Below are 63,205 nucleotides of genomic sequence, written 5' to 3'. Positions count from 1 at the left end.
CTGTATCTACAAGGATGGACATGTTTGTGTGGGTGATGTGATATCCATTCCTTCCAAAGGTTTCACGCAATTCCACAAATCAACATTTGGATGGTGGAAATACGCAGAGAAATGTAATAATACACCCGCAAAAGACGGGGAAGGAGCTGGAGTTCAAAATTGATATTGTTGTATTGTTATGAAAAATACAAGTGTCCAAGCTCAAGCACAATGACTTGAACATACTGTTATGAGTTATGCACTGCTTAAATAAAATGATTTGAATCTGTTATTGGATTTATATACCTGTAGTGGATGTATTGAATTCTGGGCAGGTTACTTTGAGGGGTTGTCAGCTTATGCTATCATTTCAATACAATACTCGGGCTATTGTCATGAATGCAGTATTTATATGCATGTGTACACAGAGCCAGATCACATGGCGTGTGGTAATCTATTCAATTCAAACAATGAGATAGTTTATCTGTTGATGTATTTAAAAGAGTCTTGCCCTCTTTTAGCTGTGTGTGGGTGCACATTGCATGTGTGCCTGTGGGTGTGAGGATAAACCAAGGAGTGACAAATCGCAACTTACTGTTGATCTGTTTGTGGTGTGTTTGAGTGTGTGAGAGAGAGAGTGAGACAGAGAGAGAGAGAGAGAACAGCAGGGTCGTACAAACCATTAGTTTTGCTCAGTAGCTCTGTGTGTCTTTGAATCGGAATTGTGGAGGAAAGGAATCCATTAAGCCGTTTAACTCTCTGAGTGTGTGTGTTTCAGTGGTTGAACCCATTAACTGAATAAATCATCCAGTATGATTGCGGTGTCAAATGGGCTTGCTGAACCATTTCTGCTTTGCCCAGCAGTCCTTGTCCTTTTTCTAAAGTCATGACACACTTGCATAGGACTCCAAAACAGCCACAGCTAATAATTGACTGGTTCAGTCCTCATATATCTGTATAAATGTGGATGTACAACACACAAACAGATGCTGGCCAATGAGCGAATAAAATACCATATGCTGATTTCATTAGATATAATCGAAGTGGCTGTGATCATTTTCGTACATCTGGCAACACTGTAGGGGGGAAAAATAAAAAATCCACCGTTTCAGTGGAAGGACCAGGTTCAATCTTGTGTAGACATCAAATCTTCAACCTCTACAAATTTGTTCTGTAACTGAGTCTGTTTGAATGAATTCTGGGGGAAATAAGAAAAAAAGGGAAAAAGCATCTACGAATGTAGGAGTCGGCATTAAAGCATTAAATGCTACTCATTGAAGTCTAATAAAGCAGATGGTTGTGATATTTTATGTTTTAATAACATCCCCCCTTAGAATTTCCTCCACCTCATCCCACCCACTCAGTTCATGTTCAGCTGCCTTTTAGCAAAGCCTCGGGGCAGTGGAAGTTTCCTGGTTTGATTCGTATTACGAACACAGCATAAATAGGCAGGGAGACAGACCGGGAGGACTTTCAAGCTGATTCCCACCAGATTTGCCCGTCTTGACAGTTGTAGGAGAAATGGTATTTGGAGGCAACACTGATGGTTGGCAAAAATTATCTGGGTAGCGTGAAGAGGTTCACTGATTCAGTCTCACCCAATCTGGTTAACTGATCAAGTCCAGTGGCGTGTAAGGTTTACATATTCATGCCAAGGGTGGATACCCCTAGCCAATGTGAGCAAGGTGAAGAGGTGAGGTACTTGTTGAAAATATTGTTTTAGGGAACCCCTGTGTTATATTAAATGCAAATGAATCATCAGCTAACCCTCACATTGGGCTCTTTGTGTGCTTCGTCTTCTGTAACTGCATTTTACTAGCCATGGCTTTACCCAGATTCACTCTTATTTATGCAATTAACACTTTGTTATTGCAGTTTGAATTAATATGCATATCATTTCTCAGCGGTTTCCCTTAAAGAGGTACTTATCCATAGTCAGTGTATTACTTAGTAGATGTTGGTCGTCACAGAAGCAAAGCAACCTACTGATGTATTTTAGCCACCTAAAAAAGGCCCATTTAAAAGAATCAGAGCTTAGTTGTAAGCTATATTTAGAATATTTTCACAGCTTAACCTTGCCGTCAGACAGCCATTTCCTTTGGCACTATATTTTTTCAACCGTAAACAATACACCATGTGCAACACTGAGACAACTCCGTGTTTGCAGTGATCATTTTTGACACTTGCTGAAGAGCACTGCTGTACCCAACCTTTAGGTAAGATAGCGCTAAACACCTACAAATAAATGAAATTACTTACCAAACCACCAGTCTCTCCACAGCACTTTTCCGTCTCTCTCTTTTGGCCCGTTCATTCACTGGCATTTTATCATTTCTGTCATAATCGCTCATTTTTGTTTTCTTGTATTTGTTGTCTCTTCCTTAAAACGTTGAAATGCTGACCCAAACATCTGATCTGCGGCATAATACAGTGTGCGTCAAGCGTAGCAATATGGAAGTAACACAGCAGTAGGCACTGGTACTCCTGTCTGATTCTCTAAACCGCCGCCTACTGCAGGTAATACACTGAATATGGAGTACCTCATACAGCCCCACTTAAAAAAACCTGAACTATCCCTTTAAATAAGGTCACATACTTAGTTTACTTTGTGTTTGTTTGTGTGCCCAGAGAAGGACGGATGTCATATTTTGTTCATTGTAGTCTGGTCATTATGAAATAGAATAAAACAAATCAAATCAACATGACATAGAGTTCACTGAAAGGAGACCAAATGACAAAAAATCACAACAAAGTGGAAAATGCCCAGGATTGCCTTAGAATATACTGCATTACACACTTGAGCTCCATCGCTAGTTCATCTCGGTAGTTATATGTTGGAAAAATAATACTTCATACCTTCTCTGTTGGATTCTCGCTTTTGATGACAGTGGCATCCGATCATTAGTGCTTACTTAACTTTCAAAAACTTACACCAAATCGTGATGTTTTGCGATTACATGCTAAATAAACATTCAAACCGACTTTAAAAGAATATCTGTCTCTTTAAAAATCCTTAGTTGTCCTTAATTAATAACAGCATATATGCACATTGTGAAAAGAGATGGATAATGTTCAAGGTTCATCTGTCTCCATGACAATTTAATTATAACACAACTTTTACATAATGTGTCATGAGTCCGGTTATTTGGACTCCTTTACACACCTCACTTTGCATCATGACAATCACAGCTCATGTTTTCACAAACAAACTATCATATGGTGTAAGTTTAAGCAATAAGTCACACTCAAAATGGAGAGCAGTGTGTCAGACTGCAGGATTAGAAGCCCACATGTGCTGTCATTTGTTCAAACACGTTTTGGAGACCTTCCACTCTATAGTTTTTTTAAGATTAATAAGGTGTGTATATAAATGGAATTGCTTACAGGAACCCCACCTCTCAAATCATGCTGTTACCCTTCGGCAAGACATCAAGGCAGTTAAGGTTTCCTGGTTTGATTCCTATTAAGAACTCAGTCCAGGGATCCTTTCACACCAGACAGCAACACAAGGTCACACACACACACAAAAACACACACAGAGCTATCTGCCAAGATATACTTCCTGGTGGAGGTTCAATGCCATCGATGAGCTTGGCACTGAGACTAGACCCTGCTGCCCACTGGCTCTCACAAACACAAACACACACACACACACACACACACACACACACATACATTCTCCCATCGGTTCTATTTCACTCTCAAATATACTGCAAAGCCTGTCTCAGTGCAGAGGTGGAAATACATTTGTGGGGGAGGGATGGGCAGAAAGACTTAAAGTACTTTTGGGAAAATGTGAATGAAGCAGAAGGAAAATATGATTTAGATAAATTTTAGCTATGGCATATGGGTGTTTACAGTTCCACTAGTTAAACTGAAGACCCCTAGAGAAGACAGAGAGACAAGGAGAGAGAAAGTAAAACTAAGGGTAGCACAGAAAAAGCATTGCTCTAGTTTTCCTTGGGTGATGTTTTCCTACTGGATTTCCCCCAGGATAGTACACTGGCAAGGAAAAACCAGAGCCGCAGTGTTTACCTTGGGAAAGACCGAGATAGACTGACAATGGTAAGAATCGGGAACGTGTTTAATCAGAGAATGATGCAGCTTTGGGGGATGGATCTGGGTGTGAGTTTGTCAGGCTTATGAATTCTAACTCTGTAGGGAAATAAGAACGATGAGGTGGCTGTTGTGCCACAGGCTAGCGGTGCATGGAAATATATGATGATAGTGCATGTGTTGCCATTGCAGCTGTCATATAATAGCACACAACAGAATACAAGAAAGCAATACAAGCAGATGCAATCATAAGTCATTTTGGGAAAGGCCTTTTTTGTTATATGACACTGCATAGTTTGTATGATTCATACAGTTTAGTGTTGTCTGGACAAACAGAGTTGGACAGAGCAGGTTCGTATTTTGGCACTCTGATTTGGCTGTATGCCAGTTGTTAATCAATCTGGAATCTGTGAGAGCCCCCCCCCCAAGTGTATTTGTAATCCCATACATGTTTTTGTTAAATTCAGCGGATATTTCCTCACAGTTTGCTAGCTCTTTGTTTTGTGTATTCTATAGATAGTGGTGTGGACCTTGCCACACAATATTGTTCCAGCCAGTCAGCAACACATGAGTGATGGGGGGAAGTGGGAGAGAGAGTTCTACACATTTGAACGTGCTGGACTCCAGGCACTATGAAGAGGGAGAGATGGCTGATAAACAGCGAGGAGGAAAAGAGGAAAAGGTCGGAAGAGTGTAAACAGAGAAGAAAGTTACAGTATGACTAGGCAAGGGGAAGGTGTTTTAATGCTGGAGAAACCTCAGAGATCTGAAATTTGGGGAGCGGAGCTCCCTTTAAGGCGTTTTTAAAAAATAATATCCCCGGTGAAATATTTCTGACCTCTATGATTTAGCTTCTCACCTCACTGCAGTGAAGTACATGTGAACTCAAATGATGCTGGGTGTGGTCAGAGGTGAAACAGGCCTGAAACGTTCAAACAGAGAAGGCACTAAAACACTGCTTTTCGTCATTGTGTTACTCTTGAAGACAGTTTGTCTTAGTATTTAAGTAAATCTGGTGTTTTATTTGCATACTCACTGGCCTATATCTGTTTGTCTTTCAAAAATGTTGATGAAGTACCTCAAAAGAAAATGGGTCAAATCAGAGTTGCACTGTAATACACATTGCACTGCAGAGTAGCCTTTTGCTGTCCAAATGGTTAAAAGGCCAATTTAATATTTTCTCATTTATCTCTTCTCTCTTCTTCATCTCAAAACCTGATTTATTTTTTATTTGTAATTTGGTTGAACCAACTATTTAAATTAACTGTTATCCTGAAATTTGGCTGTTCAGATACATTTGCACAGGTGTTCAGGCATTCATGTGTGTGTATCTCACTAAATGTGTGTTGCAATTGTCCTTTTCTATGTCTGATTAAAAACTGATATATTGTATATTTGGTATTATTTGGTAATGGTTTATTTTACAGTTGCCGAATTTCCTTGTAATTTTCTAAGATGTTTCCTGTAAAGGACTATGTAATTTGGTACACATTTTATGGAAAAATGAAAAGTTTCATGGAAGAAAAGCTCCTAAACCCAAGGAAATGTTCATTCAGTCATCTGTCATTTATTTTGTTGAAAACTATTTCTGCATATTCATTGAATGTATGCTTGCCTGTGGACAAATTTTCCATTTTTCCATGTTCAGATGAATAAATACCAAATTATATTTCCAAAAACCTTCTTGGAAACTATTAGGAACTAACTCAAAACTTACGGGCGCACAAAATTAGGTTTGTTCTGATTGACATTAATTCATTTGTTTAAAGTTAATTTGACACTAATATCCTTGTTTCTTTTGTTTTTGTTTTGCCAGGATGATTCCATCCAGCAGCAATGACTTCCTGGTTCGGGACCTCGCTGCTGGACGCAACTACGATCTTTGTGTCCTGGCTGTGTTTGATGATGTCATCACTTCACTGACTGCAACACGTCCTTTGGGCTGTCTATCATTCACCACAGACACGGAGTTCAGTCAGTGCCAAGCACTGCACAGTCACTTCCTGGGTGGTACTATGATTATCATCATTGGAGGAATTATTGTTGCCTCTGTGCTGGTTTTTATTATCATCTTAATGATACGATACAAGGTTTACAGCAACCAAGGGGCAGGCCACGGAAAAGCAGGCATTGCGGCTACAGCAGCAAGGCCGCAAAGCAATGGACAAGGAGGAGGTGGGCAGATCCAAGTCCTTCCTCGTTCTGCCTCAAAAATGCCTGACAATCAGGATAACCAAGCGCTAGCGCCATCCAGGGCCATGTCGCCTAGCAACACTCTGAGAGACACTGTGGCATTGGTCGAAGAGGAGAGCAGTGGACGGAACATAATGACAAGGACTGACTCCTTGGCCAATGAGGAGCTGCTCTCGCCCACCAAGGCCCGCTTCTCCTCCAGGGTCGCCATTGAGATGAAAAGCAGACCGCCATCTGTCGCCAAAGAACCCACCTCCCCCAAGGAACTGGCAGGTAGTAGAGAGACAGATAGGGGGGAAGAGATAGACAAAGAGGAGGCAAGCAGCAGAGCACAGAAGAAGCATTTAAAAGAGGTGGGAAAAAAAGACAAAACGAAGTTGACGGTGGGATTAGGGGGAGTAAGAGGAAGGGAGAAGAAAAAATACAAATAAACAGAAAGACATGGAGAATGAGAAATAAACAATGTGCTATTAAGGGTGTGAAATTGAGCAAGATAATAACGGAGAGTGGAAAAGTGATAAACTGAGTAAGTGTGAACAAGAGAATGAATAAGAGAGATGCCATTCTCATGCACTGGGAAGATAGTAAGAGAGACAGAGGGTGAGACACGTGTTCAACTTTCTGTGTGCAGAGCCGAAGTAGTATCTAAAGATGTAGTTAACTTTCTTCTCTATAACTGCTGACAAATCAGATTATAGCTCCTCTCATTCTGTATAAGAAATGTTGTTTTGTTTAGTTTTTTCACATGAAACAAAAAAAAATCTTCAATTAACCTCCCTACAGTCTAGAGGAATTAACCCAAACCTTACATCCTCCAAGCTCATTGATTTGTGTTTTCTGCTCTTGCCAATTACTAGGCTTCATTTCTGAACAATGGAAGATGGTACATGCCAACACAAAGGCTTCAAAGCTGAGAAGAAGTTTAATAATCTATTGAGTTTATTTTGTTTGCCCAAGGGAGTTGTTCCTAGCTGTAACCCTGGACCCTCCAGAAACTTTTTTTTAAATACATAGTTATGACTGTGTCAGCAGCAAAATAAATCTTTGTGGGTTGGTGTTAGAGGAGAGAGGGGTTTCATAATGCATTTCTTGTGTGTCCTCCATTAGGGTGCTACAAACTATTACACTTATGCACCCTGAGAAGGCTTGTTTGCCATTAGGAATGACACAACCAGAGCACTTACGAGTGGAAAGGGAAAGTTACTCGAAGGTTGGCTGACATGCAATACCAGATTGGAAAACATCCAAAGACCCTCATTTCCCCTTTATGAAAAGTTAAAATTTCTTGAAGAAATTGAAATCTTAAATTTCTTTTGCATTCGTTAAAACCTGGATATCTTTTTATTTCTTTTATGTCTCCCTTGGTCCAAAAAACATTTGTTTCACAGTGGAAAGAACCCTGGAAAGTCTCTGGAGGGGCTTGGCAGCTGTTCAGGCGCTCTCTTCATAATGTTTAAACTATACTACAGTACATGTTTATACAGTTGTTCACACTTACAATTCAAATTCTGCCCCCTGGGGTGCTCTCTATATAAATCCAAACAACTTGATTTAGATTTAGCTAGTAATTGAAGCCCTCCAAGGGGTAACAAAATAGCAGACACATATAATTTAGCAGGAATATACTATACATAATTCACAAGACAACTGATGCAGTCACAACTATTATTAATGTATATACTGCGGTATGATAAAGTGAAGAGAAGGCTGTGATAGTGGAGGAAGAAATCAACACAATCAGTAAAAGCAATGTGTTGGGGGTAAGAGGCAAACAAGTAATGGCAGTAAGCAGCACAAGCACTCAGCAAAAGCCAAGTGCTGTCAGTACACTTTATTTATACAAAGTTTATTTTACAAAGTTCTTATCAATAAAATGCCTCAGAAAACATTTTTATATGTTATGAAGTCCTCACCAAAAGAAGGCTGGATGACCGTGGACAGATTAACAAAGATTTCTGATGAGAACTTGCCTCCTAGAAATTAGAAAACCAAGGTCTGCACTGTTACTAAAAACTAATTTCTGAAGATGCCCCTGTGAGTGTAAACGACCAGCTACAGTTGAGCTCAGTCACAACCTAATTTGCTGCACTGAAATTGGTTAATTTCCAGCTTCAGAACTATTACTACTACCTGAGGCTTAGGCTTCCATTCAGTGTCTTTTGATCTCTTGCCTCTCTTATTTGCTCATGGATCAACCTCTTGTGCCAGCTTGAATACACTGTTTTTAATTTCAACACAAGTGGCTGCTGGCTTACTGACAGAGAGTAACTGTCAGAAAGATGTTGGCCGTTTTTTCCTACAAAAATTGTAATAATTAATTTAGGATTGTCATTGCCAATGGCAGATATTTCATGTCATAAAGGTAGGCAGCAGACCAAACAACTGTGAGGTATATGAGCCAGGGGACATTGCTACGGACACTTCAGTAGTCGCAGGATATTGGTAAGGACGTGTCCCGTCCCTTAGTAATTCTGCAGTCAGTCACATTCAATATCTATAATTATCACGATAAATGTCAAATCATTATTTTTAAGTTTAAAGGCTGATTTTTGCTCCTGAGTTATAGTTAAAAAAAACAGATGGTTAATTGTGGGTTTAAACTTTTCTTTATATTCAAACACAAACACTTGCCAAACAGTGGATCACTTAACAAATGTGAGGGAGAAGATTCAAAACAATTATGATAAAATAAAATATGCATGAGTACAACTAAGTAAAATTGAACATTTGCTATATTGTTCTTGAGGAAAATTATATCATGATAATTATCATTTTTGTTTTATTGCCCAATCCTAAGATCCCAGTATAATTCAAGTAATGTAAAAAAACATGACAATGCAGCACAATTGTAATATTATAATATATACTTCTTCCTTAACATGCAAGATACTGATGGCATATAGCTTTTATGTTACTCAGCCAGTGACAGCAAAGGCTTTAAAACCAACTTGTTATGTCATCAGGCCCCAGTTCTCTCAGTTCAAACTTTTGAAAAATCTTGCACATGCTCACGATTGCTTGAAATGCTCAACAGTGCACTGATAAAAGGAATCCTCAAGAGTGTGTGATTTTTTTTTTCCCGGGTAGATACTCCCTGTGCTAAGCCCACTACAGTACTCTTCCCCTTTAACACTAATCCACTCAGGAAATTGGGGTTTCATTAGAACGAATAAATGGAGACACCATTTCACATGAGTGGCTTAAATAGCTCAGTCGAAATATGTTATCAGCAGCTGATATGTCATTCAATTGGCCTGCCTGAACGGTTTGAAATGAGGTGTCACTGAGCCTCACGTTGATAGCAGGGAGGAGACGAGAGATCTGTGCAGAGCGCAGCAGCTTAGCCAGCAAGTTCAGGGAAAGTTCCCACCTTCATGAACTTTGTTAGATCTGTAGTCAGTCTGACATATATCACACAATTCAAAGTGCTGGGCATTACTCAAATCACAATTTACAATTATTGTATGAAAGAAGAGTTGCAAAGATTTTTGATGGCATTAAGTGGCATACTACGCTACAGGCTGCTCTGGCTTGAGACATAGAGAAAGTAAAGCAAGTTGTTTTCTAGTTGTTTCATTTACCTCTGAAGCTATATAAAGGGAAGTTTGTGCAAATGTAGTTCAGCAAGTGTTCTGAGAGGTTGATGGCCAAACTGGAGTTAGAAAGGAGAGGAGTACTCATTAGGGCTGTAACAAGCTAGCATTTTGTAAACAGGGATGAAGAACTTGCTGAAATTGGACTTTGTTGTCGCAGTGAGGGAACCAAAATCAAAATACACAAACTCGAACATTTCCCCTACAGGTCTAATTAACAGCTCCAACCTTATCTCAGCCGTAACTCACTGAAGTGTGTCAATCAAAGGAGCATCGAAAGAGCATCCCAGACTACAACAAGACAGACAAATAGTTTTTTATTTTTTATTTTGACACATTACCCAGGAGGAAAAAAAGTTACAGCTGGCCTTTGTGTTCTTTGTTTCCTCTGTTTGATTCCAGGTTCGTTGGCACTTTGAGGGCAACCTACAATGGGGGATAATACTTGTGTGTTTGTACAAAGGCTGTTGGGGCTTTCTCAGGGTGTAGCGGTGTCTGTGATGTGTTTCACTGGTTGCTGCATTGCAGAGAAAGGCAACATTGATCTGATCAGAGAGCGAGCCGCAGTGAGTCAGAGCGCCTGAGGAACAGAGCAACTGACAGATACACAGAGAGACCCCATTAAAGGCCCACGGTTGTCAAAAATTTGATCCAACACGAAAAAATAGGTGCACTGTGTGTGATAGTTTTCCTTTCGTTTGTTTGCTTTTCAAAACCTGTTTTGTTCTCATTCATATGTATGAGCTGGATACATCATTTTGAATTTGTTATTTTTGTAGTTTAAATGCCATTGTTAATATTACTTTTAAAAATGCTTCTTGGATTCTTTTTTTGGGAGTTAAAAGAAGTCTTCTTACAGTTAAATGTTAAGACATTTACCCTCATATATGTTGTTGTTTTCAAGTCTATCTTAACACGAGAGAGTTGCACTGACAGAGTTTCTGTAATAATATGCTACAGTGATACCTTCCTGGACCGAAATCACCATTCTCTAACTGAAGTCCATATGAGTTTTCAGCAAACTAAGTTAGACAAATCAAGTGGGTGTCTTCCAGAGTTACAGTGGTTTTAGTAGGACGTTATGTCTTTGTGTTTCTACTGCACGCTTTAATGCATTTCTTCACGGAAGGAGGACTGTGGAACTAGGTGGGAATCAGCCACGAATACAGCAGTAGCTTGTGCGTATGGGTATGTGAATATTGTATTAACACAGAGTTGAATAAATCTGAAGACCTCTCTTAGTTAGAAAATACATCAATAAACAAATCCACAGGAGAGAGAACATGTTGGCACCCATAGTCACCTTTGGAGCTTGTGACAGGATGCTGAATGCGGATTCAGAAGTAGCTCTTAACCCTGAATGCTAAGTAATTTTCTCCCCAGATTAGCAGCAATTATATGCTTGACACAAACGTATTATGATTATGTTAAAGTGCTATTAGTTCAAGAAAACTCTGTGTGTGTGTGTGTGTGTGTGTGTGTGTGTGTGTGTGTGTGTGTAATGTATTATCACATTGCAGGGACAAAAAGCATGCCCCCACAAGGTAAACCATTCATTTCAAGGGGTTAAGATTTACATTTAGGTTAATTTTAGGGCACGCCTAGAGGTAAAGATTGTATGTCAATGCAATGTCCTCACAGTGAGGAAAAAAAAGTGTTTTGAGTGTGTGTGTGTGTGTGTGTATCTGTAAGCTCAGTCAGCTACCAAATCCCTGGAGGTCTGTGTATGCATGTGTGTGTTATGTACAAGGTTTAACTGCCTTGAGCCAGTGCAAATACTCCCACAAGGTTAGGACAGATAGGAAAATAGTCGAGGATAACACAAGGATGTGTGTGACTCTGTGTGAAGTGCAAGTGTGTGTTCTCTCCATAGCCCATCCATGACCCTGTAGCCTGTCTGTCCTCCGTGTATTTTAATCTATCATCACTCCTTTCAGTGTCATCCCGTATGCCCGGCCTCATTCTTCACCGCTGTCTGTCTCTTGGAATTCATCTCTCGGAATCTCCCTCTCTCTCGCCCCCCTTCCACTTTCTCAAGCTCTCTCTGTCACGTTCCCTCTTCTCTTTACCAGCTTTCTGACTGTCCTGACATCTTTGCTTCCTCCCTCTCCCCCATTTTTCAGCGCTGTTTTGCTGCATCTATGTCAGTATTTTTCTGTTTCTTATTCTCTCTCTCTCTCTCTCTCTCTCTCTCTCTCTCTCTCTCACACACACGCCTCCAGCAGCAGACGACAGGCGGCCTCATAGTGTCGAATGGAGAGACTTTAAGATCTGAAGGTCTCTTGGTCTCACAAAGGGAGCGCACCAGCACTACACACAAAGAGTAATGACTGGCACTTAAAACTTGAGCACTCCCTGGATTTTATTCCTATAGTCTACCTATAGCTTCTCCCTTTCTCTCACCCAGTGTTCCCTTTCTCTCACGTTTGTCCCTACTGCAGCCTCAACCCTATGTAGCATGCTGCCATCTGACCCTTTCTTTTGGGGGTTTCTTGTTATCTGGTCAGCTCAGTTCAAACAAATAACAAAACTCATAATTTGTTACTTTCCTCAAGGGATTGTGTGTGTTGAGGTTTTGACATATCCATCCTTGCGATTCTCACCTCCATCCTAATACAGTGAAGCCAAACGGATCTGTGACAGCATAGAAAAAAATAGGTTAAACATTTTCAACAGCAACATTTCTGTAACAATTACTTGATTAATTGTTTAGCTGACGCAAATTTAATCAAATCATTTCTGTCTGAGCAAAAATGGTATTCATTTCCTCAATTTAAATTGGTTTTGGACTCTTAGTCACATAAAACAAGCAATCTGAATGTGTCACTTTGGGCTCTGAGAAATGCAGATGAAGTTATTAATTGATGATGAATAAAAAAAATCATTGTGGCAGCATTGTCCCTCGTGGTGAACATTTTCATTGACATTACTAAAGAAAAAATTCTTATGAAAAATGTTTAACCAGAGGGACATCACAAACTGATGTTGAATTTTTAGATTTTTTTTTCTTTGGGTTGAGGCAGGAATCCCAAGTATTTCCAAATCCGAGCAAATTAAACCCATCTGCATGGCTAGATATCACTAATGGAAGTTAGTGATATATTTAGCAATGTAGGTGAACTGATCCCTTAATTCCATTCTCATTAGAAATCTCTTTTACTTGTCTTTTCCCTCTCTTTTTCCCTTTTCCTGGTCCCCCTCTTTCTATCTCTATTGATGTCTTTGTATATTTCTGATTTTCTCTTTAGTTTGCCCTTCTTCTTGGTTTCCTTCTCATTTAACTTAACAGTTGTTCACCCATTACTTTTCTCTCCCTTCCCTACCCTCCCTTCATCTCCATTTTTCTCTAATGCTCTTTTAACAAACACTGTTAATTTTTAATCCCATCTCCTTTCCCTGTCTATTTTCTATGATACCTTTTTCTCTGTAGTTATTTTTATTTTATTTTGTCTTTCTATCCATATCGTCCCCACTCACTCTACGTTATGGTATTTGTGCATTGCCTTCTCCTCTCTCCTCTTTGTATTACCCTGTCTCCTTCATCCATCTGCATGGTACAAAGAGTGATGAAGCAGAAGAGGTGGGAGGAGTGGTAGCTGATGGAGGAGAAGACAGTGGAGATGTGCAGTGGTCATGATGAATGAAAACAGACTGAGGCATTAAGAAGACTCTGCTTCATTCTTAAACTTGACATAACAAACATTGGCTGTATATAAATGCAGCTAAGAAATATTCCTCCTGACAAAAACAGTTAAGAAATGCTCTCCTGACAAACATACACATAACAGCTGCGGCAATGTACTACCGTAGCAAGTACAGGTTCATCACTCTCCAAGATATCGCACTTTGCTTTCCCTTGTCAGCAGGCCTCTTTTATGCAGGCATTTGTTATACCTCCCAAAGCAGTTGCATCCTCACATAGCTCTCACAAAAAAAATAAAATTCTTAGACATTAAAAAGTTAAGAGTTACATTTTCTCCATGGATATTTTACCACAAGTCTTACTTGAGAACATCTTTTCTCTTAGCTGCAAATATACACACACACACACAACTCCATGCTTTCAGTGGCATTTAGATATGAAGGCAGACCTGTCATTGACTTTGTTTAACCTAAAAGAAACCTGACTACACAAGTCAAAACATATTGAATTGTGAGTCGCGTACTTTTCATTTGTTTGGCTTTAAGACCAGTCTGATGTTACCACAAAATCAAGCAAAAAACATGACATTTGAACTTTTATTTCCCCGTTTCAAAATATGCATCTCACAATATACTCAAAAAAATTCTAAAGTTGTCTCTGTTTTTTGCTTCTCTTCAACTATTTAGTCATGTCTGAAACAAATGAAACAGCTCCCTCAGATCATTTTATAAACCAGGCATGGGGGTGGGAATGCGCCTAGCTGAACTTGGGACACTGAACAACAGAAGTTAAAGCCACTTTAAGTTCAGTTGTGTTTTCCAAACACATGTTGAAGCCATTGCCATTCCTAATAATCTAAATCACCATATTCCAGATCTCAGAAGTGCCAAATTGTCTTCTAGACCCCTGCTATTTTAAATATTTTGTTCCCAGAACCTTGGTTTTCTATCCTTTTGTCAAAACCTGATGTTCTACTCCTGATCCTTGATTTTTTGATTTTCTTTTTAACCCTCTTGTTCTAAATAAACCCTTTTAGAACAAAAGGTGTTTTCCTTAATGTCCCTTTGCTTCTAACTTTTTAATGTTCTACTTTCAAACCTTGCTGTTCTTGCTCTTTTGTTTTCTAGAACCCTGATATTGTTGTTCTGAGTGGCAGATGTGAAGAATGAACGACACAACCAGGGAGAAGCTGGTGAAGAAAAAAGGCCCTATGACTCCTCTCCTGTATCTCCTGTTTACTGTACCCATTACTTTGTTGCCATGTATATCATGGTCTTATAGACCTGTACTGTCTGGTTTACTTTTAACTGCTTATCTTGGTTCTCACATCTGGATTGGATGACCTTGTCAAGGCACCGGTGTCTGTTTGGCTGTTGATTGGCCAGTTGCTGCAGGATCAAGCTGTCGATGTGATCATCTTAATCACTTAATGGAATGGCACACACTGATTGCTCAATTTTCCACTTACAAACATCTGTATCAATGTGGACGTGGACGAAGTGGGGGGTGTGGATAATTTAAAAAGCAACATAAGAGGCATATAAATAGGTCTCAACATAAAAATGGACAGAAAATGTGAACGAACTTCTCATCATCTGGAGCAGCATCAACGTGTACGGACAGATACCGAGTGGATGGTAACAACAGACAGACAAATTAAATGGCTAAACAGTCAGAGTTGGATGCATAGATAATCACACTGTCTGGATGGGATTCTTTGGATATGAACATAAACACCCAAACAATAATGGCTCACTGTTTCTACAACTAAACATATGGGACTTGGCACCACACACCTGGCTCAAAGTGGCTCAACTTTATTATCCCATGTGGAATAATGTGATCCTGCCAAACTGAACTAAGTTGAGCTGATCCTAGCTGGGCTGAGAGCTGGATCTTAAACTTGACTGGACCCTGTTATCTCTCATTCAGAGGTCTGTTTCTGGAAAGCACATACGGTATGTAAGGAAACCTGAACTGAACTGGTTTAACCCAGACAGACCTGAATAAACTTGTGGTACCTGAACTGGAGTTGAACACTGGTAAAGGACTCAGACTGTGCAGTGAACTGATGCAGACTAGACTAAAGATCTTATCTAATGGTCTAGTCTGTGTATTCTACTGCCCTGCTTCAATATCTACTGCTTTCCGCTGGATGGGACTTGTGAAGACCTTGTGGACCTTTACCAGCCTCTCTCACCTCTCTCCAGGCCCAGTTAAACAGGTGAGTAATCTTCTGATTAGCCCATTAACCTAACCAAACAAGCAGCCAAATGAGAAGTTCTGTCACCTCCAAGACCCGGGCTCATTAATTAGTGTGACATATGGTAACCCACAGGCAGTCACTTTGGCTGTCCACCAATTTCGGGTCCTGCCCCATAGTTCAAGACACATTCACACTTTGCAGCATCTCCTGCTGCCGCGAGTGGTCTGTAATGAGGGCCGCGCTTTAACGGCTGACATCTAATTGCTGTCGGCTCGACAATTAGAGAGCCACCTTGGACAAACGATCTGCTTCGTTACTACTCTCCACTGACAATATCACAACAGGTGACAGGACAGGCACACCCCCTCCTGTTTGTTTCTTGCTCTTTTAGCGTCTGAGTCACTCCATCTCTCTCTCTCCCCCTCTCTGTCAATCAGGTGTCTCTTGTTTTCCTCCTGCCCATCTGAGGCAATAATCAAATACTAAGGGAAAATATAAAATGCTGGGAGAGGTGAGAGCAGATGTGGTTATGAGCTAATGCCACCGCCTCAGGGGTGGACTTTGCCTGTGCAATGGGGGTCAGCAATATCTCGTAAGTCACCGACAGAGGCTGTTGTCTGATGCAACCTAATTGGAGAACTCCCCAAGCTAGAGAGATTTTCACCGTCAAAATGAAGATTTCACTGTCAAAATGAAGATGTATGAGAGGTAATTAATAGCATATTCTGTTAAGTAGCCCTACTTGAATGAGGGTGTAAACAATAGCAGCACAGTAGTAGTTTAGTCTTAACAGTAGCTATTTACACTTTTGACTCATCCCTTGCTGTGTTATGTTTCTAGGCTTGGGTGATATCTATTTTTTATACCTCAAACATTTCAGGGTATATATGGTATTTGTGCAAAATATGAATGTAAAAGCTGAGCTTCTGGTGAAGTCATTGTAGCATGTATGACATTGTCTAGCCTACAATGGTGTGTCTAATATGAAATCAGCCTACTTACACAAGTCTTGTTGGGTTTAAAAACTTATGGTCCATAGGATAATGAATATAGAAATAAGTGCACTTCTACCATAGAGTCTTGCTGGAGGACCCAATGAAACTTGTTGCCGCTGTGGATACCAACACAAAAGTGGGATCAACGGAGGTGATGTACGCACAGCTTCATCTTGGTTGGCTGTCTCACCATTATCATCGGGGTTAAACCCAAAACACTTCCAAACAGGGGCTCCCTTTTTAAAAATTTTTTTTTTTTTAAACAAGTCCTGTAACGTTATCCCCACCACTCGCTGTCACCGCCATGTCGCTCCTTTTGTGAGCGTAGTGTGTGTGTAGCTGGGCGAGAGAGAGCGGCATAGTGTTTATAAATAAAACTGAATTGAAAGATGATGTTTGGCAGGTCAATGGGTCGGCGCCCGCCTACGTTGCGCAACAACAACATCTGTGTGTCAGTTTAACAGAACAAGGAAAGTCTGTATTTTCTATGGTACTGAAAGTCATACCTTTGCATTTCTAAATACACGGGTATACTTTTAATACCTTGATACCGCCCAAGCCTAGTTTCAACAGGTAAATATATCAAGTACCGTTTATAATGCACTCTATTAGACTTAAATTGCAAAATCAAATAATTTGCTAATCAAGACTTGTGATTCTACAACTGCACTGTATCTATTCGTGTTACAGATTTGTAGGGATGAGCAGGTTGGGGGACCCAAATGCAGGACTCAAGGCTGACAGGTTCAGTTCAATGATTATTAAAGCAAACTAAAAGCAAGCACACTTACACGTGAGTCCAATGTAAACCAAAATAAACCAAAAACGAACAGAAAATCCAGAACGGGTGTGATCCTTAATCCACAGAACAAATGAAGTACAGGCAGGGTTCAGGCTGGAAGCAGGCAGGCAGGCAAGACAAACAGTAACCACAACACATTGCAATGACAGGACAGAGACTGAACAGAAACAGCAAACATTTAACACCAGGGACTAACGAGCACGAGGGAGAAACACAGGTGAGAGGAATCAGGACTAACGAGACAGGCAGGCAGATTACTGGGGGAACAGACAGAACACATGTTACAAAATACCAGACAAGAATCTAACTTCAGACAATAACCCATGTAAATAGAAAAACGCCGACCACCTATAACACAGGGATCATAACAGACAAAACCTAAACGAGAACACAGAACTAGAACACAGAATACAGAGCAGACTAAACTAAAATAATGAAGACAAAGAACTAGAAGTAAATACTAAGACATGAACAGGAGAAGGCACAGGACTAGGAGCAAGACATGGAACCAAAATCCAGACTCCCCAACAAGACACACAGACAGGATCGTGACAATTCGGACTTATTTTAAGTAATGGAACAAAGTTATTTACTTGCTTTTCGGGCTACATATATAGTAATTACCACTGAATATAATTAGCATCTATTACTATCATCATACATGAATATGTTTCCCTTAATTGCATTACATCTCTGTAACACAAAATCGGATGCAGTGGCGTTGAATAGCTGTATGCACATTTAATTGATTTTCTATTCTCACTATAACTTTACTTCACTTGACAATTTCAAGTGCATTTCAATTTGAGATAGATAATTTATTCGGCCTGACACACACCCACATAAACGAACTGTGAGAGGATATTTTTTGAATGAGAAAGTTAAAAGGTAGAAAAAGAACAATGGAGAAAATATGATGGGATGATGTTTCCCATAAGTCTCCATATTACCTCTTTTTCCAAGCAAATATAACCTACAAACATTAAGAGTAAGAAAGAAGATTCCATTCATAACCTATTGTTTTTATCATTTTGATTTGTTTGTTTTTGATCTGTCACCATGTGGACATGTCACCAGAGGACTCATGCACAACATCCTATTATACTAATATAATCCCTGTAACATTCAGGGGACAGATAAAGCTGTGATATAACAGCAATTTCTGCCGTGTTTTGACTAGACAGTAAAACAAAGACACTATTTTCCCCGGTAAGTGACATGTTGCAAGGAACACCAGTAAAGACAACTGTCACTAGTTTTAATTTACATTTCAATAACAAAGAGTTTATTTTTCATTCAGTAAAAATAACAATGAATCATGCAGTCAGTTTTTCTGGTCCTGCATACACATGAGCCAGAGTGGCTATCAAGGGCACTTCTATCATACTTATCTCTTATGATACACCTATGACTGTGTGTAACTACATATGCGTGTGTGGACAGTATGAGTATGATTACAGCTGTCAGGCACCAGAAGCTGTTTACACAAACAAACATTTCTTCTTTCCATTGTTGGTGGTGATTGAGTCATCTTCTGCATTTACACACACACACACACACACACACACACACACACACACACACACACACACACAAGACAAATACAAAAACTAAAAGCATCGTATAAAAATAGAAATAAAACAGTGCGCATCATAAAGTAATCTCAGTTGTGTTGCAAAGTTGAAATAGAATAGTGGTCTATCTTTTTAGTCTTAGACTCTAGTTGCAGTTGTTTAATTCAATCTTTATTGTCCCTGAAGGGGAAATTTGATTTACAATAGAGGGCTAAAAACAGAAATCAAGCAATTACCGTATACATGAGCCATAGGACATTTAAAATATATAAATAATTGTTTGTTCCAAAGTACTCAAATGGTGGAGATGGTATCTTCACCACCATGAATTCCTTCCGAGTAGTGCAGTCAGCAGCTTAGGCTCAGTGCAAATTTAGGGCATTTATTGCCGTAGGTGCAAAGGAAAAATTAAACCTATTGGTTTTTACCCTGGGGAACCTGTATCTACGCCCAGAGGGGAGAAGAAAACAAATTCCTCCAAGAGTGGGTGGTAAGAGCTGGCTACGATAGACTGTGCCATTACAACTTGTCTATTATAGGTTTACAATCACGTAAAAAGATCATATGCTGCTTTTTTTTTCAACTGTGTGACAAGCTCATTGGCTGGTGGGTAGGTGTCGTGGTGGAATAAATAGATTTTCTCCAGTAGCGATTTACAATATCTAACTCATCATCACAAAATAATTACATATTTGGTTATACCAGAGGGATGAGGCGACAATGGGAACACATTTAGAAAGGACATTTGATTACTGTCATCTGCTTTGTTACAATCAATATGGTTGTCATGCCAAGGACAAATGTATTAATTTCATTCCAACATTTTTAGAGACACTTAAAAGTTGATCCCATCTGAAACTGTAATTGACGGTGACTATCAAGAGTGTGTCGCTCCAATACAGCGTTTGTTTTGTTATAGTGTTTGTTTGTTTGGCATCCTGTTTGAGTCATGTGTGGCTACCTGAGGAAATACACCATGTTTACATCAAGATCTCTTTGCAGCAGTAAAGCAATAGATGTGCGCACAACTAGGGGGCAGAAAGCAGCACTGTCTTCGCGGCACATCTGTTTATACGGCATATGTAGCTGCAGTGTAGGGCAAATTACTCAGAAATTGTAATTACTTACTTTTTACTTATTACTCTAAGTAATAATATTAATTTAGTTATTACTGGCTATTAAAAGTAAATAGTCACGTTACTCGTTCTGTTACAATTACTGTCAACCACCGCACCCCATCCTTAAAAGTGACGGGAAACCTGTTCAGCCAACCCGATCGCATCTCATGCGTCACATATACACGCTTTGGAAAAGCCGTGTCAAATCAGACAATATGCATATATTTACTAACTTAGGTTTAGGCACTAACTAATGCCATGGTTGAGGTTAGGGAAGTTGCCTCGGGGGGGGGGCTGTCAACTCCTTAAACAAAAACACCAGAAGTCCTAGTACCAGGGCGTCACATACACACGTGGCCTGTATGCGTCACATACACACGTACCTGGCGGCGTCCACTATACACGCAAAATTGCCGTTTTGCATACAATAGACACGGCTTTTCCAAAGCGTGTATATGTGATGCCTGAGCATGAGGACAGGCTGGTTCAGCAGCGCCTTTTAGAAATGAATACACTTTACTGGAACAATAATTTACCTGAGAATTCAACAAATAGCCGAACTGAAAACACTGCAGACTCTAAGATCAGAGGATGCTGTATCATATAGGCTACAGTCGGATATAGGCTATATAAAAATAATAAAAAACAAAGCAGGTTCCGCCTTACATTTTAACTGATCGCATGTTCAAACAGCATTAATGAGTATGATTTATACAGTACATAACATTTCTTAATGTGGCTATTTTGCAGCAGCATTTATAAGTTCCCACTAGCAACCATTCAGTTTATTTTATTTGCAAAGGCTAAAACAGCACAGTGAAGAACACACACACTGTAGTTATAACAACCTTAATGTAGAGGAGATGCAGTGTACGCTCCCTCTATGTGTGCCGACGGGCAAGCTTCAGTTTAACCAGTAAGTCATATCTGGTAGCTCATGTGGCAGTGATGTAGCTAGACGTGGCCATGCATTCATTACTATATTTGAATAAAACTGACACACATGCACTTACATGTCTCAAAATGACCCTGGGTTCTCCCACACATTGCTGGTAGATCCTGCGCTCATTACACATGGCTTTCCAGCTGCTGTGTGTGTGGTGGAGGCGGGGCGGGGGGGTAAGATGTAAGATGAGTGTCCTACAAGAGCAAGACAAGGTGAACAATGCAGTAAGGGGAGAAGACAAAAAGGAGGAGGGAAAAGAAAATAATGGGAAGGAGAAGCAAATGGAGGACAGGAAATGGGGAGAACAAGAGAAAACAGTGATGTGGAAGGGCTGTTAAAAATAGATTTTACAAGGAATAGAAAGAAACACAGAGATTATTCAAAAATTGCATTAAAGCACTTGTTCAGGGCAGGCTGACATTCTCGTCCAGTATATACGGATGCTCCAGCGATGAGCTTATTGTGCCAGTATGGCTTCTTGAATTGAACTGAAGAGAGAAAAATGGGGGAGAGAGGGCGTACAAGATAAGCAGCGTTATAAATAAGAAGAGGTAAAAGAGAAAGAGAAAAGACAAGGATTTAAAAGGAGGTGGAAGAGAAGATCGAGGAGAGGAGATGTGATGCGAAGACGACGGGCATGAGGAAGGGGGTGGGGGGGCGGGCAGGAAAAGGAACAGGGGGTGGGATGTGTGGAGGATTATTCAGGGTGTGTAGAGCTCCAGCTGTATTGTGCTGTGAGGTGTCTTTGGTCCCTCAGAAAGAAAACATGGTATTATGAATAATAGATGACACAACACACACACACAATGCACATTTAATTTTGTGCGTGTTTATTGTGTGACTCCTTTAACCTATTTAAACGCTTGAAAAAAAGCGAGGCACACGATGTGCTGAAGACACGTGCACACATTCAGTGAGTCAAAAGACATTTTCATGGAAAGATCCTGCCACACGTTTTATACTTGTGTGTGTTTGGGAGGACAATATGAACTGATTGAGCACGTATTGATACTTCAGCATGAATGAGCGTGACCCTCTTTGGATGTGTGAGTTATTCAGCAGATGGATTCACTAAAAAGTTGACTTTCCTGCCAGTTGCCCACTTAGGAAAAACATCTGGAAAGTTGTGAATCCTAAACCACCCTGAAGTATCCTCAGGAAAAAAAATGTAGCTTTCTGGGCAGTGTTTAGCACTAACATGTGAGCACCGCTGGGATTTGTTCTGCAAAAGATTTCCCAGCGTCAGTTTGTGAAGGTCAGTAGCACAGCATATTCAGCTGTTTAGTGTGATTTGTGTATTCAGTAAAAGTCGACCCGCATCCTGTCAAATAGAACGATTTCGGATTATGAATTTTAAGCCAAAAAGATGAAACCTGATGATTTTCACGACTCCCACTTTAAAATATTTCTTTGTTGTACCACTGCTTTCTCACTATACTGTATTTGTACTATTTCTTAATAACTTGATAAAACAGTGCTGAATCTATTGGGTGGTTTTGTAGGTTCATTTGAGCACATCTGTCAGATACATGCATACTGCAGCAGTGGAAGTGACTTAAACTTCTGGTTCAGGACAGCAGAATAATCGCTAATTGGCACTGAGAGCAGTGATTATATTTATTATCCATTTATATATCCATTTTAAAACTTAAACGAGGTAGCAGCCAAAACTGGCTGACATTTAGTGATACAGGGACTTGTAAAAGTCAATAGTGTGGCAAATCAGACGATCGCGCAGAGAGAGACAGTGTGTCAGTGAAGCAGCAATGGTTGCAGAAAGAGAAGCTATAATTGGATGCTGCAGATTTACCACTCAGCATTAGCTGATTTATACAGCCCATATATAAAACTCTCCCTCCCTCCCTCTCATTTTCTGTCGTACACCAGCTTTACCCGCATCTCATCGATGGCACAGAACTGAAACTGTTTGATGCACAGTGCACCTTCAATATACAGATGGAAAGAAAAAAAACAAAAACAAAGACAAGAAACAAACACAGTAGCACTTTTCTGCAGGTTACAAAATGATAAAGCAAAACAGAAAATACATTGAGCAATTTACATATGAATGGCTGCACAGGTGTTTTCTGTGTTTTCATGCTAACTGTAAACTCTATTACAGGGATGAACATGTTCAAGGTTGTTACAGCGCTGTGTGGTGTACTTTACAACAGCAGCCCAGTATACAGTGTGGTGGAGTTATAGGACATTTAGAAGAGCAGCCTGTCTTACTCCAGTGCATTATCTGGGTTTACTGATATGTTGCATCACTTTTACGCTATACTTACAATAGAATATTTTCTGCATTTTAATGCAGTGACATGAATAAACCTAGTCTAACTTTAATATCGAGATTTCGTCCCTCACACGATTTCCAAACTATAAAAATGTATACATTTGTCTTACTGTATACATGTCTTTCCGAAGTCTCATAATTACATCCCAATCTTAATGAGCTTTTCATGTCTTATTATGCCTTACAAGTGACACACAATGTGAAGTGTTCATGAAATACCCACCGAATCAATGGTAGTGCAAGCATTCATGTATCTATCGACTACAAGGATGATTTTGCTTTGAGATAGCACCCTTCCATTTGTCCCTCTCAGCAGAAACCCATTTCCATTCACAGGCAGGAGAGAAAATGGAACTGTTGTTGAAATAAAATCTTGTTCTGGTTTAAGGTTTTAGCTTCAGACAAGCCCTTTGGCTGTTATATTGGCAGCTTAACACCAAAAACGCTGATGCAGTATATTTGTATTGGGGGAGAATGAGATGATGAGATTTGAGAGAGTTGCATCTGGAGAATGGAGTCTTTTAGGTGTTAGAAACAGTAAGTGCTCTGTGCCCTATTGGATTATTGGCGGATTCCAAGCTTTACGTAAATAATGATGTCAGGGGTAACAAAGTGAAGTTTAGTATTAAGAGACAAGGTTTTGTTTTGAAATGTCAAGCTAAATTAAAGCCTTGGAAACAGTGTGTTTTTTGTTGCTGCTAAATGTAATAATTTAGTTTACTAAAGGGCTGTGTTGCTGTGAAAGGTTAGGCTTGGTGCTTTGTTTAGATGGCTTTATGGGTAAAGGTATTTAGATTTATTTTGTCAAGACGTGTTGAATGTTTATTTAGCACTAGATGTTAGATTTGTTTGGGGGGGTCACTATTCTTCTTCATTTGTCATACAATGCAGGATCGATTTTTCTATACAGTCAGGTCCATAAATATTGGGACATCGACATATCTCTCTGATGGGTTTGTTTTGATTTTTCAGCCTAATGATGGCTTGATTCACTGATAGTGATAGCTCTTTGGATCTCATATTGAGAGTTGACAGCAACAGATTCCAAATGCAAATAGCACACTTGAAATGAACTCTAGACCTCTTATCTGCTCCTTGTAAATGGGATAATGAGGGAATAACACAGACCTGGCCATTGTGTTGGTCCCAGCTGAGCAGTCAATTTGATCCTTTAAAAAGTGGGAGGCACATATACAAACTGTTGTAATTCCTACACCGTTCACCTGATTTGGATGTAAATACCCTCATATTAAAGCTGAAAGTCTGCAGTTAAAGCACATCTTGTTCGTTTCATTTCACATCCATTGTGGTGGTTTATAGAGCCAAAAAGATTAGAATTGTGTCCATGTCCCAATATTTATGGACCTGACTGTATATGGTGCTGTTTGAAATAAACACTGAATGCATTACTACTTTATATTTTAAATAATGCATGCTGCTTGCTGCTGCTTTGAATAAAATATATGCACCATAGAACTCCATGTAATGTTAAATATTGCTTTATTTTTTTGCCATATACCCTGGGAAATGCAGTCTGAGATACAGACATTTGCTCAAGTTTAGCTTTGAAACCATAGCAGTGTTATTTTATCTGTGTCCAAATACGATTTGACATCTTTTAAGTAATCATCAACGTCACATGAAGTTGTGGTCTGCGATGGACTGGTGACCTGTCCAGGGTGTACCCCGCCTTTCGCTTGATGTAAGCTGGGATTGGCTCCAGCCCCCCGCGACCCTGTACGCAGGATAAGCGGTTGACGATGGATGGATGGATGAAGTTGTGGTTCACATTAACGCGTAGGCAATAATCAGGGATTGCCTGCATGTCCCTTTGTCCGTGCAATTCCTGCGTGCATGCTTAGTGTTCAAACCCCCTAGATCTGGATAATGTGTAAGGAGCAAGACTGACGGGCTGCAACAACGTCACTATCCACCTGTGTGCCATCTTAAAAGGTGGAAGTAGCTGGGCAGTTATAAGAAACAATGGGTAATTGATTATTCTGTCATGAATGAGTTACTAAATGGGACCAGTTTCCACTGCTGATAATCTGTATCACTGTGACAGAGAAAACATGCTCACTGCTATGGTGTGGCATGCAACGATGTCAACAGCTGAATCTCAATAGGGGCCCGTCCCAGGCCATTTAGTCTCTCACTGGGCATTCAGTCCAAAAGTAAAAGTATTGATGGGGGTTAGTTACTTTAGGTAGGCCACCTGTTATACTGTGAAATACACCAGTAGAATTAACTCTGTTCACATTACAACGTGATCTACAAGGAATGCATGCTTGTTGATTTGCAAACTGACCTCACATTGTATTGCAACAAAAGCTGAGCCAAGTTCATCCTGAATTGTTTTGTCTGAGCCCTCTGGGAGGGCACTTTTTTCAGACAGTGCTAACTGGCTTCCAGGTTGAAGGAAGCCAGGAGACAGATTTTACAGTACATACGGCGTTTTATTTACAATAAAGAAAAATGTTAAGGTACCGTCGGGGAGGGTCTACAAAAAACAACTTCCCAAAAACAAGGAAGTGCCCACAAATGCCACAAATGAGAAAATAACACAGGATACAATAATGAATACCACCCTCCCTCCACTGAGGGAGTGAACCCCACCACAAGGTTCAGACTTGTCACTTGCTGCGCTGCAGTTTCACCCAGCTCTCCATGCCATCTGCACTCCACACTCTCCACACCCAGTCTGCCTGCTCTCTGCTCCTTATACCGGCTCCTGCACTCCCGCTGATTGTAAACTGGGGACAGGTGTGCACCCTAGCCTCCTGGCTGCAACATCAGAGGGGGGGAAGGGCAGGACCTGCAGAGCACAGACGAGCAGCAGTACACAGACACACACGGCTTAAGGGCCGTAACACTCCCCCCCCCCCCCCCCATAAAATCAAACTAGGGGTTTGACTAATTCACAGTCCAAGCTAGTGTCTGGTTTATTTCCTGTCGCTGTTCGGTCTCATTTTCCTGTTGATGGTGTAGATTTTATCCTAGGAAATGACATTGCTGGTGGAAAGGTTTTTCCAGACCCAGAGGTGGTGGATACTCCTATCCCTGAAGTTGAATCTGATGAGTTGGTTCAAAAGCACCCTGGAGTGTTTTCGGTCAGTGTGTTGACTAGGGCGCAAGCGCGTAAGCAGACCCAAGGGGTGGATCTTTCAGATTCATTGTTCCCCTCTGTGTTTAGGGAGGACCAATTGCCCTCTAGTGGTGGGGCAGAGAACTGTCTAACACAGGTGCCTGTAAGTGCTGCCTCCTCAGTCACTGTTCCTGAGAGAACCTTGCCATTAACCCGCGAGTTCCTTATCAATGCTCAACAGAGTGATTCCTCCCTGGCAAAATGTTTTGCTGCAGCTGGGTGTGATGCTAGTGAGCGAGCAAGTCAGCAGCATTTTCTCGTTGAGGATGAAGTGTTAATGCGCAAGTGGGTTCCTCATGGTGGGACGGCCAATCTGACTGGGGTTCGCGACACTGTTTATCAGGTTGTAGTTCCGGTGGGGTGGCGCCGGCATGTGCTAGAGCTAGCACATGAACACTTGTGGTCGGGTCACCTAGGCGTCGCCAAGACTTACAACCGTGTGCTTAGACATTTTTTCTGGCCAGGCATGAAGGCCAATGTAGCGCACTACTGCAGAACTTGCAGTACATGCCAGATCGTGGGGAAACCAAACCAGATCGTGCCACCTGCCCCACTGCATCCAGTTCCTGTTGTTGGTGAACCATTTGAGCATGTCATTGTGGATTGTGTTGGTCCCTTGCCTAGAACTAAGTCAGGGAACCAGTTTCTGCTAACTGTGATGTGCGTGTCCACCCGTTTTCCTGAGGCTGTGCCCTTAAGAAAAATTACCGCTCCCGCCATCATGAAAGCTCTCACAAAATTCTTCACCACCTTTGGACTGCCGAAAGTTGTACAAACCGACCAAGGTACCAATTTCCTTTCCAAGACTTTCCGTCAGACGTTGCAAGCATTGGGAATTTCACACTCCGTTTCTAGCGCTTACCACCCGGAATCACAAGGTGCACTTGAGCGTTGGCACCAGACGCCACCTCCCTGGCAAAGAAGGCTCTGGCTCTGGCACAAGAAGGCATGAAGCAGCGGTTTGACAGAAAAGCAGTCGAATGGCAATTTAAACCAGGAGAACAAGTGTTGGTTTTACTGCCTGTGCTTGGAGCTGCCCTCACTGCCCGTTTTTCCGGACCCTATGTGGTGGAAAACAAGGTTTCGGGGACTGATTACATCATTCACACACCTGACCGTAAAAGAAAGAGACGCCCGTGTCACATTAATATGTTGAAGCCCTGTCATTCCAGAGAAGCGGCTCAGGAGAAGCAGGAAGAAACTCCGGAGACTGCTGCTCCAGGCAACCCCTCCGTTTCCTTGGTTTGTGTCTGGGCTGAACCTGATGATGGCTTAGCAGGGCTCGATGAAGGTCACCAGGGTGGTAGGTTGCCCAATTCAAAGCTCTTGTCTAGCCTAGAGGCACATTTGTCCTACATCCCCCCGAGACAACGTGATGATATAATGGTGTTGATAACCTCTCATCTCCCTCTGTTTAGCGATGTGCCATCCTAGACCACTGTACTGCGTCACGATATCGACGTTGGGACAGCTGCCCCCATAAAGCAGCATGCATATCGTTGTCCGCTGGCTAAGAGAGAAATGATGAAAGAGGAAGCTGATTACATGGTACGAAATGGGTTAGCCGACCCAGCTGTAGCCCATGGAGTTCCCCATGTTTACTTACTCCTAAGTCCGACGGTACACCACGTTTCTGCACAGACTTTCGTAAGGTAAATGCAGTGACAGTCCCAGACTCGTTCCCGTTGCCCAGGATGGAGGACTGCATAGATAGTATTGGTCCCGTGGAGTACATCACTAAGCTAGACCTGCTAAAGGGTTACTGGCAGGTGCCATTAACCCCTCATGCATCCGATATCTCTGCGTTTGTTATCCCAGATGACTTCATGCAGTACACTGTTATGGCCTTCGGGATGAGGAATGCGCCTGCAACATTCCAACGAATGATGCATATGATATTGGGGACTGTCCCAAACTGCAATGTTTACTTAGACGATGTGGTAGTGTACTCAGCTGACTGGACTGGTCACCTGTCGACTTTGGCTGCGGTGTTCCAGAGGTTAGCAGCAGTGTCACTGACACTAAACTTAGCTAAGTGTGAGTTTGGAAAAGCCACGGTGACATACTTGGGTAAAGAGGTATGCCACGGCCAGGTCTGTCCTGTTAACGCCAAGGTTTCTGCTGTGTTAACGTACCCAGCCCCCGCGACCAGACGTGAACTCCGTCGTTTCCTTGTTATGGCTGGTTATTACAGGTGTTTTTGTAGAAACTTCTCAGTAGTTGTCGCCCCCCTAGGCTAGGGTGCACACCTGTCCCCAGTTTACAATCAGCGGGAGCGCAGGAGCCGGTATAAGGAGCAGAGAGCAGGCAGACTGGGTGTGGAGAGTGTGGAGTGCAGACGGCATGGAGAGCTGGGTGAAACTGCAGTGCAGCAAGTGACAAGTCTGAACCTTGTGGTGGGGTTCACTCCCTCAGTGGAGGGAGGGTGGTAGTCATTATTGTATCCTGTGTTATTTTCTCATTTGTGGCATTTGTGGGCGCTTCCTTGTTTTTGGGAAGTTGTTTTTTGTAGAACCTCCCCGAGGGTACCTTAGCATTTTTCTTTATTGTAAATAAAACGCCGTATGTACTGTAAAATCTGTCTCCTGGCTTCCTTCAACCTGGAATGATTCTTTTATTGTCACTAACCTCCTCCTCCCCTGGATTCTCCACTGGAGGTTCGTAACACAGACACTCAACAAAGTGCTTCTCAGTGAGCTCTCTGAACTGGGCTCTCTGAACTGGAAACAGCTTCACTGCAGCACAGCTGCCGTCTACAAATGCGTGAAGCAGCATGAACACGTGAAACGACAGTATGCCGGAGCACTTTGTCTAGACGGGAGCACCGCAAATCGTGTTTACTTTCTGTCGCCACACAAGAACGGCACATTATTAGCATGAGGACACGTAGTCCGTTAAAATGTTTATTGCTTTCATATTAAAAGTAGGCTAATTTCTGTCCCGCTGCTGTCATGGTAACGTAACGTTACACCGCGTGTCATCTACTGTTCGGCCGTTTCATATTTTCTGTTTATTTAAGGCAACATATGAGCGAGAAAACAGCTGAAACTGAAAGTGCAGACGATCTGTGTCTGTACAGTCTGTGAGTCCTTTCAGGTGTTCACTGATGCAGAAATACATTTGATCATACTGCATTACTCAATATTGAAATGAATCCATGTCAGAAACAATTAAAGTTTTAAGTAAAGTAGCCTAATTAATGTCCGTTATTGTTATTATCACAACACAGCAGTGACGTGGAAATTTTATTCATTTTAAGATTTGCTACTATTGTCATTATTCTAATGTGCTTCATCAGGATGATTGAATAAAATATAGATTTATTTATTAGACATGTTTTTGCCTGTACCCTCTTGGGCATGAAGTTCACCAGAGCTTTCAGGTTACCAGTAGTCCTCTTCCACTCCACCATGACGACATCACGGAGCTGTCGGATGTTAGAGACCTTGCGTTCCTCCACCTTCAGTTTGAGGATGCCCCGCAGATGCTCAACAGGGTTTAGGTCTGGGGACATGCTTGGCCAATCCATCACCTTTACCCTCAGCTTCTTTTGCAAGGCAGTGGTTGTCTTGGGTTTGTTATTGTTGAAATGTTATTGTGAGCCAGGTTCAGGTGTGAAGAAGTTTCGGAGACTGATGAAGACTTAACATAGCATGGTTTATTGAGCCCGACCAAGGAGATACAGTGCCAGCATACAACATGTGAACACGTCAAATGCCAACACCAAATCTGAAGGATAACATCTTGTGGTCTCTTTTATATTTCTGTCTTCCCCCTAGTGCCTGTCGGGTTTCTCTATTAGGTCACCTTTCACCTAGAACAACTATATATCTGATGTTTAGACTCCAATGCTTCATCATATTGGAATCTCTCACTTTCCATTAGTTGGACTCTAATCTGGGAGCCAGTAGTTCTTGTAAACATTCTTGTAGGACTCAACCTTGTAAGATTCCCAGAGAACACTGATATCTGCTAGCCTGACGTCTGAGCTACTGTCTCTAACTAATCAGTCTATTGTTGTCTTCCTGATGAGGACAAGTACGTGTGAGCAATACCTAAAGCTATAATGTCAAACACTTTACGCTACATTACTCTAAGCTAGACCTGTCTTACCTTTCCCTGTTACATCAATTAAGACACCTAAGAAATATTCTCAACAGTTATCATGTTGGAATACTGCCCTGCGGCACAGTCTCCGAAGGGAAGGGGATCATGCTCTGTCACAGTCCATGTTGGCATTCATGGTTCCCTCAATGAATTGTAGCTCATGCAGTACTCACTTTTGTTGCCTGCGGTTTAGACATTAATAGTTGTGTTATTTTGAGGGAACCGCAAATTTACACTGTTATACAAGCTGTACACTCACTACTTTACATTGTAGCAAAGTGTCATTTCTTCAGTGTTGTCACATGAAAAGATATAATCAAATATTTACAAAAATGTGAGGGGTGTACTCACTTTTGTGAGATACTGTACATACACTGAACAAGATTATAAACCCAACATGTTTTTGCCCCCATTCATCATGACCTGAACTCAAGACTTTGTCTATGCATACAAAAAGGCCTATTTCTCTCAAATATTGTTCACAAATCTGTCTAAATCTGTGTTAGTGAGCACTTCTCCTTTGCCGAGATAATCCATCCACCTCACAGGTGTAGCATATCAAGATGCTGATCAGACAGTATGGGTATTGCACATGTGTGCCTTAGGCTGGCCACAATGAAAGGCCACTTGCAATCCTGGTTGTGTCTGGTTGTAATTTCACATTTACTGAAGCAAACAATAACATTGTTTCTTAAAAGAAACAAGAAGGTAGTTTTTTCCACCTGACTATATTCCCAAAAATGCATGGATTTAAGACATAAATGAAAGTCTTACCTAAACTTACTTTCCTGACATTCCTCCAAGTATATTATTAACCAAACTTGTTTTGGTTCTGCTCCAGCCAGGATGTGGAAATTTATTTTCTTCACTTACCAACTGGATATAATGACTTTAACTCCCACAAACAGTTTTTTTTTTTCTTCAGAAATGACTAGTGAGGTTTAAACTGTAATAAAAAAAAAAATAAAGACCACTCCCTCATACCCGGGTTTATCTGTAATTTTACATTTACTGATGCCTGGCAGTTTGGTCCTGAAGTATTATAAATAATAAAATACAATCAAATATTATTCCACCTTGTATTAAGCCTGACTATGTTCCAATCATGAAGTGGATACTCATATTTTTTTTCCTCTTTGCTTTCCCTTGTTTTATCACTAAGAGAAGGACAGGAAAGAAGGAAATCAACCCGCAGAATGTTATCAGTGTTTGGACAACAGGTTTCCGTTTTCAGTGCAATAAAGACCCCTCCCTCATTCACACACTGAACCACCCAGTCAGAAAACCCCCAGCAGACAAACTCTGCTGATCTTGGAGGAGTAAGCTGCATTTCTTGCTTTCTTATAAATTGTAAGAGCATTTTACACACAGACAACAACCATGGTCAACAAACAGTCAAGTCATTGTGATCTAAAGACAGATAAGAAAACTCTCTTTAAATCCAAAGTGTACAGGATTCCTGCTCTTTTGTATGAGAGACAAAGTGAAACTCTTCTAGCCTTTGCAGAGCAGAGGAAGACTTCAGATGATTCCGGCACAGAAATGTTGGTCATGAAAACAGGAAAGTTGAAGAAGGAGGAAAGCTCTGATGTGAGAACGATTGAGGTAATTATCCCAAGTAATTGTTTCATTGTTGAATTATTTTTACAGTGTATATATATGTATATACAGTTTAACTTTCAACTACATCAAAACTGCTTTATTTTATTTACACATATCTGAATAATATCCTTTCTAGTGGTCAGAGCTCAAACTGGTGAAGGAGGCACATATTGATGGGTACCGTCCTATGAACCCCTGCCCGGTTTATGAGAAAACCAGCAAAATACTTTTCCTGTTTTTCATCTGTGTTGAGGACGCAATCACAGAGCAGTATCAGATAGAACACTCAGACAATAGGACCCGTCTCTGCTACATCAAGAGCCAGGATCTCGGACAAAATTGGAGTGAAGTGACTGATTTGACTGACGAACTGGATGAAATCAAGAAATGGGCCACATTTGCTGTTGGGCCAGGCCATGGTATTCAAACAGAGAGTGGTAGATTGATTGTTCCAACTTATGCTTATATCAAATCTAAAAAGTATGCTTCCTATTCACTATCCCTGTATAGAGATGAGTCTGATAAAAAATGGAAGTTTGGCAAAATGCTTAAAGATGAGTCACTTGAATGTGAAATAGCAGAGGTTTCTGATGACACAGGCCTCAGTTACATCTACTGTAATGCCCGTGTTAAGGGAAGCTATCGACTGGAAGCTCTTTCTAATTATGACGGAGATAGTTTTATCAACCTCCCGTGTGCTAAAAAGCTTGTGGAAACAGGTACAGGCTGTCAGGGAAGTGTGGTCTCCTTCCCAGCTCAAAGTGAAGCTGCACATGCAGATGGTAATCCAAACCAGAATCCAAACAAGTATCTTCTCTTTACCCACCCAAGTCATAAGGCCAAAAGGGTTAAGTTAGGAGTGTATCTGAATAAGTCTCCAAAAAACCCAAATGCATGGAGCAAACCCTGGATCATCAACAGTGGACCCAGTGGTTACTCAGACCTGGCTTACATTGGTGATGGTTTGTTTGCATGTCTGATGGAGTGTGGGGAGCAGAAAGAAACTGAGCAGATAGCCGCTGTAGTTTTTAGCTACAATGAAGTCAAGCAGGGCATTGGAGAGTAAAAATAAATTGCTTTTAGATGACAAGACATATGGGGGGTGCTATATATTTATTGTTATTTTTGTCAACAAAATCCCAGATAATATCAAGATATCATTTTGTAAACATTGCACACTCCTATATGGCACCTTTCTCTGTAATACAAACCATATAGGCTTTTTTTCTTCATATGAGACTTAAAGTGGTAAAGTAACCTGTTGTGTACTACAAGTAATATTATAACACTGAAACGACTACTGAATATATTCAAAGTGTTGCATAATGATTTACAATCTAAGTTACTATCCATCAAATGTATTGATTCTGCTTCAATTTTGATTTTAGCTGTAATGACCATTAAAATCATGTATGGTACTGTACTTGTCTTTTATGCCTCTAAGATGTAATTCAAAAGATGTTACTGAAACAGAGTTTATATTGTTTATTGAATCTAAACAAGAAAACAAATGCATGGGATTAGGCTAGTTGAGCTTTATTGGTTATCTAAATAATATATACATATTGCACACTTGTATGCATTCATGTGCTTAAAGGGGGCATGCTTTTTTATGATAAGTTCTTGTGTTTCAAATTGTATTGGCACTATCATTTGTAACAAGTGGTTTGCACGTGTACTGCTCATGTAAATGTAGTATTTGTCTACAGCAGAACAGCAGAAAACTACTTTCTGTTTTCAATGGAAATACAGTGACATGCATTTGTGGGAGGGAAGATGTCATTCATCAACACAACATCACTAATTTGTTGAACATAAACTCTATTGTATTGATTTGTCTCTTCAAACCCTGACTCTGTTTGTAATTTTACATTTAGGCCTACTGAAGCCTATGATGGCAGTTTGGTCCTGAAATATAATAAATGATAACATACAGTCAAATAGTAGTCCACCTTTTATTAAACCTGACTATGTTCCAGCCATGAAGTGGATTCTCATCTTTGCTATTCACAGACAATAACTGTGGTTAACAAATACCCAAGTCATTGTTATATGAAGACATACAAATACCGTCTTTAAATCCAAAGTATACAGGATTCCTGCTTGTGAGGTTTAGGCTGTAATGAAAAATAAAGACCCCTCCCTCATTCACAAACTGCACCACCCAGTCTTATATAAGCCTCAGCAAGAGGAAGCTGCATTTCTTCCTTTCTTACACATTACATGACAACAGTCATGAGCAAGAAAACCCCTCATGTCAGGTCTATCAGGTCTTTAAATCCCGTAAAAATGCAGTTTACAGGATTCCTGCTCTTTTCTACGAGAGAAAAAATTAAACTCTTCTAGCCTTTGCAGAGCAGATGAAGACTTCAGATGATTCCAGCACAGAAATGCTGGTCATGAAAACAGGAAAGCTGAAGAAGGAGGAAAGCTCTGATGTGAGGACGATTGAGGCAATCATCCCAAGTAATTGTTTCATCGCTGAATTACTTGTAAATATTCTGTTTAACTTTCAACTGCATCAAAACTGATTTGTTTTACTGACACATCTCTGAATAATATCCTATCTGGTGGTCAGAGCTCAAACCAGTGAAGGAGGCACATGTTGATGGGTACCGTCCTATGAACCCCTGCCTGGTTTATGAGAAAACCAGCAAAACACTTTTCCTGTTTTTCATCTGTGTTAAGGACGCAATCACAGAGCAGTATCAGATAAAACACTCAGACAATAGGACCCGTCTCTGCTACATCAAGAGCCAGGATTTCGGACAACGTTGGAGTGAATTGACTGATTTGACTGACACACAAATTGAAATTAAGATTTGGGCCACATTTGCTGTTGGGCCAGGCAATGGTATGCCTTCCTGGTTTCAATGGAAATACACAACACTGACTCCAATCAAAGTCAACTCCCTGTAAAACCACAACTTGAGACAAGAAGGCAAATGAAATGGCTTTTCTAGGATTAATGATGTAAAGAATCCCTTCACAGTGGGTTTACTTATTAGTCAACGAAAAGTGTTTTATTGATTTAAAAGTGAGTGAAACGTCTGTTTCTTGTTTTCAATGAATAACAAAGACAACTATGACACTTATATTATTATCCTTTGTTCGAAAACTATCCCACCTTAACACGACATATATATTCACAATGAGGCACCTGGTTTGTGGTAATTTGAATAATTGTAACTCTGGTGTTATGGAAATATGTACAATGTCAACTGAAGAGATAAAGACCTTAAGGCCTCAAGGTTTGTCCTTTTTTATTACCTGATCTTAGGGCAGTCTTGAAGAGGACTGAAGACCTTTATGTGCGAAGCTGACAGGTTATGATGTAGATGTGTATGAATATGACTGGCAGCCACCTGACTAATAAGGTATGAATGAATCAGCTGATTCCAGTGAGCTAATGCTAATGAACTAATGCTATGCTCAAGCATGTGGTTAAATATCTTCATATTATCATTGTCACTGTGAGCATATTAGCATACTGATGTTAGCACTGAGCCTAAGTACAGGCTCACAGCTGCATGGCTGTAGACTTGTACTGTGTGGCCTATCCAGAAAATAAACTCTAATTGAAATAAAATACATTTGTATATCACATTTTGTCATTTGGGTGAAATGTTCCTTTAGCTCATGACTTTAGGTGTTGCATGGTGGGAAAGATGCCAAGAAAAAAAAAGCACAAATGCCAGGAATAAGTTTCAGGAGAATAAAAGAAAAAGAAACTGAATCCAAATGTCCCTTCATCAAAGAACATCAGTGAGCCTGTAGCAGTCCTGGTGTTTGCTCTTGGTCCACCTCTGTCAATTGTTGAACAAGAAACATCAGTGTTTTGGGAGATGTGTGGTAAAAAAGCCCCTTCATTGCACAAAACACAGAGACACACAAAGAAAAATTCTCAGATGTGTTGGATCAGTTAATGGGTGACTGCGGCTGAGATGATTACATCATGTCTCCGGCTCTCTGCTTTGGCTGCTGTCAGTGTCCTCTTGTTTGGAAGCTAAACACAGCTGGAAAAATGCAATCTTCTCATTTTCTACTTTTGTTGTGGTTTAATTTCAAGGCCCGACTATAATTGGACACATTTGTCCTTAACTCACACACCCACACCTCTGAATGAGAGCTGAGTTCTGATAGCAGCGTTTTGGATGAAAGCTTGTCAGTGGAAATAAACTGGATTGTCACCTTGACCTTACATTCGTCTGTCATTCTCTCTCTACCTCAAGGACTTTTAGTTTCTAGATGTTAAGGTGCGTTCCCACCGAAAGTGAATCTAGCGTTTTGGGTGGCTTGATTAAATACAAAGTCAATGCAAAGACGCAAATTCCTGCGAATTCGCTCCGGGCGGCGCGAATGAGGCGTTTGTCGCGCAATTCGCTGGTTTGCGCGAGTTCAAATTTTTCAACTTGGGTGAGAAATTCGCTTGAAGCGATGTTGCGAAAGCCTATCAGCGGTGAGATTGTCCAAACGTCACCGGTGGCTTCGGAGCGTTGTTTGGAGAGGACCAGGCGAGCAGTGTAATGACAATCCACTGGCCGACGGGGAGCTGCTAAAGAACGGGGAAGTGGACGGGGAGTAGCACTGCAGCTTTCGGAGAAATAAACACCCGTAGTAGTCTGAATTCTGCTCTAACAACTACGCCGTTTACCAGCGGGAGGAGGTCATAGTTAACTGGTTTTATTAAATTAGCTTTTTACTTTAGTTTTTGGAATTACAACTTGATCTTCACTCGCGCTTGTCGGCAGCTAGCTTCTGTGCACATCCGGTTCCACTGTTGTTGTTAGCGTCAGATGCTGGACTACTACTTAATTTTTATATAAAAACAGGACAAAGCTGGACTCGCTTTCTGGAGAGAAGAGAAGAAAGCGAGGAAGTTGAACTACCTGGTGAGTTTAGAAAATGTGTGTCTGTAACTTTATTCCAGCTGTCGTTGTACTTTACTGTGAACAGGTTAGCATAGCATAGCCCTGATCGATTCGAACTCCATTCAGAAAACACGTATTTTAAAAGCTGTCGTCTTCCTGACTTGCTGACAGACCTGACAAAGTATGAATTCATATTTCTAACAAAACGGCATCATATTGTAGTTATTTTGGCATCAGTTTGATCTGTTTATTGCAATTAAATCACAGCCAAGGGTTTACTTTGTGTTCATATAGCTGTAGTATCCGCGGGCTGCATTTATTCGCTTAAAACGTGTGTGAGACCACTCAAAATGTCCAGCGGTCAAACTCACGCGAACAAAGCGAGGCAAATATTAAATTCGCTATCGGTGTGAACGCAGCTTTACACTCATTTACTTTGTCTTTTGTATGGAAGCCCGTCTCCGCCAGGAAAAAAAACAAGAAAAGATGATAAATAAGTACTTTTGTGCAGCTTTTGGTAAGTCAATATTATGTGACAGTAAGTGAAAGGTTTCACGTTTTGTCTAATAATTTTGACTTATCATGAGGATATTTTTCACATGACTAGTTATTTTCTTCTATTGGTGGAAATGGACTTCCATAATTTTGCTATACCATTCCACTCTTTCAGTACACTCTTATTGTACAAACATGTGGATCAACTATGAGCTCATGGGTGGCTCTGCTGGTATACGGGTCTGTCATCTGTCCGATAAAAGTGTTTGAAGAGGGGTCCCACTTTCTTCAAATATAGATCATATTTCCTGTCACAGGGCTCAGGGGTTCTGGCTCACACATCACTGACTGAATTTAATGGGCCACACTTCATGGAGATATGTCTTTTTCTCTTTTTCAAAGAGGGTAAACGGGACTATGAATGTGCCTGTGCACTGTAATCGAATAAAAATCAAATATGACTGTGTGCACCAGGAAAAGCAAACTGCTCCCTGAGGGGTTATTTAGGTGGAAGGCAATAGAAGGCAGAAGACCTGCTCTGCTATGAGATCCTGGGAGAGATTTCCTCCACGCATTTACCAAGAGTGTTCTTCTGGAGTGGATCCATTTAAATACTGTGCAGGAATTGTTCCAACCTCTTTAGCAAGATTCATCCATCCATCCATTCATCCATCGTCAACCGCTTCTCCTGCCTTTAGGGTCTCGGGGTCTATAGCAAGATTGTACTGTAAAAATGACTCTAAAACATGTAAAACTGTACATTTAAATGTATAAACTTATGTTGACAGACTGAAATAAATGCTCTTGCGCCTTCAAGCGTTTCAAATTTTTTTTAGACGTTTTCAATAAAAGGTCAATTTTAAGACTGTAAAATAGAAGAAACTGCTTGGTTATCATACTAGATATTATAAATTGTGGGTTTCCTCTGGTGAGGAACGTTATTTTGCAATGATGGACTTGACCACACTGCAGGAAAGCAGAACAACATTAAATTCAAATTTGTTTTAAATTGTTGTTTACCCAATGATGCTGCTCCTTTTTTTTTTATTATCTACATCTGTTATGTCCAGTGTGGCAACACACCCACATAAACTCACAGATACAAAGTTTTTTTTATATAAGTAATCTATACCTTGTGTACTTTTCCCTCAAGTATCTACTTGAAAAACATACAGTACGCTATATAATGAGCTTTATGTATTTATATAGAATAAACTAACAGATTAAAGCCACTGGAAGCTACAACATTAAAACAGTGATACTATACAGAAATGCATCACTCTGAAAAAGAAGCCATTCTGCATCATGATTAGTTTACCTTTAAAATTTAAGAACGCTTTACTGCTCATGAATCTACTGTAATTAAACAAAATTATGACTGTATTTTTTCAGCTGTGGTATTGCTAAATAATCCTCCTCCCCAAAAGCGAACGTATACTGCCGCTCATATTTCCACACAGGAAAAAAAGTGGCCTACATCAATAAATGCCAGCGGTACAGTTATAACTTGTAATAATACCTGACGGTCAGATGATCAGATGTATTTTCTAGTCATGCTGAACACTGCTGCGGTCATGTGCTACTTATTTAGGCTGCAGAGGCTCAGAAGACCAACGTGTTGTAAAATGAAGGCCCTGTTTTGACTAAAGGAGGCCCACACACACACCTAAAAGCACAATTAACTAGGAAGGGAAAATGTGCACATGCTCAGATCTTTTGTGCCCTCTTGTGTTGACATCCCTAAACTTATAAAAATGCTCATCAATCATCCACAGCTAGGCCTAAATAAATGCAGCGAACGATATTGTTTCCCAACAAACAATATCCATTTATTTTTCAAGTCAGACACGTGTAGGTACGTTAGAGCAATTCCGTAGGTCTATGGGATAAATTGACCCAATATACCCATTTACCTAAGAGATTGGGCTTTTAGTGGCTCTAAATTTCCTATATCACCATTTTATTTATTATAGACCTAGGCTACTACTTTATTTTAATTTTCTTCGTTCTGATAATAACACTAAAACGCCAAAATGCTGCTATTATTATTGTATAATTTGTTGTATTGTGTAAATGATATTTAGAATAGTCCTATAGAATAAATAAATTTATTTTTGTATATATTTTTCTTTGACTTTATACTGCGCTTCAGTTCCTACAAATCGTTCACTTATGTCAAGTCTTAAATTTCGTAAAAAAAACAAGAATAGTCAATTAATCACGTTTTTATTCCAAGAGAACTGTAAAATATCAGTTATTCAAAAACATTTGCTTCTAGCAAGCACATAGTTGGCTAAATATAGTGGCCTGTTTGCAAGAGTAGGCCATCATTCAAACCTGTAGTATTAGAATGTACCATTTATTTATTCTCAGGCCGAGAGGAAGACTATTCAGTTCACCTCACCGTGAGTTCACCACAGGCGGACAGCATTAGGCGACATTAAATTAAATTAGATGAAACTTTTATGATCCCAGTGGGGAAATTGGACAGCTGAGAAACAGCGTAGCTGGGAATCATTCCGTGCAGCGAGACAGCAGGCATGAGCGAGGAGTTTGGAGCCAAAGATGGGACGGCGGCGCAGCGTCCCGGGTTGAAATGTTCAAAAGTCAGACAAGGGAAATTCTTGGAGAGGAGCGAGGAGAGCGCAGGTATGATGCTGCTTACAGGCGGGATACTGGGACTATTGTGGGAGCTTAAACGACTTCTTATGCCCAGGTCGTGGTACAAATCAGGACCCTGGAGACCAGAACCCATCCTGTGCGCTCCGAGCAGAGGGAAAACGGGCAGCAGGCTGCGCTCCAGCGCCCTGGACTCCTTCAACGCTCCCAAATAGAAATGCTGCCTCTTGAAGCGTTTCCTCCGCCGAAGAAAACTCCCGTTTTCAAACATATCGGCCGACATGGGATCCAGGGTCCAATAATTTCCTTTGCCAGGGTTCCCAGGCTCGCGGGGCATTTTCACAAAGCAGTCATTTAGAGACAGGTTGTGTCGGATTGAGTTTTGCCACGCAGGGAACTTCTCCCGGTAATACGCAAAGCGCTGGCTGATAAAATCACATATCTCACTGAGGGTGAGTCTCTTTTTTGGGCTCTGGAGGATGGCCATGGTGATGAGTGCGATGTAAGAGTACGGGGGCTTCACCGAGGCGGCTCTCCTGCCTGGACCGTCCCGTACCCGGTCTGCAAAGTCTCCCTCCTCCCGGACTTCAGGAGTGCAGGATGAAGCGTTTTGCTCGAAGTCGGCATTCTCCTTACTCAACACTGACAACCCTGTGTTCTTCGCATCTGCACCACAGTCTGCCTGTCCCTCCACGTCAATGTCAGTGTCCTCCATGAGTTTGCTGTCCAAGGTCATGGTCCAGAGTGTCCGGTGGCAGGGCGGCCCCAACAGGCGAGATTAGCGCCTGTCGCAGACCCCCTTCTCCTCTTTCATTCACAAAAAGCTGACTGCATCTTTGACTTTTTAGCCTCCCAATCTAAACTTTCTCCTCCTCCTTTTGCAGACAGTCCGTCTTCATCAAACAGCAGATTCAAACATGAAGCAATGAGCTCTGAATGAAAGCTGGAGCTTCAGATTAGGAATGCTCTTTCCTATGCTAGATTCATTTATATTATAGGTATGCTGTACTTCATTTATTTTTAATTGAAGCCTACGGGCTCAGTTTATTGGCTCAAAAATGATTCCCACTGAATAGAATTTAGATGAGCTACCAATAACACACTGTACAAATACATAAGAATTAAGCCCTATTCAAAATCTAACTTAAGCGCAAAAGCAAAATAAGAGATCATTATGCAGGTGGCCCCTCAACAGTCTGTTTCCAGTAATATAATATTATTGGATTATTCATGCTTTGAATGAATGAATTTGTGAGCAGATTTTTAATGCTGTAGTTGGTCACTGTGGATCCACTTTTATATACCACTGGGTAGTTAAATGTATAGCAATTAATCATATTTTGAAAGCTGATCATGTTTTGTCCGGGGGAAAAAAACATAATCCGCAAATTATTGTAGCTGATAAATACATGGAATCGAAAAAAAAGTACATTTGCCATTGAAACATTTGAGACGATACTCAAACTACTGCAAAATGGTACTTAAGTAGTTGAGTAAATGTTACCCTCCGGCACTGTTCATTATGTTACATGTTGATGTTTAAATGACCCCAGCAGGTGAGACTTTTTGGACTGAAATAAGTGGAATGTAAAAATGAAGCAAGCACATTCATTTTATTGAGCTCGTTTCTATCTTTTATGTTCTTGGCTTGAGCAACGCTCATTTCCTTCAGCGTTCCTCATCACCGGATGGTTTGGCACATTGTGAGACAGGCAACTCTCTCTCCCTCTCTCTAGCTGGCTGTTTCAAATAAGAGGAAGACGTAATGCATTTTGAAATAATAGCTGCACTGTATCAATTCGTGTGAGGCCACCCACTTGGCGAACGGGCCTGTACTGCAGGGTGGGCCGAGGAAACTGTGGGAAGTCTCATTAATGAACAATTCTTCCCTATACCTCTCCATACAGTTTAACGCGATGTGTACCCCTCTGAAACTATTATCCTATATAGTCACTGCATTTTTTGTAGGGGATTTATATCAAGTGCAGGCCTTACTTTTGTATCTAAAAAAGAACCAGTAAACAAATTGGATGTTTTATACTGAATTTAATACAGACCCAAACCCATGTAAGCTCCCCCCCCCCCCCCCCACAGAAAACAGCAATGCAAAAGAAAATCAGTGCACCAATTAAACCAACAACCACAAATAAACAATGAGAAAACAGCCCCCCCCCAAAAAAACAACCACAGTTACAAACAATGACAACAAAATAAATACCTTCATTGAACTTGTCCAAATAAATGTGTAGCTACTGAACTTAGCAGAAAGTCTCGCTGTCAAGGTCAAGAGAAGCAAACTGTTTCGCAGTTAATAACAGTGAACACAGCGCCGAGCTCAGGTTGCCGTTTTTGGTCCTGTACAGAAATAACTTTCTATCGCAGCCATCTGGCACTGCGGACCATTATACACAAGCAACACTGAAGCTATTTAGAGGAAAATGTCAACAATTATGACTAAACTCTCTGAATGTCTACTTCTTATAGTAGCTCTTCAGTATGCCATTCATGTGTGCAAAATATTGTATCCCTCTTTAGAGGAAAACAACTGAGTAAGATCTGTCACACACGCTACGTGCAGGTTAGCAGGCAGCACAAAGAGGATCAGAGCAGCAAAGATTACAGTACAGATCGTTTCAGACATTGTCATCCATAAGTGTTTTACAAGGATTTTCCTATCTGGGTTTTCTTTAACCATTTGTTTTTTTTCCTGGTGTATACAGCATCAAGGGAATTAAAGCTACTGCCGGAGGTACAACATTGTAGCAGTGAAACTAATATAAATACTCTGAGTCAAGTAATATGTAAAAAGCTGGTTCTGCTCCTCCATGTTTGCATCCACATCTGAAGTGAATTTTAGAGCACTAAGAACTAAGGGAGCACAGAGTGTAATAGAACTGTTGTGTGCAAGTGTGTGTGGAGAGCGTTGTCGCATGTGGACATAAAAACCTTTTGCTCTATGCATGTTCCCTAGGTGGTGTGTTTCCGCTGAGCTGAGGTCAGCCTCACGAAGTTTCCACACTTGAGGCAGCATGAGTTGGAGTTGCCCTCTTTCCTAGGGATATGCCAGCAGTTGACACAGCGCACTCTGTACTTCTTATACCTTCGAAAGTCAAGACAAAAAAAAACAAATAAAAAGCATACAGTGGTGATTAAACTCCTTTCTTTTTAAAACTGAGCTATCATAATAGATACTTTTTGTCCAGTCTTCAGAAACAGTTGGTATTTATCTACGACATGTATATTTGAAATGTCCCTGTTCAGGATCACTGCAACACTGATTCAGCATTGTCTCCATTTTCAGAAGCAAATATGTGTTTGTCTGCAGGCTAAGATTATGAAACAGACAACATAAGGCAATCAACACATTAACACCGAGTGCTTCATATAGTCATCCTCTGCTGCAAATGTGCAGCATGTGTCTCATATGAGCAGTAAAGTTTGTGTAACATATATTGAGACTTCTGTGAGTACACACTATTAATTTACTTTAGTACACCTCTGCAAGATCTTTTGACACTTTCACAAATACAACTGAAGAAACTGAAGGAGTAAATTTGGACTTCCACTAATGAAAACCAATGGTGCCAATAAGCCAACAGCAGAGCTGTTTGAGTGTTGCACTTTAAACCTTTAGTGGATTTCAGCATGTGGCTGTCCATGAGTCTGTAGTTAGTAATTTTATAGAGTTGTTTGTATTAGTCTGTGGACTATCGTTACTGATAATTGTTCATTGTTATAAATATATATAAAATATTCTGAAAAATATGACAGGAAAACCAAACAACTGGATAAAATGATATACAGTCAACAGCTGTCTAAGCCTATATGTTACACGTACAGAATTACATTTTGGAACTAGTTTTCCACAAACTATAATTTGTCTGTAATTAATTACTTCATGGACAAATCATTGTTCATATCAAGCAATCAATTCTCTGGACTAATAATTATGGACCTCAATGTTACAACCAATGTGGAAAATGAAACAGTGGAAAACATATTTATGAATGTCTGCTTAAATGTAAATTTGGTTACTAAATTCCATTAAAATGAAATGTGGCTTTAGATTCCTCAAGAAATCTAATAGATCAGCCCTTGTACACAGCTTCATGTGTGTTTTTATCATATTCAGCCATGCAGTGTTAATGAGTTACCTTATTCCACAAGCATTACAAAGTGGGGTCCCGTCCTCTGCATCCCTCCACATGGGGGTCTTCCTGGTGCAGCATGATGCACAGACTTTACACTCTCGTGAACAGAAAATAACTTTCAGTTTATCCTTAGTTAGTGTTAGAGTAAACAAACAAAGCAAACAAATGTTTTCTGTAAGTTAACACTATATTTCAGTGATAAGATTAATTCTACAGTATGAGCTGGAGGAGTATTATATAATTTGTGATGTGATTCTATGACAACAAAAAATACAACTGAAAGCAATAAGCAAGAAGATGTTCTAATTTGTAACAGATACAGTGTACAACTATACATTCTTATCTAAATTGAGTGTAGAAGTTCACTGTAATATCTATGTGGCATTTTCCTGTTAATCACTAACATACAGAGCAAGGCTGCATTTCTGGCTGGTGTCACAGATAAGAGTCTTGACCATCTGGTCTCTGAATGTTGGAGATACAAACTTGCTCATGTTCCTGTTTGACCAGAGGGGAAGTGTGTGCAAATTAGAAAAAATAATAAATTGTGTCAAGAGGAAAGTTGCTAATCACAGCAATGGATTTTAAATGACTGGAAAGAATTTAATGCTGAGGCCGATGGAAATACAGTGACTCAAGGCACAGGCGGTAAAGCTGAAAGATGCTGTAATTTCTATTCCATTTCTTGGTCTCAAGGGAACTAGTTGATACCCATTATGGTCTTGGGATGTTTACACAACAATTTACTTAAATACTCCTCAAATGTTCACCACTTTCAAGCTGTCAAGTCACATGTTTTGATGTGGTGGTGTCCTCTAGTGGAGGAACTTATTTTTTTCCTCCTCGAAATAAAGGGAGTGAGGATGAAGAGTGTTGTATGTTCTATAGATTTATAAATAAAATTGATGTGACCTGAATTTTATTTTATTTTATATATATATATATATATATATATATATATATATATATATATATATATATATATATATATATATTTATTATGAATCAGTTTATCAGTTTAAATTGCAGGGGATCCGTATTGCTGTCAATAGAAAGCCTGTAAAAATGTCAACATAAACTGACAGCTTCATTGAACAGCGCTGGAGTGTACTTGAGTGTTACTCACTGGAAACACTAGTCATCGGGTCGCTCTCCTCGTCCGAGCTGCTAGCTTTAAGGAATTTCTGGGACGCCCGTGTCCTCAGCCTCGGTTTTCTTACACTCTTGCAGAGCTCTTTGCTGTGATGGGTAAACAAGCGGCAGACGCCAATAACGTGTGTGTCTGTGAATTTAACTTGCAATTTAACATGCAAAAAAATAAAACATTAATGAAACTGTCACTACCTGTACTTTGAAGTTATGAGGAGCCGACACTGTTCCCTGCTGTCGTCCAGCTCCGTGTCCATCCTGAACGTCACTCCCTGGAAGTCTGGGTCTTGGATATCAGCACTCCGGCTGGGACAAGGCTGTTTTCTAGGAGTCTTGGTTCTCCTCTGGTGGGTACACGGAAGAGCAATTTCCTCCTTTTGCACTGGCCTGGGTTCTGGTTTTGATGTTGCAGAAGGTGCAGGGTTTGTTTCATCATGGTAGCTTGAGGATTTAACTTGTGCAAAAGAACGGGATGTCTCCTCTAAGGGAGCAAGTGTACCTTCTGGTTTCAATGCTGTGATTTTGTCATCTCGTTTTGAGGTTGAGTGATGTGTCCCTGTAGTGCTAAATAAGAATGATACAGATTGTGAAGAAGGCATGATGGGGCATGGAGGGGGAAGCTGGGTGTCACATGAGGGCTCTGTAGCCAAAGTAACGTTTGCATTGTGGTCTAGTGTTAGTGCAGGCTTTGACAGAACTACACATGCATCTTCATTTGAATTAAAAGTCAGCTGGGTATTAAGGGATGCACTGTGGATGTGAGTTGGTGATAAAGCATTTTCAGAGAAGGGTACATTCAAAATATCCTGTTCAGAGGAGAAACAATCCCTAAACTCCTGGTTCCACTCAAACTGGCTGTTAACACTGTACCTGCCCTCCTTTGTTTTTGTTTTTTCAGCAGTTTGTGACTGAACACAGCAGCCCACCTTGGAATCCTTTACACGGCACTGTGGTTTAAAACTACTGGCCGTTTCTCTCACATCTTCCACAAGGCTAACACAGGCTGGGATTTCTTGTCTCTCATAGATAAGAGAAGATGGTCTCAAAGTACATTTGACATTTACACAATCACCTCCAACTCCCTGCTCTGTTCCATCTGCTGTAGCAGTCGATGCTAATGCTATTGAATGGCCTAATTTTGTGGTAGATGTTACTGGGTCTGACTCCTCTACATCACTGTGATGCAGGAGCCTCTCACACTGCAGGTTGATCATACTCAGTACTTTCCAGGGGCTGTTGCGTTCAGGATGCGAATCAACTAAAGTTGTGACCTTGCTGCTGTGACTCTCCTCCATCACTTTTTTCATCTGAATACGAGGCGACATATCAGACAAACTGTGCTGGCAGGAACTACTAGAGATTTGAAACGAATGTGCATCCTCTTCCTCTTGTTTAACTATGAAAGGACCTTGCATCGAAGTCTCATTTAGCCATGTGGAGGTTGAATTTGTGTCCAGGAAACTGCTGTGGATGGGAGACGACAGCTTGGAAACTTCTTGGAAAAGATAGAAGAGTGCTGAGTGGGAGGGATTATGTTCCATTGTGCTCTGGTTTCCCTGGATGAAGGCAGCTCGTGTCCTTGGTCCTGTGCTTATGTTGAGGCAGCGTCTGCATCATAAATACAAACAAAGAGCGTTTACATCAGTCGTCTCCAACCGAGGGGTTGATTATAGATAATATAATAAACTAAAATCCAAATCCTGATGGAGGTGGAAAGTCAATATTGCTTAATATTAAGAGGTCACAGGTTAAACGGGTTGTAAACCACTATTTTAGAGGCTAAATGGGATTTCAAACATCAGCACAACATAGACTATTTCACCATTTGAGCTAGATTTACATCCATGGCTCCTATAATTGAGCTAACCTACACAAGCTACCAGTGTATGCAAATAAGCTGATAATGTAGCGCTATTCCAGTGTTTAACATTTTTGTTGCCAAACTTTGGACAACCAGGGATGTTAGGCTATTGACACCATGAACTTTGGGAAAGTTTTTTGAAAAGGTTCTCTTATTATAGCCTACATGGGCTAACAGGAATCATCTAGCATAGTGTAATTTATTTATTTTTGTCATTTGAAAGGCTGACTAGGTCCAGCTGGAAAATAGAATAGATAGGCAGTGTCTGCATCATAAATACAAAGAGCATTTAGATCAGTCGTCAGGGTAGCCCATTAAGAGGTTGATTACAGATAATATAATAAAATAAAATCCAAATATTGATGTTTATTTTCAGACATTTCTCTAATGTTTGCTTTTCTGGTAAAAGATAGGAGTTTTACCTCTTCAGTCAACTAAATGCCCCCCCTTATATAAAACAGTATGTATACTCTGACTGGAGGTGGAATGTAAATATTCATATTAAGGAGGTCACAAGTTAAAAAAGTTGGGAACCACTATTCTAGAGGCTGTATGGGATTTCAAACATTGGCGCAACAGAATATTTCACCATTTGAGCTACATTTATATCCACAGCTCCTATAATTGAGCTAACCTTCATAAGTCAGTGTATGCAAATAAGCTGCAGTGTATAACATTTTTTCCCAAACTGTTGACATCCAGTGATGTAAAACAAAAAAAAAACACACACACACAAAAAAAAAATTATCATAGCCTACATGGGCTAAGGGAATCATCTAGCATATTGTAATTTTTTTGTCATTGGAAAGGCTAATTAGTTCCAGCTGTCATCTCCCTTGAAAACAGATATGACAGGAAGCCTCCTGTTTTAAGAACGAGAGGTCTTTTTTAACCAAAATGTAACTTTTTAACTCACCAGATGAAATGTAACCAAACCTCGAGCCCCCAATGGACTTTAAATGTGTTCTAGAACACAAATGTAGCACAATGTTGTAGCGTTCTAGAATGTCGAAGGTTTTCGCGGCTATCAGAATTCGACTGTCGCGTGCGCAGAACCAGATCGCGTGCACACAACAGATGATAATGTTTATTATTCTACCTGTATTTGCTCAAATTTCTATCACTTCGAGTAATCCAAAACACGTCCACCAAAATATGATTGTCGTTTTAATCGTATACATGGAAGTCGGTGTAGTTTTTAGCAACTGATTTGATTTTGTTTTAACTCTACAGGCATCCCTAAGCATACAGCTTGTTTGCTTGTGGTTTAATGCAGATCTATCAGAGCTCACTGCAAGCAGCCCATACATTAAATGATCGCATATTCTGATCAATTGACTAATCTTTCAACTGGACCTGTATTCACACTTTTAACATGAACTTGATGATTCTTGTCTTTGTCAGTTTTTGACATATCTTGGCCTCTACAGCTAACAACACCTTTATCATTTGGACCTGAAGAGAACTCAACACAAAATGTGGTCATTCAAAATGTACAGGCCGCTCATTAACCGCCATTGCTGTGCCCTACTACTGCTGATATACTCACCTTACATCTCCAGATCGACCATCTGCTAAATGAAGTGTGCCAACTTGCCGGGAACTCAAACCGCTGGAGCTAGTTGTTATGCGGTGTTTTGGACCAGCACGATTTGCGCGGGTGTTTTTGGTTTGCTAAATTAGACTACACCTTTTGGGGAATAAACGTTTATTCCCCACACCAAACTCCAGTTTCACCTGGTAGCTGCTGCAAAGCGCTTTTTGCAACAACACAAATGACTGTTTAGCCATTTACTTGGTAAATGAAGGTTTTACCAACAATGGCCACCTGCTAATCATGCACTGAACTAGCTTTGGTTATTAGAGTTTAGATAAAACAATGGAATCATTATTGTCCCCTTTGAATCAGTAAGTGTTGAAGGTTTCTGGGTAATGAGAGCAGCATTCAAAAATAATTTTAAAACAATTTTATTGCACAATTTTAAATATTTGTAATTTCTAAGACATAATATACACAGTTCACTTGTATGTGTGCGTAAGTTTGACAAGTACAGTAGATTTGACAAGTAAAAGGGTAGACGTGGTAAACTTATTACATGGTAACATGAAGCTCACCTGCTTCAAATCAGATATGTCTCCACCTCCAGTCTGCTCCGGATCAAATCACACGTGAACCTGATCAACTAATCAAGCCAATCACTGGCACCAGAAGTGCTTTAACTGCATTTTGTTTTACCAACACTTGAAATACAATTCACCTGAATGTTCCGTAATGTTCAGTGAATGAAATGTAGGTTTCAACAGTCTAAATTTTGATTTACTTTGTTAAAAGCCCACCCTTTATGCTTCGGCAACACTAGCCTTTGAAATGTACTTCATTCTAATATATGTCTTCTTCTGTGTCTGGAAGAAGTCTCTTTAGTGGTTTATGACTTAGGGCTCACTATAGTGAGTGGGTACAAGCCATCACAACACCTACATATGAACTTGGTACATAAAGAAATGCTATGCATACAATATGTGACAAATGAGTCAGAGTGAAAATGATGGACTGGCAGAAATTACTTGAACATCATCCTGTGATACTTGTGCGTATATGAGCTGTAACAAGGAATGGTCCATTAAATGACACAATGATGAACTTTGTTAAAACTTGCTCTGCAATGTTTAAGACACATGTGGAATGTCTCTAAATCGCCTGGTGTTCTAACAAAGAGCAGTTTGAGATTGCATGGTGTCTCAATGCTGGCCTGAGAATGCTTCATACAAATAAATACATACATAGTTAAACCATCACAGTTTGGATTTGTTTGTTTTTTGTTATAACCATTCATTTTACCTTCAGTGAGACTCATATAGTGTCCCAAACTGCCTGATCTCGTCTGCTGGCCGGTCCTGTCATTGGTTAACTGTGGAATATTACAGTCTGCAAGAGTCTTGGGAGTTGCTACGGACTTTTACTTGACTTTGCTATCCTAGCCGTGCATCTCTACATGATCGCTCCCACACTCAAAGGGCAATGCAGCAACACACTAATTTCCACCTCTTTATCATCTGCGCCTCTTCTCAGTGAGGTTTGGGAACATGGCCGTCCACGTAGAAGTTCCTGGTGACTTTCGGCAAGGTGAACTCAATGCCATCAAGCTCTCGAGTGAGAATGATCTGGCATCCCAGCCGGGAGTTCTCCTGAAGCATGGGCGCCATGTCAAGCATGTCATCCTCCCTAGAGAGCCAACATATCTTTTAGCATTTACAGTGATCTCCCTTTCACCTAATCACACACATTTGTTAAAATTCAAATATCATAGTGAAGCAAGATATAATCTGTAGCTGACCTACCTCTCATCAGGCTGTGGCAGTTTGTCAAAATGTGCAGCACTCACGTAGACCTGACATGTTGAGCAGGCCAGTGAAGCCTCACAGGCTCCTAAATGAAAGAAGCAGAAATAATGAGCAGGTCTTAAAATCACGCTTCAATTAAATATTTAACTGTAAATGCTCACCTTCCAGATCAACTCCATGCTTGTGAGCCAGATACAGGACGTTGTCTCCCACTTTGGCCTTAATTGGGATCCTCTGGCCAGACCGATCTATATATACCACATTCACCCTAAACAGTTCACAATAATTTAGCTTTATAGAACAACCACACATTTAAGTTTATCTAGTAAGGTTTTGAAAATGTTTCATTCAACCAAGTACTGCTATTCATCAGGGCTGAAATTGTATTACTAATGTGGGTACACATGGTGTTGTTATGGTAAGTGTCGGGCAAAACACAACTCCTGCTCAAACACACCGTGAGAGGATCATGGAGAAATGTGCAGCTTTGTGAGTTGTCGTCCTCTGTCCATAAATAGTCTTTGCAGAGCCTGATGGGTATTGGGGGTAGATTATGTGCATATAAATTACTATTATTATTTTGTAAATAGTAAATGGACTTTACATAGCGCTATTCATCCTTGGTAAGACTGTGTTGCTTCTCATTAACCCACTACTGGGAGCATCCCAGAGCCATAGCAACCACATATTTACGGAATATTTTTTAAGTTTTTTAATTTTTGCAGATTTTTCTCTCAAATGCTGTGCATGCACACCATGTAGGCTGCTGGTTTAGAGTACCTCCAACTTTTTATTTGGAGTTCAGTGTAATATTGAGGATATGATAAGTGTGCAAAAAAAAGCAATATTTTGAACTCTTGTTCCCTGAAAATTAAATGTAGCCTCCTGTGACTTGGATATTCAATGTTTGATCATAATAGGTGTGGATTGATTAACACCAATTGAGAACACCATATCAATTCACAATAAAAGCCTCTAGTCCACTTACACATCATCTGGGTCCTCTGCAGTGGAGCTCCCCTCCTCACTGTGGTAAAGACCTTTAATAAAACAGACAGGACAGTGAGTGTTTCTGCCGTCAGCGGTGATACCAGTTCCTCCTCCCTGCTCCGGATGTGACGGATGGTTGACTTGCTGCACAAAGTTTCATAATCTGGGAATGTTGACGTGAAGTTACACAAGTTTCAGTGAGCGGAAAATGACTTTAATAATTGATGATATCATTCAACCCCCTGTAAGCCAAAATTTGCTGGCATCAACAATAACCTAAACGCTGGTACGAGACAAAATTGAACTTCTTACGACTTCTTATCGGACACAGAGTCTGGAGAAAAGAACCAGCCCCTGATTAGGGCTAAAGATGTTAGCAACTGCACCACTCACCCATACTTGTCTGCAAGTGTCGGCGTATCGTCCGGAAGTTGTCAACGGAAGCCCTCCTTTGTAAATTAGCCCCGCTGCCCACACAGCTCTTCAACCTGTAGAGGGGACATGTGCTACAGTCCGGTATAACTCGAGAAAGTCTGAAAGTCAGTCCCATGCTCGACCGGACTGCAGCGGAGGCCGCCATGATTGTGTTTTGGTCACATGGCGGAAAGCGACCAATAGGAAGAGAGCACTGGTAAGGCGCAGTGCTGTGATATACAGCCGTGACAGCAGAGGGCCCTGCTGCTTCACACTCTGCACAGGGACAGATTTGGAAGAATACAAAACCCTTGAATGCATTAAATATCCTCACTATGCAGAATGACACCTGTCAGCGTAACTATTATTATATTATTGGATCGTTAATTTGATGCATTAACATGGAAGCAGTTATTCAGTGTTGTAGCTTGTCGAGGTTGAGCCAATTTGACCTTTTCCTCTTACAGTTTTTTTTTCAGTTGCTAAGATGCAATGGTCAAAACTGAGGCCACATTTTCAAAACTCTTCACACAGTCTGCATTACCAACAGTTAAAAAAGCGTGACTAGGCAATAATTTGAACTCTTATTCCCTGAAAATTAATTAGTAATTTTGAAACAGTTAATCTCACCTCCAAAAGTCTCTCAAACCACTAAAACACAGTCTCAAAATGAACTCGTTCAACCAAAACACTGGCAAAAATTCTCACTCAGAAAGCATACATTGTCACTCATAACACACTGACCTACACTTTTAAAACTTTTATCTTTGAAGTATGAATGAATTTTTCATATAAATCAGTATTGTATAATACAATACAATTTTTCTCAGTCACTTTTGAACATTTCTCAGATCTCATTTTAGAATTGAAATTCTCAAAATACTTGTTCAACCTCCACATCATCTAGTCACTTGAGCATATCGTAAAAGCAATTTCTGATTATTCTGAATGAATTGTAATTTTTTTTGCAATTGTCTGCTGTTTCCTACATTATCAATTGCTGATGTCATGTTGATCACAATAGATTATACCCCCCCTACGTTCATTTCATTAAATCACTACTTGCACAACGGTTGAACATGTTGTCATAATCTGTCAAGCAAATTTTCTATACATGTTTATTAGACTTTTATAGTAAATGTATCCTACAAACACATTTCCTGCTTTACACTCATGCAGTTTTAAAACCACATTCAATAGACTATATACGTACAGTTCTCTATGCACATAGACGTAAACATTCAATGTATTTAAATGTTAGCTAAGCTTTCCGATATATTTCAGTTAGGCTGCTGCAGAAATGCAGGACATTTGCCATCTTTCTGTTCTGAATGGATTTTTAACAGTTTTGGACACAGCGTGTTAGCATTTGAAGAATATGCTGCAGATATATAGTGTTTCACTGGTGGTGGAGTAGTAATGAGAAGGATTTTGGAGAAAGTGGTCATTGAATGCATTTTGTTTGAAAGCAATGAAAAATGATCCACAGTTTGGTCTACATACGCTTCTGTTTCGCTGACTCATTAAACCAAACTCTGCCAACAGTTCTCACTCAGAAAGCACACACGTGTCACTCATAGCACACTAACCATAAAACACTAACAACAGGGAGCATTAGATAAATGATTTTATCTTATACTTTTATCTTTGAAGTTTGAATAAATTTTTTCTGAAACATTTCCTGTAGTTAAATCAGTGTTTAATTTTAGAATAAGTATAACATATATTCACTTTGTAGATTGTAATAAAGTATAATAATAATAATAATAATAATCCTTATTTGTAGAGCACTTTTCAAAAACAAGTTACAAAGTGCTTTAACAAGTGTAAAGAATAATACAAAAAAAACAAGAATATATATGTAACAAAATGAATTAGAAATACAAAATACTTTATTTTGTCTATATCATTACATTTAGTAATTTACTTGTGAAAAAAAAGTTGAAACCAAAAATAAATTCCTAAAACATCAGTGCTGCAGTATAGTTTTTCTCAATTATTTCCATAGTAACGCTGGTATTTAGACACATTGCCCACAAGCTGTAATTCATGCACCAACCCACTGCTAAAATGCAAGCACATTTCCTGCTTTACACTGAGACTGCAGTTCTAAACAACACTTACAGTATTTCAAAACAATATGCACGTCGATGTTAACATAAGATTTACATAAATATTCTGCTAAGATTTTCTATATATTTCACATATTGCGTTACTGAGATACATAGTGTTTTGCAGGTGGTGGAGTAGTAATGAGAGCGGAGTTCATGTTTGTCCACACACAGCTCTTTTTATGACTGTGTGAAGAGTCTTGACAATGTGATTTCAGCTTGGACCGATGTTAGCAATTGAAAAAAAAACTGTAAAAACATCTTCAAAACAGAATGATGGCAAATGTCCTGCATTTCTGATTACTTCTTGTTACATACTGTATACTTTCAATAAAGTGAAATGTTATTCTTATTCCGTAATGAAGTACTAATTTTTGTGAAGAATGTCATGTAATGCTCCCTATTGTCTGTGTGTTATGAGTGACAATGTATGCTTTCTGAGTGAGAACTGTTGCCAGGTTTTTGGTTGAAAGGGTTTATTTTGAGACATGTATGAAGTGTTCTGGTGGTTTGAGTGAGTTTTGGAGGTAAGATTAACTGTTTGACCAAGATGCATGCTGGTATTGCAGACTGTGTGAAGAGTTTTGAAAAAGTAGCTTCAGTTTTGACCGATGCTTGTTAGCAATTGAAAAAAACTTTAATGTACTTTGTTACTTTTCAACACAGCCAACAACATGATTTTGCTTCTATCAGAGTGGCGGTTTTACCTTCAAAGAAGCACTAATGCCAGTAGGTTAGAGGTAGGTTTCCCTCATCTTTTAAAAATCTTTTTGCTGTCTTTAATAAACAAATTGTCAGAAGTGCAAAGTGCTGTGCTTAAGTACAACTTTGAGGTACTTGTAGTTGAGTATTTACATTTTCTGTTTCTTCATATGTGTAGTAGTCCACTTCATTGCAGCTGTTCATTGTATGAATGTTATAGTTAGTGATTACTTTTTACATGCAAAACACATTTACATGCTTATAAAATATGATGTATTGTGACAGAGGAATCCATCCAAAAATGTATAAACTATTTGAAGTCAGTTCCACTATGACCATCTAAATATCTAAAATGCTAATTACATGTTAATACATCAATAATAATCCAATAATGTAAACAAATACAGCAATTTTAAAGGTACAATTCTGCATAATGAATACTTTTTCCTTCCTTCCTAATTTTGCCAACAATAGTTATGGAATTTTATGTGAGTAAAAGTTAGGAAATGTACGTGCAATAAAGTAAAGGATTTGAAAACTACTGCAACATCCTATTTGGCCCAGCTGTGAATGAGACGGGGCTGTACTGATCTCTTCTTTCATATTTATATATTTTTTCTTCGTTGCATATTTTTTGTATTCATGGTGGATGTTTTATTCATTGTTGTTCCGACTTATGTCTCTAAACCAAATTGGCCCTTAGGGATAATTACTGTAAGTATCAAAATATATTACCGAACCTCCACTACAGTTATCTTACTTTGCAGTGTCAAATAAGCTCCACCTCAACTTGCATCACTAATAGTATTACAGTATTATAATACATCATTATATGTTATAATCTAACTCATAAATGTAATCAAATCTGAATGTTGGACTTTTACCTGTACCTTACTTTACTTAAGCATGCTACATTTGTTACTGTATTTTTATTTCAGTTGCAGCTCTGACAAGCCTAAGCCTGTTCCAGTTATGCCTCTGGTAAAGGAAGCAGGTCTTCCCGTAGAAGTATCAAAATGCAATATTTCATGTTTCCGCAAAGTCCCATTCAGTGTTAAGCTCCATACCAGTATCACACAACAGTGAATACATGTTCTGCCCTGTTTATGTGTGCTGCAGAGGAAGACAAACCCAGATAAAAGGGGAAAGTGATGTGATAAGAAATCTAATGCAGTGGAAAAGCTGAGACCACTGGTGTGTGAAGACAGAGAAGTGATGTTATGACTAGAGTCAGGTCAAGTGCTCAGGTGCTCTGTTTTCTCTCTCTTTCCGTACCTCTCTGTCGTTGACATCTGCTTGGAGAGAAAGGAAGTTATTCTAAAAAACATATCTATAATCCCTTTACAGCGTAGTAAAACTCCTACAGCATGTGATTTATAGGCTTTAGTGACTTTATAATGAGTGATGAGCTCTTCCACTGGGATAGCATTATAATTGTTGTTTTATCTTTTTATCTTTCCTTTGGTTTCTCATAATGATCTGTGCTCTGGGGGGAAAGCCACTCTTAAAGTGGGGTTTAAGATATATAGTAACCCTCCATCTGGATCTTTCTACAGAGGTTCCCTCCATGGCCGTTAAAAGGAAATGGGGCATTCTCATGTCTACTTTTTTATTTTAAAATGAGTGCTGGGAGTCAACTGCCTGGCATATAGATTATTACACTTTATATACTCTAAATCCACATAATAAAACACTATTACACTTTCATGTGTACTCTCTCACACGCACACCTGCACAGGATTAGCGTCCAGGGACAGTTTGCCCGTTTGTCTCTGAAGTCTGTGAATTTGTATATCATTGGGCCCTCTTGTCCTCAGGTCCTGCAGGTGTGTGTGTGTGTGTGTGTGTGTGTGTGTGTGTGTGGTGGGTGGAGGCTGTTACACTCAACTTGGATATGAAGTGGCCCCTAGCTGTTCCTACAGATTTCAATCCTTTCCTTCCCTGATGACTACACAGTGCAATAACTCATACACCCTGCACACACACACTTATACTTCCTCAAGCTCCTCACACTGAAATACTTTCTTAAGACAGGCATGCAACACACACACACACACACACACACAAACACACACAGTTCAAATTTTCTAACATACTGTATGTTGATCACACAGAGCCCAGCAGCAGCAGCATGCGTGGACATTTTAGCAATGATCTAGAGATCTATCTGAATGTCCCCAGAGTACAGTATGTGTATGTGTACTGCTTATGTTTCCAAGGACAGATAAAGCATGGAAATACACCACATTTGCCAGAAGTCCTTAGGGTGCCGTACAATCACTTCCATCAGCGCTCCCATTATAGTTTTTCACTAATTAAACTTTTCCCCAAATTATCAACAGAATTAAGCCTCCATCTGGAATGTGGAAAAAAAGTATCATTTAGGCTTGTCTCAGAATAACTACAGTTCCCATGTTCATTGTAACACAGGAGCATATCATCCAGTGCAACAGTGTGGCTCATTGATTAGAGTTTTTTGCAATCCAATGATGAAGGATTGCGGCACAAAGAAATATGATGTGTCAGGCTTTGGTTACATAGACAATACTCGTTAGTAGAATACAATCATTGTTGGTTTTGATGTTTTCATGGGATGTGTGGTTAATAAGTTGAGTATCACCAGGCTTATTCTTTAAAATATGTTACATGGCACACAGAGCATCTCACGTGTATAATCGCATCTGAAAATAGTCCCCAAAAATTTTGAGTAACTCTTTTTTTCCTTTTTGCAGAAATTATTTTGCATTTCTTAAAACTAGAACTACATATAAACATGTACATTCAGTGCCTGTGAATGATGTTTTATGTCATCACTAGTAACAAATGGGCTTGGGGCCACAATGTGGTTTGCATTCTTACTCACTGTCTGCAAGCACATTTTAGTTCCTCTATTTTATATTATTTCTGGCTTTGCTGTAAGTACATAATCAGTCATAATGATCTTTATAAGGCCAGCTTTCAATTGTCTTACTGTCCACATTTGGGAACGGTCTGCCCAGAGTTAGATCCATCTAACTCTGGGCAGACCGTCAGATGAGTGTTTCTCAGAGTTAAAAGGAGCAACATTGCCTTTAAAGCTGCTTTGAAAGATGCAGCTTTAAGTGCCAGAATTTGCCAACATTTAGAGCCCAAACATTGATTTAGTTATTTCCTTTGGTCTCCTTAAAATGTTAAAACAACATTTTGAGTTAGTTTCAGAAACACTGCTAGAAATCTTACAGCCCTGCTGAGATAAACTAACAAAAGGACATGTCTGAACTCCTGTTACTAGAGTTAAATTTAATCTTATCATATTATCTTCATCTTAATGTTGAAGCCACTGTGTGTGGGTGTTTGTATGCATGTGCATACCTGCAGCTGTGCATATGAAGAGCATCGTGCAAGCCATGTCATGACTGCCCTCTCTCAGATGACTCACACAAACTTCTGAGAGTAACTAATTAGAAACAGGTTAAAAGTGCCCCTATGCCCTTTCATGCTTCGCCTGTGTGGGAATGCTTATTTCTCAGCCAGACAAAAGGGAAACTTACCATCAATGTGAGTAAACACAGCAGCCTGGGAGCTGGCATCATTACAGGGTAAACAGCTTCTTCTTGTAATGTTTATGTGTCTCGGTCACTTTCCTTCCTGTGTCACAAATTTACATGTAGGAACATTTTAGAAGTCTTCGCAGGGCTCAGGGTTTTGTTGAGTTGTTTGTTATTAATGATCTTTTTCACACAAAACACTGCACAGTTATAGTGCTTGTTTTCTCTTGAGGTCTGGACGTAGTGGTTTCAGTCTGTGGTCTGAGCGACTGCTGTCTGGCCTGTGATAGACAGTGCTGACCGCTGACTGTTGACCTCTGACACCAGATAAAGAGAGTCTGCAGAGAGAGGTCAAAGACTCGGGAGGTCATGGAAGTGCAACGAATCATGTCAGCAAATCCAAACACACCAAGGAAGTCATAGGTCCATTCCAATTATGCTTTTTTTTGTTGCTAGTTAGCACCCAAGAGCAACAGCTAAATTGACCTCATCATGCCAACTGAACTTCAAGCTTAAAGAAAAAGCTGGTGTTATTCTATGTCTTCTTATAGTCAGTAAATGTCATGACAAGAACAAAACCAACCTACTATTGTTAATCTCTCATTACTCTCCGATGTCCATGCTCTACCTGTGGCACCCCGTTATTTGCTGCTGAAGATGTAAATCTTTAAAATGGGTCTATATATAGTTTAATTTCAGTAATTTTCTCTTATCAGCTGGGAACTGCTGTCAGTGGCGAGTTATTCAAACAGGAGAAAACAGGCGACTGGTTTCAGTAGTCACCAGCCTTAATTCTTTTTAAAAAACTGACTTATCAGTAGCTGTGTTCATAGTAAACCATGTCCCTTTTCCTCTCCATCTCTATCAAAGCTCTCCAAATGAACACTAACTGGCCAATGAGTTATTGATTACAAGGAAAAGGTAGGCATTTTGAAGTTCCGACCGTCAAACTGTGAGCCGACTGCAGGGCTTCGTCTGTTGTTGTGGCAGCAGGGTGATTGATAGGCTCCTTGGGGAAGGAAAGCAGCTCCAGGCTCCCTCTCTGTCGTGTTGACAGCAGGTAAAAATCACTTTCACTGGGACGGAGAGGGAGAGTTTGTGTGTGTATGAGACGTAGAGGGAGAGAGGCCATCGCATCATGTGTATCAACTTAAAACTAACTTGAGGCAAATCGTTAATAAATTGCACATATGCTTTATATTCTTTACACTGTGAACATTTGCACACTTCTTGGTCATTATGCTGCACATTTTAAACAATGTACAGGACATTTTAAAGCCTTTTAAAACATACATGTTTTAAATATTTTTATTGTAAATTTTATATTACTTTATATTTGACTTGCAGTACTTTTTTACTTTTTTATGACTGTTATGCACCACAACACCAAGGCAAATTGTAAACTGAAAATCTACTTGGCAGTAAACCCTAATCTGATTCTGGTTCTGAACACATGCATGTGTAAATCATTTTCGTTTCTAAATGCACTTTAGTCCAAAAGTTATTTCTTGTCTAATTGTGTGTGTGTGTGTGTGTGTGTGTGTGTGTGTGTCTGTTCATGGATTTCTGTGTGTTGTTATTGAATTATTGCTGTAACGCCAACTGTTATTGACCAGATCTGGTCCAGTACTGGCCTCTGTGAAAGTGCAATGTCTCTCTGGGGACTGAGAGGTGTTAAGTCCATGACAAATTGGATTCTGTTTCACTCCACATGATCCAACCTTTCATTACGGCTATAAATTGTCTTTATTTCGACAGTATATTTCAAAATGAATGATTAGCCTGTAGAAAATGTCATGTCTGTGTTCACGGTGGTTTGCTTTTACATGTAGAGGTAATTTTAATTTAATTAAAAACAACAAGTAGATACATGCTGAGTTGAACATATACACAACCTCACTTATCCGTTCTAGTTGAGCACCAACATTTCCCAAACAGTCTATTCAAGACAGAGGGATGTTTAGTCCAGATTCTCAGCTAAACTAACGCAAACAGAATCCGGTTCTTGTTAGAAGTGAGCACCTATGTTTCACAGAGTCTCTCATTCGCTTCTATCTGGTCTTGTGAGTCCATTTTGAGTAAATCTTTTTTAGTTGTTGTTCTTTTTGTTGGGCTTCTATCTTTAAACACAGGTCACAGTCTTTAATAACTTCTTCGTGCTACTGCGAAATGTTCTGCCTCAGGCTCCAAAAAGGCACACAAGGAAACAAAAGATAAAGTAAATCAGTTTTCTAGAGCAATTTATACTCTTAAATGGCGAGAATTGTTTTTTATTTTTAAATGAAGTGCTTTGCTTTCCTGTCTTTAATGGACGTATAGTTCTGCATGAAAACAATAATAAACTCGCATTCCATGTTTGGATGCACATGCTCCTGACTTTCTGATTATTATTTTAACTTTTTTAAGCAACATGAAGTTTTATAGGAAGTCTTATCTTCTTCTTGTTGCCTCTACAACCCCTAATAAAAGTGTCACTCTGGTACATGTCAGACAGTCAATACATCATCTCTGCCTGTCCTGGCTTACTTCTTTCTCTTATTCATCCTGCACATTCTCCCTTTCTGCTCCTTTCTCTCACATGAACCCCCATCCCTCATCCACTTTGGGACCAAAACACAAGCACAACTTTTTTTCTTTTTTTTTATGAATCAGACAGACGTGTCTACAGAAAAGCCAGTCTAAACAGTGTTATCTGTGCTGCCTGCAGACTGAAATGGCCCAAAGCAGCATGTTTTTGTGTGTGGCTCATATACTGTTTTATTAGTTGCATAACTTGATGCCACGTTCTTTCCAATACAGGCAATTGGGTGTACAATTTAACATTCTATAATACGTCCTCACTTTTCCAAGAAGGCTTTGTGACATATGCTGCAGATTTGCAGATTTTGAAATAATTTATTTGTCCTCTCAAATGGCAACACAGTCCTCGAACACATTTAAAATCCATCTGTCATTTTAAGAGGGAACAAAAATTACCATGTATCATTGATTAAATCTGCATCTGGTCATTTCTGAGTAGTGAGCATTTGAAAGTGCCACACCATTGGTTTCAGTGATGTATAGTTAATGGTTTATTTTGTTTTCCAAAGTGTATGTGGCTCTTATATGTGGTGTGTTTGTCTTTGCGTGTGCGTATGTGTGCGTATGTGTGTGTGTGTGTGTGTGTGTGTGTGTGTGTGTGTGTGTGTCTTGCTCATGTTGGGGCTGTCATTTCCTGCCTTGGTACTGTAATGGGCTTTATCGTTGCAAAGCAGAGATGATAAGGGACAACTCAAAACGTGGTTTAAGCCAGTCTTAGGCCCCATCCACATTACTATTTAGTATGCAAACAGAGAATTAAAACAAATATGATCTTTGTCCACACCAGTGTTTTAGCTGCGACTGAAAACGCATCGATTGGCCGTTCAACATGCCGGTGTAAACTTGAAGCAGATGGTCTATTCCGTAGTTACAGAAGATTTGGCAAAAGAATAAAGAAACAAAGACGAAGAATCAGACCAGATTTTTTTTGCATGCGCTGATAACGAGCTGGGACTGTTACTGACTGTAACACGTGAAACAGACTGGGAGTCATTGCAAAGTAGACGACATGCACAGTAGCCTACAAGTGTAGGCAGATAGGCTTAAGTGTTATTTGCACATACAGAATATTTGAATAAAAATACCAACTCAAAAATGTGTTTCTGTTTTGTATGACTTATGAGACCCAATCAGAGAGCCGAGCGTAAGCATCTGCGTCATTGTTTCTAAAGTCCTCCGGTTTTGCCTCTCTTCACTAAAACGCCCTCTGGAGTTTCAAAACTCTGTTTTAGGTCTTTGTTTTTGCTGTTTTAGTCTGGAGGGGAGGTGCAAATGTAGCAAAATGTCTCTGTTTTAATTTGAAAATGCAGTAGTGTGGATGGGGCCTTTGGTTTGTTTCTGTCCAATACACACGACTGTTCACACTAGCACACACACACACATGCAGTCCTCAAATAACTGGTTTAAAGTCCAATCTGGGCCCCAAATGTGTCCCTGTAAAAACTAATACAAACATATCTTGACAGATTGACTGCTATATTTGTCCTCATAGTATAAATCTTATATTTATGAGCTGTTTTCATTTAAACAATTTACTCATTACTGCAGTTGTCTGCAAATTCTCCAAAATAAAGGGGCACTGAGTCTGAAGAGATGTTGCTATTGAAAATTTAAAATGTATCTTCAATGCTGCGAGCAGCACAAATTAAATTCCATACATCTCCAATGTACTGGGGTGAAGGCAGAAAACACACAGGCAGATTTCAAAACCTGAACAAATTAAGAGGTTATGTTAAATGTCAAGTTGAATCATTTCTGAAAGCGTAACGTAGGGAACCAACGAAGGTTGAAATCAAGGGCAACTGGACTTGGTTGAAGATACTGGAAGACGTTTCGTCCCTCATCCAAAGGACATCTTCAGTTCTGACTGACTGGCAGGGAAACTCATTTCGCTATTTAACCTCAGTGGGGTCGTTATCCCGGGTCATCGATACCGCTGGTTCGTTAGTGTTCCTTGTTGCTGTGACGACAGTCGTTACAGTCGTTAAGACTACCTGTGGCCAAGACTGAACGACCATCGTTGGTATCTTCACCTGAGGTCAATAGGTTACGTTTGTTGAGTTTCCTGGGAAGTGATGAAAGGACAGCATTGTAAGTGGGGGATAAGTGGTGGCGTAGACCCCCTCCCCTGTTCAATG

At 40.0% G+C, this 63,205-nt stretch overlaps 4 protein-coding genes across 6 annotated transcripts; 1 reads left to right on the top strand and 3 right to left on the bottom strand.

Moving 5' to 3' along the window:
* Positions 1 to 31,986: 31,986 nt before the first annotated feature.
* LOC123969890 (sialidase-3-like) lies at positions 31,987 to 34,127 on the top strand. Its single transcript, XM_046047657.1, has 2 exons — positions 31,987 to 32,258; positions 32,392 to 34,127. Exons 1-2 carry the CDS (start codon positions 32,034 to 32,036, stop codon positions 33,319 to 33,321), a joined length of 1,155 nt encoding a protein of 384 aa, XP_045903613.1. The 5' UTR covers positions 31,987 to 32,033; the 3' UTR covers positions 33,322 to 34,127.
* A 5,703-nt stretch (positions 34,128 to 39,830) lies between these two features.
* LOC123969992 (forkhead box protein D2-like) lies at positions 39,831 to 40,991 on the bottom strand. The gene has a single exon (XM_046047825.1). The coding sequence runs from the start codon at positions 40,974 to 40,976 to the stop codon at positions 40,062 to 40,064; it is 915 nt and encodes a 304-aa protein (XP_045903781.1). The 5' UTR covers positions 40,977 to 40,991; the 3' UTR covers positions 39,831 to 40,061.
* Positions 40,992 to 42,335: 1,344 nt separating this feature from the next.
* Positions 42,336 to 49,109, bottom strand: zglp1 (zinc finger GATA like protein 1). Of its 3 annotated transcripts, none has more exons than XM_046047961.1 (5): positions 48,951 to 49,109; positions 45,736 to 47,148; positions 45,518 to 45,630; positions 44,395 to 44,488; positions 42,336 to 43,340 (listed from the first exon to the last, which is right to left on the bottom strand). In XM_046047961.1, the coding sequence occupies exons 2-5, from the start codon at positions 47,079 to 47,081 to the stop codon at positions 43,208 to 43,210; spliced, it is 1,686 nt and encodes a 561-aa protein (XP_045903917.1). In that variant the 5' UTR covers positions 47,082 to 47,148; positions 48,951 to 49,109; the 3' UTR covers positions 42,336 to 43,207. The 3 variants fall into 3 exon arrangements, with proteins under 3 accessions (XP_045903917.1, XP_045903918.1, XP_045903919.1); XM_046047962.1 differs by lacking the exon at positions 48,951 to 49,109 and adding an exon at positions 48,318 to 48,461; XM_046047963.1 differs by lacking the exon at positions 42,336 to 43,340 and having other exon boundaries at positions 44,395 to 44,519.
* Positions 49,110 to 49,353: 244 nt separating this feature from the next.
* fdx2 (ferredoxin 2) lies at positions 49,354 to 52,352 on the bottom strand. The gene is made up of 5 exons (XM_046047964.1): positions 52,127 to 52,352; positions 51,732 to 51,783; positions 50,905 to 51,011; positions 50,741 to 50,828; positions 49,354 to 50,624 (listed from the first exon to the last, which is right to left on the bottom strand). The coding sequence occupies exons 1-5, from the start codon at positions 52,311 to 52,313 to the stop codon at positions 50,468 to 50,470; spliced, it is 591 nt and encodes a 196-aa protein (XP_045903920.1). The 5' UTR covers positions 52,314 to 52,352; the 3' UTR covers positions 49,354 to 50,467.
* Between the last annotated feature and the right edge of the window lie 10,853 nt (positions 52,353 to 63,205).

Source organism: Micropterus dolomieu, linkage group LG04 (assembly GCF_021292245.1).
Source record: "Micropterus dolomieu isolate WLL.071019.BEF.003 ecotype Adirondacks linkage group LG04, ASM2129224v1, whole genome shotgun sequence".
Taxonomy (NCBI): domain Eukaryota; kingdom Metazoa; phylum Chordata; class Actinopteri; order Centrarchiformes; family Centrarchidae; genus Micropterus; species Micropterus dolomieu.
This window is presented reverse-complemented; position numbering and strand designations above follow the sequence as displayed.

Coding starts and splice junctions, on each gene's coding strand:
- LOC123969890 (XM_046047657.1), top strand. CDS start 32,034: ATGGTCAACAAACAGTCAAGTCATTGTGATCTAAAGACAGATAAGAAA. Junction 32,259..32,391: donor CTGATGTGAGAACGATTGAG/GTAATTATCCCA, acceptor TATCCTTTCTAG/TGGTCAGAGCTCAAACTGGT.
- LOC123969992 (XM_046047825.1), bottom strand. CDS start 40,976: ATGACCTTGGACAGCAAACTCATGGAGGACACTGACATTGACGTGGAG.
- zglp1 (XM_046047961.1), bottom strand. CDS start 47,081: ATGGAACATAATCCCTCCCACTCAGCACTCTTCTATCTTTTCCAAGAA. Junction 45,631..45,735: donor CTCATAACTTCAAAGTACAG/GTAGTGACAGTT, acceptor TACCCATCACAG/CAAAGAGCTCTGCAAGAGTG. Junction 43,341..44,394: donor TGTAATGCTTGTGGAATAAG/GTAACTCATTAA, acceptor TGACTTTCGAAG/GTATAAGAAGTACAGAGTGC.
- fdx2 (XM_046047964.1), bottom strand. CDS start 52,313: ATGGCGGCCTCCGCTGCAGTCCGGTCGAGCATGGGACTGACTTTCAGA. Junction 51,784..52,126: donor ACACTTGCAGACAAGTATGG/GTGAGTGGTGCA, acceptor GTTTTATTAAAG/GTCTTTACCACAGTGAGGAG. Junction 50,829..50,904: donor GCATGGAGTTGATCTGGAAG/GTGAGCATTTAC, acceptor TCTTTCATTTAG/GAGCCTGTGAGGCTTCACTG.